This window comes from Watersipora subatra, chromosome 7, assembly GCF_963576615.1.
Source record: "Watersipora subatra chromosome 7, tzWatSuba1.1, whole genome shotgun sequence".
NCBI lineage: Eukaryota > Metazoa > Bryozoa > Gymnolaemata > Cheilostomatida > Watersiporidae > Watersipora > Watersipora subatra.
The window spans coordinates 58,638,912-58,711,000 of NC_088714.1; the positions used below are offsets into that span (position 1 = coordinate 58,638,912).

The following is a 72,089-nucleotide window of genomic DNA, read 5'->3' on the forward strand; positions in this document are numbered from 1 at the left end:
ATCCTGTAGCTTCGTGGTTAGAGAGGCAAGTATAGAAAATTGTGGTTGCAATTTTTGTTAGTTCAAATCCAGCAAAAAAGTTTTTCAATCCAAGATTTTAATAGCTATAATTAGACAGATATCTGAACAAACAGACAATGACTATGAAAAACTTTGATATTTATGTATATATGCACAGTGTAAGTATGCTTAACAGACAACTGCATAAAATGAGGCTCTCGTGCTCTGCCAACTTCTACTCGACGGACTCCTTTTACATCGTAAACATTAGCAGGCTTCCCTCTTTTATGGGACAGCCGACTCGGTGGTAGGTCGAATTCTTTAAAGCCAGATGGCCATACTTGTTAAGTAGTGAAAATAAAAAAATCGGGAGATTGACGGCAAAAGGTAGTAGTTGAATCTGAAGCCTAGATTTTTTTGTGAAGTTTGTTTTCTTCTTTGGTACCTATATAGGAGGCCCTTCTACGATTTTATTCAATGTTCAGGTACTCTACTATCAATGTGAGGTCATGGTTGTTTGCCAATGATATGTCTATGTATAATCTTTGTTTATTGATGAAAAACTGTAACGAGAATCGTTAGACATCAACATTGCTAAATCTAAATAGCCCAGGTTTTATGGCAAGCATACGATTTAATAGCGATCTGCTTCATTGTTGCTAACTTTGTATGATGATGCAAGCTCACAACTAGAAACAAAGGGGAAACGACAAGTAAAAAAATTAAACCACTACTTTTATTGAAAAAGCTGGAAAAAAACGAGAGATTTTGTGAAAAAGGGTTGACTGACTTAAAATTCTGAGGGTCCCGGCCAAACCGGGAGACTTGGCAAGTATGCAGATGGCTCTTTCATCTTCTAGCTAGGATGCAGGTCGTCCAAAAAAGAGGGTAAACCTTTCGCTCTGTGACCTTGTTCGGCTGGTGGTAGTCAACACACAATAAGAACCTTTTATCTTTCTTTCGGACCAACACCACTGGGGAGCTCTTGGCACCTTCAGCTGGCTAAATGTACCTTTTGCTGAGAATTTCTTGCACCTGGCACTTTGCACCAGCATTCTTCTTTGGTTCGCGTTAATGGAAAGGTTGACATATTGGCCAGAGCTCCTTCTTTGATACTATAGAATGCTCCACTTCAGACGGTCAGCCCATGTCTCTTTCTCCCATACTAAACGTTGCTTCACAGAATGTTAACAGTTTTGATAACTGTTCAGTTTGTCCCGGCTCTGTGAAGTTTTTTTTTTGCGCTGCTTAGAACAGGTCCTTTAGGTAGGTTGGCACTTCTGCCTCTAGTGCTTCCGCACCCCGAGGCATGGACACCAAGCTGCAGAGAGTTGGTTCCTTATTCACCTGGTAGTCCTACACCCCAAATATGTGCCGAACAGGGTTCCAGCTTGGAACATCAGAGGTTTGTCCGTGAGCGTCAGACTCTGCATATTTATGCTTCTCTTTGGCCCAGGCCGGTTCATGCCTGAAGTCAGTAAAAGATCCTAACCAAACTTTTATTTACTCCAATCAGCAGTAATTCTGTGTTATAACCCAACACAAAACAGACATTTCAGTCGGAGCTGGCACCACCATGTTTCTTACCACCTGCATTTTGCTAAGTAACTATCCCTTGCCTATTCATGTCCAACGTAAAGGGAGCTCATCATGCAGAGATTAGCAGAGCAGGGTAAATGCTCATCTTATGCAGTTGTCTATTGAGCATACATACACTGTACAGATTTATATGTTTGCACAACATGTCAACACTTGCCCGCCGAAGGAAAGCCCAGGCTGCTGAAGCTCCAAAGGACACTAGTGGGCTGTTAGGAATGGTATTAAAATAGGATCTTTGCTAATGTGGCTCATTAAAAAGACCTCCTGGGTCTTTATATCCTATAAAGACCAAGGAGGTCTTTATTATGGGATACAAAGACCATGGAAATTCTAATACAAAATTTGAAAATAGCTGTATTGGCAACCGTATGACACTGTAGAATGGACCGATTTTTCCATCAGCCACGGGATCATTGCTATCAGTCGCTTTGAGTAGGTCTATCGTGCCTTGAGAAAACCTAAAAACCTGCTTGCTTAGCATGTTTGTAGTGCATCTGGTTTCAATCCAAAACTGGATAAACTTCCCCTCTAGTTTCTCTAGAAGGAAGTATCTTGTGGAATGGGACCAGTCTGGAGTCTGTGCTCTGATTGGCTCATCACCACGCTCGCCATGAGTGGTAAAGTTAACTGAACCGGAAACTCATGCGTCTGCCAAGGCAAACCTTTAGTGTGTAGATTAGGTTTAGTGATGGAGTGTGGTATCGGTCGGCTCTGCTGCTTTAAAAGCAGGCTTCTGGCCAATTGCAGGCCCAGTCTCTCCAGACCAGTGTCGGAGCGCACCTCTTTCAACCAAGCTCAGTGGGGCTTGTTTAGACTTTGGTTGTGCTTCCCCAGTTGAGCTGCAGCGCAATCATTTGAACTCCAGCTTTTCCAGGTCTCGTAATAAATTTGGGTGGCTATAGCAAGAAATTTCCACATCACATTTTGGGTAGATATGGCAATAGACCTTTGCATCACCTTTCAATTTTAAGGCCATGGCAAAAGGTCGCCGTGTCACATCCTTGTTCTGAGTGGATATGGCAGAGAATCTCTGCATCGCTTTTCCATAATTCCTTGAAGCCTTCCTCACTAGAGTCCAGCCAGACTCAGCATGTCCATCGAGCTTCCCGGAGCACTTTTTTGCTAGGGTCTGAGCAGTTGGGGCCTTAGTACAACTAAAGGTCGGTGCGAATGTTGCGACCTTTCGCAGTTTTCCCGGTTTTGTTTTTTTTTACTGGGGAAGTTCTTCCAAACGTCCTTCTGGCTCCCACAGCCTCATCACAGAAATGGTTGGATTGACATAGTTTTTTTTAGGCCAGGGATGACGAACTCAATTGTACAAGGGGCCAAAATTTGAAACACAATCTAGGTCACGGGCTAAACAGGATAAGCACTTATTGAACACAATAAAACTAAATAATTTGGAACATAAATATGGATAAAAACAGACAGGAATATTATTCTGAAACAAACTTCAGGTTAAATTGACCCGAGAAGCAAGCAGCAAGGCAGCTGAAGTGTTGCATTATAGGATCTGTAGTTCTGTGCAGTATTATGTCATCAGCACTTCATATTACCGGGTCATGAATAGCAATAATGTAAAATGTTCTTGCGGGCCAGATCTGATTACAAGGTGGGCCAGATGTGGCCCGTGGGCCGGATGTGGCTCGCGGGCCGTAAGTTTAACAAATGTATTTTTGGCCATGTTGCTCTTCTTGCAGCTGCTGGACCTGCTTCGTCAGCTGGTGCACCATAAGTGCAAGCTGGCTGATAGTCTGGTCATAGACCACTTCCGTCTACTTGGCTACATGGCTTGCAGGGGCCGAGTCTTCCTCTTAGCAATGATACTGCTGACCAGTCATGATGTGACCCTCCTTAGCCCTGGGTCCAGCTATCGTCTGCCACCACACTAGTACTTTCACCCAAAAAACAATTACCAAAAATTTTGTTGATCTACTATTTGTGAAACCTTTATATCTTAATCCGTCTGACACCACTGGTCATCGCGAGAAAGCAATTATGACAAAAACCAAATATTTGTAAAAAGAAACTTGATTCAGCGTTGGCTGTAAACATATTTTCAATTGGCTCAAGGCAAACCGACAATTATTGTTTTCTTTAGTTCTAGTGTATACATTTATCGCTTGAGTGCTAATTAATCAACTATTAACTCACCAGAAACGTTTTGTAAGGAACCTACAAAAGTCCAACCACAGCCCTTTTGGCTATATGCAACCAATGTGCCATGCGGCATTACAAAGCTTGTTGTACACAATAAGTTACATGAAAAAAGAAAAACTTTAGAGATAGACATATTCATATCCTTATCAATTAAAGTATCAGTAAATTAAAGTAAATATCAATTAAAGTCTTCTACACTTTTGACAAAGTCGGTAACAGCAGAGTTCTAGTTATTATAATGTTTGCATTACTATTTGTATTATCTATAATATAGTATAAAATAGGTACAAGAAACGCGTCAAGTAACAGGTCCCGAATTGGAACACGTAACCCGTGATAGCACACATGACCCGGTTTCATTTCACAACTTCTTTATTGGACAACGAAGGGGAATGGGGAAAAGTGCAGTCGCGCATAAGTAGATCATCCTGCTACTACAAGACGTGCTTGTTTTATGATTATATGGATAATAGGCAGTTATTTTATTCTGTTAGCTCTTGTATTTTATCAATAAATTAGCTAAATGCCATTTCTCAGTACAAGTTTTATAAACTGATCTAGATATAAATCTTGAATGCATCAAATAGCACAAAAACGTAGATAATACATATTTGGGGGATAACTCCGAAATAGACATAACATACAAAACGCGTCAATTTTCTCAGAAGTATCAAGTCCAAAAAGACGTGATTCAACAATCTGAACATAAACACATTGATCATTGTGATAGATCATCTTCAGAAGCTCACTTACGATTGACAGGAAATGGCTGATGTGCGAACCCAAAAATGTTAAAAAAATATGACATGCCCCTAAATATCGCCGAAAAACCCCTGATCATACAGTGATGTAAAGTTGAAAATTTGGGGATAACAAGTCAACAATATGTTCAGCATAAAATGTGAAAAAGAAAAGATTTGAAGCAACAGTTATTAAGGTATGTATGCTAACATTTTGATATTCGCTATAGTAAACAAGCATACAAAACCCCCTTTTACCCCGTTTACACCCCTGTAGCGTTTTATACGCCACTGGTACATAAAAGTTACTCGCAGATTCAAAATCAGTGAACTTTCAGCTTTCCAATGGTATATGGGGCATAAAGTTCTCTTCAATGAGCAAAAAACATACCTTAGCTCCCCACTAATAGTTGATCAAGAGCAAGTGATGTATGACAATAATGTTTGTCAAACATTCCCATGTGAATTGTATAAGAATGTTTGACATCTTGTTCAAAGTTGTACAAGATATAAGATGGTCGTTATGAATTGCCCCAGAGATTTTAAAGGGCTCAGTGAGGCATTCTAAGGGGTCCAGTGAGGAATATAAAGGGCTCAGTGAGGCATTCTAAGGGGTCCAGTGAGGCATTTTAAGGGTTCAGTGAGGCATTTCATGAGGTTCAGTGAGACATTCCAAGAGATTCAGTGAGACATTCCAAAAAATTCAGTGAGACATTCCAAGAGATGCAGTGAGACATTCCAAGAGATGCAGTGAGACATTCTAAGGGGTTCGGTGAGCCATTCTAAGGGGTTCGGTGAGACATTCTTAGAATGTCAAGGTGAGCCATTCTAAGGGGTTCGGTGAGGCATTCTAAGGGTTCAGTGAGGCTTTTTAAGGGGTTTGGTGAGGCATTCTAAGGGTTTAGTGAGGCATTCTACAGGGTTCATTTAGCCATTCTAAAAGGTTTGGTAAAAGTAGTACATTTTATGTCATCTACTAAACTGATAGTCATACTTCTATATACGAGTGCCCCAGAATACGAAACATTCGAGATTCAAGCAAGTTATTGCTTTGAGATGCGAGACAAAGTTGAGATACGAGCATATAAGCTGGTTCTTGATGCGACCGCTAGGTGACCAAGTAGGTGAGGGCTACTTTCGGGAACAGCATCGCTCGGTATTTCTCGTCAGATCCGTTAGAAAAAATCTTAAAAAGGCCGGCTAAAGGTCATAGTGAGGCAAAAAGCGCCAAGCTGGAAGCTGGAAGATGATAATATAAATAAATCACTACTTTAAATCAGAACTAAGTTTCGTATAAGATTAAAACTTATCTTTAAGTGTGTGTCTAGTAAGCTGAATTCATTTAGGTTAAATTTCAAGTCTTATGCTATCTTGTGAAGCGTCACAAAAGTGTAGTGGACCAAACGTGTTGCTGTCAAGTCTCTCTCACACCGCAGTTAGCGGGTATGTCTGTCTCGAAAGTAAGAGACAGACATACCCGTACAGTATGATCAGTACTGCACATAATGTCACATAGATAAGTATTTCTTGCTCTGTGATCGTAAGTAGTGAATTACTACAATTAGAACACGTTTTCCATCGTAATAGCCTGTTTTCATGTGTTTGTTTTAGAGAATGGGAACGGATTAATTTGTATTTACTTATTTTATATAGGAAATATTGCCTCGATATACGAGAACATTGACATAAGAGCTCAGTCCTGGAATGCATTAAGCTTGTATGTCGAGGTATGACTGTACATATTCCCAACTACAAAATGTTTGAAAAGGTTAAAAACCATGAACTTTAACCCTTTCAGTCGAGTAGCCATGTTTGTGAATACGAAACCATCGTTAGATATTTTTAGTTCATATTAAAGAAAGATAATAAACACCTATTTAGTACTGCTCAGGTGAATCTCCAGGTTGTCCATCATCGGTGCGGTCATGCAAAGGTGTTTGAGAAGGATCTGGCAGCTTGATGGTTGACGGTTGCACACCCCAAATTTCTTCAGCATATTCCTTTATGGTTCTGTCGCTAGAGAACTTGCCAGAAGCAGCTATGTTATAGACGCACTTCTTAGTCCATTCATCCGGTTTCTGGAGTGGTCCAAATAGTTAACTTAGAAACAGGGCTATATTCAACCAACAATTAACAGAGCTACCATAGTAAGAAGTCGTGAGGGTAAATTATTACAATTCCACAACAAGAGGAGACGACCAGTCGTTCCCAAAACTTACAGGCGACCAATCAATATTGAGCAAACCCACAGGCGACCAATCAACATTGAGCAAATTTACAGGCGACCAAACAATAATGAGCAAACTTACGGGCGACCAATCAACATTGAGCATTCATAGAGCTACAAGCGAATCTAAATTATACACCACCCATTCCATGACCTACCAGTGGCATCATTCTAGCATTTCTAAATTTCACATTTTAATATTGTGTTCTATAACTAACCTTGTAAAGCTCGCTGACTCTGTCCTGACAGCTGATGTATGACTCAAAGTCAGCAAGCAAAGCATACCTGAATACACAAGACAATAGAATGTGATAATAACATTGTCATTTGATGACAACAAAATGAAAATGTAGACTAGCAACCATGTCTCTTTGCACATAGCTTTGTAGAGATACGATTACTATTATGTATCAAATAATTATGTATTAGTATTGTGTCATAGCTATTAGATTGTCTCTTAATACTCCAGGTTTAGTAAATTGACATTTGAGGCATCGGCAGCATGATTGTGATAACGATTGTTTTGAAAAATAGGAATTTGGGTGAGATTCTGTATCTGAGAGAGTTTTTAGACATGGACTATGGTGAAAAAGCTAAAAAACATATGTTCAATATACTCTACGCACAAGTTGTCATGCCTCCTACTAACAGCACTCCAAGCAGTGATAAGTACAGAGTGTTTTAAATAACTAGAGTGTTGGAATAGGTTAACTATGCTTATCTTTTTTTGTTTCATGTTCTTCTCTGGAGTCTCTACAGCTCTGTTTCATGCTCTTGCAATCACCTGAAAGAGTGTAGAAGCACGAAACAGACCGGTAGTGACTCCAGAGAAGACCATCAAGCTGGAAAAAATAGTACAGTTAACCTATTTTGACGTTAATTATTTATACATAGCCTACATCTACTATACCCTAGGACACTTAAGTATTCGCGCCATCTAACGTTCGCGGAGTCATCCTCTCGCAAAAATTTCTTGAGCGAAACTGAACTATCATAACGAACGAACGAAAACGCGAAATTAAATAGCTTTGTTCTTTGATATCCACAATAAAATTGTAACATGGAGGAACCTAGACGTCATTGCTAGTCCAAGAAACAAATGGCAGCAAGCGATCAAATTGAATTACGGATCTTCGCCACACATTTCTACCTGCGATTTACAAATTACATGTACAAACTAGTCCCAAATCAAAAAATTTTTCTTACTAGCGAACTGGACCTGAGGAATCTAATCTGTTTGTTCCACGGCATTTATTTTCACATCACTATATTTCCGCACTCATCAGAGTCCCGAAATTAAGTTGCAGCCAAAGTTTACTCTGTTTGCTACTCACGAAACTAAATACTAGCGAAAAAGAGTGTCCAAGAGTATATATAGAGAATATAAGAAGTTTTACAGTATTTTTAGAAGAGGATTTGAGGAATATGATCCTTCAGATAAACCAACAAACTGCGAACAATGCGTATAACGTAACAGTGGGCAATACAGTCCTTATCAGTGATAATGAAAATGTTCATAGAGCAAACCTGTCATCATCAACTAAAGCATGAAAGATGTCCTTGAAAAGCTCAGGGTTTTCAGGAGAGAAGAAGCCACCATTGATCATATCTAAGGCTTGTTTCAGCTCTGGGATTCTTTCATAATACTTTCTTGGTTCATAGCTGAAACAGAATATGAGCAAGGTTGCGCCTTTTATAACTGTTAGAAATGAACTGTTAACCAAAACATATATTAGACACACTATTCGAAATTTTTCTGACAACTAAAACTTGACTAAAATATGATAATATATATATAAATACGCTTATATAAATATATAAGATGCGAATAAAAAATATATATAAATATATAAGATGCGAATAAAATATATATATAAATATATAAGATGCGAAACAAAAATATATAAATATATAAGATGCGAATAAAATATATATATAAATATATAAGATGCGAATAAAATATATATATAAATATATAAGATGCGAATACAATATCTAATTACTTTGTTTATAATGTATGAAATTATCCTGTGTTAGATGTATGTATTGCCTACGTGACTCTAGCCTGTAGCTTCCTAAACTGTGCCCAATAAGCATGACATCATAACACTGATAGTATACGAACCCCTTTGCCCAGAGTTGTGCCACCTCATCTACAGTCATGCCAAAAATGAATATATTATCCGGGCCCATCTCTTCTCTCATCTCCACGTTGGCTCCGTCCAAAGTTCCAATGGTTAGGGCACCATTCAACTACAGCAGCACACGATATATGAACATAGTGTCATTTTTGACATTTGCTCTATTAGTCTTAAAACTTTGACTTGCTGAGTGAAGATTTATTGAGTTAGGATGGTCCTAAACTATAATTAGACCTTCTGATGTACAGAAAAGACAGAAATAAAATTGAAAATACTGATTTTGGGTATTTTGGTGTTTATCAGTATGGTGAGCTGACTACTACTAAAGCTACAGGGTTTAATACAGATTTAGAGCAAGCCTTCAACTTATGATGCGCAAGGTACACTATTTTATTCATAGGATAAGGAGTTCAAATGCTTTAGCAAAACTTGCAAAGGCGCCTTTGCCCCGTAATTCCCAAAACAATTAAGCATCTGGTCCTGGGCTGATGCCGTTAAAGGTTATCTGAACTCCAGAATAGTCAATGAATTTCTAAGAATCCTTCATATGTCTTTACTCTCAAAAAAGTGCAGTTAAGGTCAGCACGCAAACGTTAGGCTTGTAATCGCAGGTAACACTAGTATACCTGTTCTGTACCAGCTTGAACTAATATGTGGAAGTACGCTGGTCTTGTGATAAACAAATTTTAATATTGGTTAACAGCACAAGCAAAAAACTATCATGATAAAATTCAAAACATTGATATCTTCATAATATAACAAGAAATATCAAGTTGTTCAGTCTAAAATATTGGAGAGGTTAAGGAATATGTACAGTACTCATTCAAGATTACTAGGTGTACAACTAACCGTGTACAACTAACCGTGTACAACTAAGGTGTACAACTAACCGCCAATCAATCAGACTGCTAAATATGGCTGCCAGCTGTCAATATTATAAAGCAACTGCAAATAGCCTCAGTTTAAAAACGTTAAAAAACAGCCAAATATATTTAGACGTATACAATAATATAAAAATATAATAAGGACTTACCTGCTATCTAAACAGATATAGGTCTTCTCTCATCAGGTGATAATTTGAGAATGATGAAATTTAAAATGACTCTCAGAAGGTAAGAGAATAATTTGTATAAATACATAGGTATAAAATAAATATACATATAATAAATAAATATATATATACATGTTGTTTGCTTAAGTCTTCACTCATGCCTATAGTATGTAGGAAGATCTTTAGACAATTTGTAATTTTGTATAGTCATCCTGCCAGTTCACTGAGTGAAGACAGGAACACACAACTCCCCAAATATAAACGGTATACCCTGACATCACTCAAATGTATTCAAGTATATTCTCACACAGTTCATGTTGCTCACAAACTACCATAACCATATACCTGAAATTTCATGTTTCCTGTTCCGGAAGCTTCTGTACCTGCAGTGGAAATCTGCTCACTGAGATCAGCTGCAGGTATCACCTTCTCCGCTAGAGAAACCCTATAATTCTCGATGAATACAACCTTGAGCTTGTCACCAACGATCGGATCATTGTTGACGACTAGAGAGACATTGTTGATAAGTTTGATGATGAGTTTGGCCATGTGGTAGCCAGGCGCAGCCTGCAATCATGTGACCAATCATGTGACCAGTCATGGGATTAGTGCTGTTACTATGACAACGGCTCTTTAGTGAAGGAATGCAGTAGAAATGCAGGTTGAAAAAGTCCCGTTGATTTACCTCTAAGCTACTGGATGTTTAACAGTCATATGCGATGAACAGGAAAATCTAGACCTATCAATTTTGACTAAACTGAACTTTGGGTTGAATTTTTCCTTTTTGTATCTTAACTTACAAATATTTGACATTTGGTTACTTGTAAAAGCTAGACATTTTGCCATTTGCAAATAAATACTTAATACAAAGACTGACAGACAACCAACCTTGCCACCAACAAACACAGTCCTTGGCACGACATCAAGCTGTGGGTTCTCCTTGATCCTGTTGTACATGACTATCATGTGGAGACAATTGAGCAGTTGCCTCTTGTACTCGTGTATGCGTTTTACATGCACATCAAACATGGAATCAGTGTTGAGGGTGACACCATACGCTGTCTTAATGTAGTCAGCAAACTTCATCTTGTTTTCCTGAAAGCGAAATATTCCCCCATAATTAGTATTAATAATTATATGCCTAGTGCAATGATGTGAAGCCTGACAACCTAACTGGCGCTGTTTTCAGACTAAATTGTTTGATCAATTACCGAAAATTTCACTTGAATCTTTTTCTACATATTTAACTGATTAATATGCGGAGCGAGATATTTGAGAGGTATCCTTTGATTAAAACCTGATACCAACCAGTTATACAGTGTTATACGGGTCATTTAACACCTTCGATGAAAACATTTAAGATCACATGGGTTACAACTGCTTCCTTTCAGTGTAAGTTTGTCAAAACCTTCTTGCAATCAACAACTGGACATAAGGTGTTTGGATGCCTCGTGGTGCCATCTTGACTAAAGACCAACTCCTGTGCTTTCATTCCAAGGGATCGAATAGTTAAACCACTGAGACAAAGCTAGTCACTAGTGACAGTGATATAACTCCCAGTGGTACTTTAAAACAGCAAGAAGTATGTACTTCCTATGCATAAGGAATCCTACATATTGACCCTTAACCCTTTTACCCTATTTATAGTAATAGTAACCCTTATAGTATATCCCTTAGTATTTCCTTCCTAACCTGTTTAACCTTCCTCACGGCTGTGAGAAAGTTGGTGTTAGAGGCGTACTGCTCAAGGTCACGTAGCTGACTCAACTCTGTAACCCAGCCATCACCTACAACATACAGCGCTTGGGCTATTTCTAGCGGGTATAACTTCATTCATATTAGTTGACGCAAAACTATTGTTTTATGAAAATTAACACAAATTTATAAAAAAAAAACACAATCGTTATATTTCTATTATTGGAGATTGTTTTTGATGTTTGAAGTGATCTGACTGCCAGGGTGTTCAAGATTGAAATCAAGAAAACTTTATCGCAATTAAAACGCTCGGAAAAACAAATTACTAATATTACGACTTACCTAGTTCTAAATATTAACTTCCAAGCGGCAACCCCCAACAATCTATATATATATAAATCTCAGGGTTTGTTAGTCTTGATTGTCTGTCCGTCTGTCCGTGTGCCCAGTTATAGTAACAAAGTTTTAGTAAAGAAAAATTCGCCATGCACTGAATTTGAACTTGCAACCTCCGGTTCGGCAGACCAGCATTTATCCAATACACTAGACTATCTAATTTGCTATACTATGGAATAAATTGCGCACATACTTATTACACATGCCAAGCTTTCATGGCTTGATGCTAATCACTTTAACTAGCATTATGTTAGAATTGTTGGCAAAAGAAAAGTGCTTAATCTCACATGGGCAGCGAGACCATTGCAATTGGTATAAAGCTGTAGTAGGCACAATAGCTGATACAGTATAAATTACACAGAAATAAACACGGTACACAGAAACGAACTTAGTACACAAAAATAAACAAACACCTTCATTTAAAAATTAGAATGGTAAATGTTGTATATGTTGATTAACAAAAATCTTCTGTTACAAAAACTTTCTTATTACCCGTGCAATGCCAGGCATTCATCTAGTACTATGACAATATGATGCAATGACCATTTATCCCTTATTACAAACTAATGTAATCATGCAATATTGCACTACATGAATACTACATAGATATGATGCTATACTGATGAAATTATTTGACGAGAGTGCAACTATCTACCTAAACCGTATGTGTAAATGGAGTTATGCTGGATACTGACTGACTATTAGAGATGAGCAACATGATCAAAGTCATAACCTTGAAGTGTTATACTTGTTGGAGCATAACAACAGTGAGGGTGTCAACAATGCATTCGAAGGTGACAGTGGTAGATGCTATGTGGATACTATAGACATTCGCGTACTACTCATATCTGAAGTCAAGCGCATGAGCAAAGAAAGAAATTAAACTCAATTAGACCAGTGTAGAGCCAGAAAGTCCAATTTAGACGATGCAGGTGAAAGTCATGTGAATAATGTGAACGAATGATGCTCACCTATTTTCTCTATGATGGCATCACTGAGACTCGGGTTGCACATGAGAAGCCATCGTCGAGGAGTTATCCCATTTGTCTTGTTCTGGAAACGCTCGGGAAACATCTCATAGAAGTTTCTGAACCTGTGAGTGGAGTAGAGTGGCACTATATAGTACGAATATTAGTATTACATGTCAAGTGCATCAGACATATGCACCAAAGGCATCAGTGTAACATATATGGGTCATTACCGCTGTATACCAGGTGCTATAAGAGTAAAGACTACAAATAAGAATTGTTGTAACGGTATGTAGGTGGCATGCAATAGCACAAAGCTATTACATGCCACCTACAGTATTGTAACACAGCAGATATATGGATAATTGAAGCTGATCATATTGCTGTTACATACCAAGCACAGCATATTGCATGCAAATCTTTGCATAACAAACATTACAGTCACACAAAGCATGACAGGTTGGAATTTCAGCTTTTCCAAACACTTTATATCAAATTTACTCCTAGCCAAAGTGTTTAACTAACTCTTCTTGGTCTGCAAAAAACTCTGCTTAAACCTTTCAATTCGGAATTTTCAATTTCTGGCCAATATCGGATTTTTCAGTAAAAGCATGTTCCAAAATGCATCATTTTAAACTGGATTTAAACCATTATATCTGCTAGTCATCAGTAGTAGGCTATCTATGAGAGTCTCAGGCCTGAAACCTTGATGCATCCTTAGCCTTGGGTCTCAACAAACATTGAGGGCCCTCCCAGACCTACTTGTCACCGCGACTGAGTCACTGTATTCATCATCGTCTTGGTCAACTTTTTCATCATCAGATTGGTTGAGATTTGTCCAAAAAATTGACAAGAAACACCCTTGGTATCAACTTGAAATCATGGAGTTCATCTACTAACCGTTGTTATTTTTTATAATTCTTTGCTAACGTTCACATTAGAATTATTTGACCGATACGAGCAGAATAAACCGTCAAAGCCAACTAAAGGTGAAAGATTAGGGTTCCTAAACAATGAGTAAGAAATACAAAGCAAAGAATTGTGATTGCGACAGCTAACCTTAATACTTAAAGTGTGCCTACCCAGCACCACACTACATTCGATGCTAGATGCATTTGACAAAGAGTGGACAATTCTAACTCTAGGCTCAAACTGCTCAAGGCATCGAACGAGTTAAAGAATAGAGAAAGCATAATATTATTATGCTTTATTATTCATCTTGAGGTGTTGACTGATGTTCTAAAAAAAGAATCAAAGAGATTGACCAACCAGAAGCTGAGATATAGCCAGCCAAACACAGGTCTACCAAAAAACATAAGTGTTTTGGTAATCATCAATATATGACGAATGAAATCGACTTGTGTGCCATTGGTCAATTAAGCCAACTAATGCGCTCTCCTCTAACAATCACGGCATTTTAATTGGTTTAATCCCTGGAAGTATAGAACAATCAAATTGGGCCTAACAATCATCGCTCCTAGAATTCCGAACCAGTCCCTCTGACGTGTAGAATAGTTTTAGCATAAAATAATTACACGCATCTATTATTTCGCAGCATTTCACTATCTTGCTAGTTCAGCTCAGTTTTGTTGTTCTCCTACTTAGGCCACTTAGCTTCCATATTCAGACTCATCTTTAGCGTTGTTCAGATTTTTTTAACTATAGCTAATTAATGGAATCAATTAAATCAATTAAATCAATCATCAATCTCGGTTATCATTTGGAATTTTCTACAAACTATATTAGTTACATCATTTATTCTATACACAGTTATAGTATTATTTTGTATAATATGCATTATGATTATTATATAAATCATAAAAAATAATCATAGATAAGACAATAGATCAATAGAAAAATCAAATCAAAAGTTATCGTTTTCTTTTCTTATAGCAAGAGCAGCACAGTCAAGTTAGTCTTTTTAAGATTATGGCTGTAGTGAACTTACAGTCTGTTAATAGTGACGATAATCATGAAAATCAACTGAATGCTGCAGTAGATACACAGTAGAAGAATGCTGCAGTAGAAGAATGCTGCAGTAGATACACAGTAGAAAAATGATGAAGGAACAAAAAGTCCCATTCCTATTTCTTATTCTAAACAAACTGCAACTCGCGGACATCGCATATAGAATATACACGGGCCGTTCGTTGAACAGACGATCTTCGGAGCATATCTGTGGAGATCGAGTTAAAATTTGAAGCACAATAGTCAAAATCTGCTCTTCTGCTTTGAAAAATCATGGCGAGGGGTTGTGGGCAAATGCCTTTACCACACAATGTTTGGTTGATTTTTCTGAGAAACCAGAGCAAGTCTGTAAATTATTTACTATCGCGAGAAGCGTTTCACATCTCGTAGCCAAAACAATCATTATACATAACGGCGGTAAGGGTGCGCAACTCCGGCACATGACCATTAAGTCGATTTCATACGTCACAGTTTTCGGGATTTTCGAAAGGTTTTCCTCTGATTCTTTATTAGGTAGACCTGTGTTTGGCTGGCTATATCTCAGCTTCTAGTGGGTCAATCTCCTTGATTCTTTTTTTAGAACATCAGTCATCACCTCAAGATAACTAATAAAGCATAATAATATTATGCTTTCTCTATTCTTTAAGCGGATATTACTAAACCTACGTCTTGGTCTTGATAATCTCCGAGTGAATAGCAGCGACACCATTCACTGCGTGGCAAGACACGATACAGAGAAAGGCCATGTTTATTCTCTTCTCCCCATCTTCCTCAACAAGCGACATCTGTCGTACCCTGTCATCCTCCCCAGGCCACTTGGCCCGCACTTGCTGAAAACAGAGTCGTAAGCTTGAATCAGTGGGCCTTATTACTTATATGGTACTATCTCAAGTGATTCATAGTGTGAGTTCAAGTCTAGCCTAGAATCTTATCATTTTACCCGATCCCTTTTTCAAAAACATGCAGACAATCAAGTGCCCGAGACATTTTGTGGCCGAGCACAACTCTTAGAAGACACGATTCTGAGTCAGTACTTTTCATGTTGCTAAGCTATTTGTATTATTTACATCTAACAACAATGAGGTTCCTCAACAAGAAGTATAAAAATTTCACTGCACTTGAAAAGCAGCCCCCTCTATCAAACCACACAATCAAATCATCTCATCTTATAGCTCATACTCTGTATTACACCCATCAAATGTTTTAAGGCTGGTTCACATAAAGTCGGAGAAAGTCATATAAAGAACGACAAACACTAACAGAGTTACCACCTATTCCATGATTATCATGATTATCTAAAATATCGTAAAACCTCTAATTGAATGCTAGCCTCTATTTGAATGCTAGCCTCTAATTGAACGCTAGCCTCTAATTGAACGCTAGCCTCTATTTGAATGCCAGCCTCTATTTGAACGCCAGCCTCTATTTGAACGCCAGCCTCTATTTGAATGCCACTGTAAAGGAATAGTTGAAAAATAGAACGCCATGGCGTTCAATTAGAAATTTTACGGCAACTGTCTTAAATTTAATACGAAGATGGCCAATCAGAGGGCCTGCCTGTAGCTTAGTAACTATGTGTCAGCAATAATTTTGACAGTTTTTATTCCGGATAATCAACATTGACCACAGATATGATGACCACTAAAACTGATACTTGTTAACTAATGTGGAACATAAGTGGCCGACTCTATCACTAGGATTAAACATGGATAAATTGGTTAAACAGTTCGCATAATGAACTGTTTATAATGTCAAGGATGTCATTAGTTTATCGCAGTTACTGTAATACATGATCGTGACATCATATTGTCTGTTGTTGAGGGTTACAGCTTGGAAGATAATATTTAGAAGTGGTAAAACAAAGATGTCGCACAAGCTATTCCATTTAAAGAAATTTTTACACTTCTGTTGTTCCTATTTCGACTTGACGAGGCAGGTGTGTGCTGCTATTGACCTCTGGCATAGAAGTCCTTTTTAACAAAGCACCCGCGTTAATCCACAACATGCGTATATCCATCGTAATACTTATCGCATGGTAACTCAACATGCGCACATTTTCAGATACACATCTGTGCAATGAAAACATAGTGATTAAGAATTAAGACAAGTCTAAAGACCCCAAGAATATACCAAACATTAACTGTGTGGTCAATAAACGCAAACATAATCAACATGTTCATTTTCATTTGTGAGTTTAACGCCTGCTTAGTTGATTGCAAACAACTTAGTGGAATCAAAACTGAGCGAATGAATATTGACTGGTTTGACCTACCTCAAGGAACCTAGCATTGATCTCATATGTAATTACTGCTTAGTTGATTGCAAACAACTTAGTGGAATCAAAACTGAGCGAATGAATACTGACTGGTCTGACCTACCTCAAGGAACCTAGCATTGATCTCATATATAATCTGGAGATGCCTTGGAAGGATACTCTCCAGCAGGTGCACTGGCCAACGTTCCATAGCCTCAGGGAGTATAGTATGGTTGGTATAGGCACACGTAGCCTTAGTAATCTCAAATGCCTGATACATAAAAACAGTGGGCATGAATGCAAATTCGGTAGGTAATTGTTAGCTTTGTTTAATAACTTTAACAATGTGGACCCAGTATGTAACTTATGTAACTTGGAAAGTCATGTTCCTTCTGGCATAAAGTGGCCATCCATGATGAACCAGACCTTTACCATGGTGTTAAACTGCCAACCATCTTAGTCAAAGCACTTCTGCTGCATGCTAAACAGAGAGTGCCCACAAATAGAACTGTTGTTACCATGAATACTAACCGATTCAAAATCATGTCCTTCCACATCGATCAGAATTCTCATAAGCTCAGGTACAGCCATGGAAGGGTGGGTATCATTTAGTTGAATAGCCACCTGTAACAGAAATGAGTATGCTATTTTTAACCTCAGGCTATATGAGAAATAAATCCAGAGTACATGACTAGCCCTCACAATAGCTTATGTAGAGTTTATCATACATAGTTTACTCCCGTAAATACCAAACCAACTGCCTGAGTGTGAGAATACTAGGAATCGGCAGTGAGTTGTCCACTCATTCTCATTGCATCTATTTCCTCACAAGCGTGCTGAAGATATACGGTAGTTAATATTCTAGAATATGATCTATTCTAGAATATTCATCATCAGCTGACTTAACAACTCATGGACCTTACACTCACCTAAAGATGAACTTACGCAACAAAATTTTAATATATTCTATTAGAAAGTATCAGTATTTTTCTATTTTTGGAGATTGTTTTCATGTTTGAGGTGAGCTGACTGCCAGGATGTTTCAAGACAAAAATTGGTCAAAACTTGAACGTAATTAAAACACTCGGAAGAAAAACTTGTGACAAAATGACATCACTAGTTGGGCGGCTGCCTGTCTCTCTCGTTATTGACATTAGTTATTGTGTTTAAGTTGCAGTGTTATGCGTCTCTGTTCTGTCGGCCTCTTTGCCGAAATGCAACTACAGACATCATGATAGCAACTTCGCTTGAATCTGAGCGTTCCAAAAAAGGATCTCAATTAACCTTTTAATTCTCTGGACTGGTTGGGTCCATAAAAACAAAAGTGTATTAATTTGAAGCTCGATGTTTTAGCTTTATGGTGATGTTATTTTCATTTGCATCATTCCAATGGTGTAAGTTCCCTCTAACATACATTTATCTAAAATAGTAACAAAATGAATGCTCTTTTTGAGCAAAGGCACCTTACCTTGTCGGAGAAGGAGGTAAACGAGGTACGCACGGGGTCACGAGACCCAAACCTCGCTGACTTGAACCTTCTAACTATGTCCATGAGGGAGGCTGCCACCAGAAAATATTCCTGTTTTAGTCTGAGCTCCTTACCGCTGAAGAACTACAACAAATGATAACTATGGGTATACGAAGCAGTGACAGTGACCATGGGAATGCATAAACAGCACAAACTTATGTTAACTGGTGGCCAAATAGAAAAGTTAACCCTTGTTCTACTATGATTTATTGTAGCGGTGATAAACTTCGATTTTTCCACCCGAATCCAAGGAGCTATCACAAACCAAAGACACAATGCACCGCGTCGGTGGTATAAGTATCTGATTGCATTGACAAGAATGTGCAAAATATTTATTAATAACAAAACAATGACAAGGAAAAATGCTTTTTTGCTAGGATGAATTGCTGTATGTACACACCATTATCGTCATTATAATCACCACATGTGCATCTTCATATACGGATAGAGAATCATGTTAGCAAATGTGCAAAAAAGGTAGAAAATTCCGGAATTACAGATGAAAATCAATAGCCTATACTGGATGGTTTAAATTCAATTTTTATCACAAAGTTTAAAGTATGCAAAGGCTAATGAGGTAAAAAATATTTGTTACATTTCCCAAGATTTCTTCAAACTTAATAAGGAATAAGAAATAAACTTTATTTCTTATAACTTTATAACTTTGACTGACCGTTTTTTAAGGTACACATATCAATTTAGAATTAATAATTAGCATTTCTTTTTGAAGATATTGATACCAAATAAAGTTAAAAAACATACAAACCAACAATTCAAAAAAGTGTTACCTTTATATTATGATTATCAAAAGTTTGAGCCATTCCAGACAGTACCAACTGGTATTTGGCAACAGTTTAGTACAAATTCTACGAGTTGCCACCAAGTGAAAAGACAATGGTTAAAATGGTATAAATACTAGATTTATAGCTTATTGCATTAGTCACACTTCTTGACCTTTGAAACTGAAAAAGAATAAATAATGAGGTGACATTGAGAATCAGTCGCTGGTCACGCCATCAGAGGGGGCCAAGAGTGATATATTCAACGACCCAAGTAGGGCTGAAGGTCATTGATTGCATGATATAGTGAAGGGTGTCAGCTGTCTGTCATGCAACCCCAACAAATATTCAAACTATGGTAATTTATGCATCTCCAGTTTAGGGAATGAATATTGTTTATTCAGAAGAGAGAAAGGCTATTAATATCTATAGAATGACATTTATTTATTGGTGCCAATGAGGATAGTCGTTATCTGCCTTGCCTGAATATTACATTCTTTCTAATTGCCAGAAGCAACGCAACCAAAAATAGCCCTAATGTTACCTAGCGATAGCTAAAAATAGATTTCTCATGAAGTGTACAATGGCGCAATAAGGCATACTGTAAGGTCTAATGCCATTCCTATAGCCCTTCGAGACCACCCTGGGAGCCGTTAGCGTTCACCTCGAGAGCCGTTAGCGTTCACACAAAGAGCCCATAGTGTCCACCCTTATAGTCCCCCAGGTGTCCACCAGACTTACATTGTCATTAGGGTAGAGAACCCGGGATATATTCTCAGCCAGATTTCTGTCAAAAACAGCTTGTATATACTGTCCATTGTTGACTGCAAAGATGAAGAGAATGATTACAAATCAGTGAGTGTAGCGACTAGAATTTGGTTCAACTCAATATTTCGCAATGATCACTTGTTTGTTTGAACTGGCAGCAATAATGCAAATCTCTGCTGACTTATTGTCTCAGAAGTGTACTAGATTCATACTCTCAGAGAATACGAACAAAGCATCATTTCGCATATGAGCATCAGTTGTGACTATTATATACATAAAAAACGACTAGTTATAAAATAGATGCCTACTAAAATCAAATCTCAACATATCATCAAATATTTTGACATGGAATGTTAAAATGTTTGTTGAAACAACAGTCCTAACATAAAAATTATGATAGAACCTAAAGATCCATAATATAAAACAGTAACAAAATACAAATCAAGTTAAATAAAACAATACATGGTGTGTATTGGAGTATGTCACGCTGTATATTTCTGGTATTAAACCTATGCTTACTGTACCTGCTCTGCCAACCGCCTCTTTTACTATTTATTGCTAGAATAATTTAGTTTTCACATACAATTTAGGATGTTACATTTAGTTTTTTTACAAAGTTTTATATAATACAACTGTTGAAATACTTATGTAATTAATTGAAGCGTTTATCGCTGTTTTAAATTGAATTAAACAAAATATTATATAATCATTAGAATATTTGCGCCAAACCAACAATGACTTTAAAACACAAAACAAATATCGGAAGGAATTATCTTTAAAGGTTGATATGTAACTGTATTATACAATTTTACGAAAGTAATTATATGCCCTGTAATACTAATAAGATTACCACAACCACTCCATCTATATCAGGCATTTTTCTGACAAAAGTGTAGAAATAGTTATTAGATTACAAGACCCTCTATTATATCTCTATTATATCTATTATATAAATACTATGACATGAGAGATCTACCTAGTAGATTACTAACAGCTAAAACGATTGATGCCAAGTAATCAGAGGAATGACAAGTCCAACTGTTCAGCTTACAAACAGCCAAATTAGATAATCAAAAGGCTATTTTAATGGCAGATGAAAGTTCAGTATAACAAAGTTACTTCAAAACTTGTTTTTGACATTACTTGTAACAAAAATCAAAGGCATCCCAAAGCATGAAAAATTTGGCCTATTTTACTAGCTCTAAACCAACCCAGTTAAATGATAATAAATTATGAACTAATTGTGGACCAAAACAAATTAAAAGTTAATGAGTAGCAGTGGACTGAGTATGATTTGCTCTAACAGTGTATTAAGAACTCAACTCTCCAACAGTGTATTAAGATGGTAGAGAACCTACAGAACTCAACTCTCCAACAGTGCATTAAGATGGTAGAGAACTTACAGAACTCAACACTCCAACAGTGTATTAAGATGGTAGAGAACTTACAGAACTCAACACTCCAACAGTGTATTAAGATGGTAGAGAACTTACAGAACTCAACTCTCCAACAGTGTATTAAGATGGTAAAGAACTTACAGAACTCAACACTCCAACAGTGTATTAAGATGGTAGAGAACTTACAGAACTCAACACTCCAACAGTGTATTAAGATGGTAGAGAACTTACAGAACTCAACTCTCCAACAGTGTATTAAGATGGTAAAGAACTTACAGAACTCAACACTCCAACGGTGTATTAAGATGATAGAGAACTTACAGAACTCAACACTCCAACAGTGTATTAAGATGGTAAAGAACTTACAGAACTCAACACTCCAACAGTGTATTAAGATGGTAGAGAACTTACAGAACTCAACACTCCAACAGTGTATTAAGATGGTAGAGAACTTACAGAACTCAACACTTCAACAGTGTATTAAGATGGTAGAGAGCTTACAGAACTCAACACTCCAACAGTGTATTAAGATGGTAGAGAACTTACAGAACTCCACACTCCAACAGTGTATTAGGATGGTAGAGAACTTACAGAACTCAACACTCCAACAGTGTATTAAGATGGTAGAGAACTTACAGAACTCAACACTCCAACAGTGTATTAAGATGGTAGAGAACTTACAGAACTCAAGGTTGAACTGAGTTGGAGCCTTGGCTGACCAGAGTCGTAAGGTGTTGACTGTGTTGTTCATATAGCCAGGCACCGGGCTGTCGTATGGCATCGCAAATACTGTCTAAAACACAAGGGTAATCCAAGTATAAGAGTCGAATGTATCGTATATACACGTAATAGATCAATGGCAGTTTTTACAGCACTCCATGTTTTAAATTTGAATGCACCAAAAATACGAACAAACCTACATTTCGTATAACAGAAACTGTGATTCATATCACAGGAAATACACCACTGGTGTACAACGTAGGTTATATGCTAGAGTGCACTGTGAGATACACACTAGTGTATGCTGTGAGTTACATGTTAGAGTACACTGTGAGATACATGCTAGTGTACGCTGTGAGATACATGCTAAGGTACACTGTGAGACTCATGCTAGTGTATGCTCTCTGTGGTACATGCTAGTGTACACTGTACGGTAAAATGCTAGTGTACACTGTAAAGTAAAATGCTAGTGTACACTATGAGATACATGCTAGGGTACATGTTTAGAGCTAACCTCCGCTACAGGTCTCAATATAACTAGTGCCAAGGCTGTTAGTCTGCTCAAAGCATGATTAGAGCGGAATTACATGAATGGCAGTAGACACGGACAGAACAACATTCCTACTAACACTGACAGACATGGCATGCCTAAAAGACTGTCAGCACCTATAATTATTCTTTAGTAGCACAGAATTCAAAGAGTATGAACTCAAAGTGGACGATGGGTACTTCCGAGATGGAAATGGAGTCGTCTTCTCAGGTTCACACAGTGTCGCAATGTCGATGTTTAACAATGCTTTAAGGTAGTTAATTGAATTCATTCAATTCAATTTCTTCTCAAGTTGTCATAAATGCCTCAATACAATCAGCCATTGTCTTCTAATCAGATAGATTACAAAACTATCGATTGAGAACAGATGATTGCTTGTCGCTGATCAAATTTCTAAGTTCCTCAACACGGCTGACAAGTTGCAACACAAGAAAACACTGAGAATTGAAGCAAACATTACAGATTACTTCACAAATGAGTGTGACTTGAGCGTCACTTGAGTGACTTGAATGTGACTTGAGCAAAAGCAGAATTAGTAAAGTTGCAGAACTATGATGGCAGTAATTTTTGGAAAACGAGCAAAATATTACATACTGTTATCTCAATTCTATATCTTGCTATATTTTCTTCTTTCTTTTTCTCAACACTCGTTCTATATCTACAGCAATCTTATATTTTCATTCCTTCCTAGCTACAGAACAGTACATTACACAGACGCATCATTTAAACAGTCTAACAGCATAGTAAAACTGTAGAATTGAGGGTGTAATAGGTCGCAATTCACCAGACAAAATGAGGGCGTAATAGGTCGCAATCCACCAGACAAAATTCTGTCATCTGACTATCTAGCAAAACTTTTAAACGACAGAACTTTGTCCGGTGGTGATTGCAACCTATTACGAATATGGGAATTGAGTTTTAAAATTAGGAGTTGTCTGTACATTGTGCCATTTACCATTACAAAACAAACAGCTAATAATAATTATTACAGTTGATAGCGCTAAAGCATAGGCTATAGGTAAACTCACTCACCTGCACATCTACCCATTTCTTCTTGCCTTCTTCTTCCACAACCCGACCGTAGAAGTTAACAGGGACACAGTACTCCGGACGGGCCTTCTCCCACGGGCATCCAAACCTCAGCCAATCATCAGGGTCTTCAACCTATCAGCGGGTACCAGACTCTGCATATGCATCCTTGCAATAACAAACCGGCAATACTTTCAGAACAATCTTTACTATAATAAGAGCGGTGTCCGTCCAAAGCCAGGCTTAGAGGCCAAGAAAAAAGATGCCTTCAACAAGATTCAAACTCGTGACTTTAAGATTAGCACACCAACACTCTACCATATGTGCCAATCAGCCGCCTGGCGGCGTTTTGTAATGATTGTATTGTATGTATATTTATTACACCTGATGATCTCTGACGACATGCCAGACTGCCAGAGTACTAGTCAGTAATGATTCTTAAAAATGGTTTAATAGGTTTGAAAACAAGCTGAATGGTCAGAAGAGTGTTAAAAAGTGGTGAAACCGAACCGTGTCTTGATAACACTTGTCAATACAATGAACCAACTGCTAATAAACCTTCCTGTACTGACAGCATACCATAATATGCCTTTTTAAATGCACAGCAAGTGGACTCATGTAACTTAGTCTCTGATCAAAACAGTTACAACAAGACATGTTTGAGCCTAGCAAACACTCCTACTTGAGGCTACGCATATTACGAAGCCCTATATATATTCAACCGCATGTGTATACTTATAACAAGCTACTAAAAGAATAAATCTAATTTTGGCAAACATCTCTTGGAAATGAAAATGGTTAAAACCAGGGTTAGAAAAAATCAACATTTTTTTTTAGAAAAAAATCAGATTTGCTTATGTAAGCCCATCTTTTCAAAGTTTATAAGTGTTTCGATAAATTTGATTTTTTCGCCCATTTTCGCTCATGTAAATTGTTTGTGCATTGCACATCAGAATGCTGGTGAACTCACTTTTCAGTATTAGTGACTTGGATGGAGTATTAGTGACTTGGACTTGACAAACCATTACACTTCTTGCATTCAACAGCCATATGAAATCGTAATGTGCAAACTACATATAAGTTAGTAGAGTAGAGCTACTAGCAGTTTCACACGAGGTATGAATGAGAGACAAAGAGAAGAGGTGAGGTAATGAGGCAACAACTGTAACAGCTACAGTTGTTGCCTCACGATTAATCCTGCTTTGAGGTTTACTAGACAAACTCATAGGTCCTTACTTTAAAGGTCATTCTGCAACATTGTACTACACATGCAGTGAATTATCCCTATCACACTCCCTAATTCATGTCAGAGGAGTTTTACAGATATGTTACACATGCATCAAAAGAGATGGTTTGTCAAGAAACATTAATTTTAATCAATTTATGGAAAGATAAAAATTGTGATCTTTTTTCCAGAAAAATCATGCTTTAAATCAACAATTTTGATCATTTGATTTTTTCTAGCCAACTCCATCTAAAACAAAATTCTAACATGCTTCCCCTGGTCATTATATGCGCAACAGATACCAGCTCTGTTTATGCTAACTGGCAAATGATCATACAGATCATGCTTTCATATGCTCTGGTATTAGAATTTTCCTGACTACTGACTCGAAACCTTGGCTGAATCGCAACTGCATATTCATCGAAACAGTAAATACATTGCTGATAAGAAAATCTTTCAGTAAACCTAAGGCTTACCTGCCATCCACTATGGAACCTCTGGCTAAAAATTCCATAGTCATAACGGATACCATAGCCATAAGCGGCAAGACCTAACGTAGCCATAGAGTCTAAGAAACAGGCAGCCAATCTACCGAGGCCTCCATTGCCGAGCCCTGCATCCTCCTCTATCTCCTCCAACTCCTCTATATCTAAACCGAGCTGTAGTACAAAAGAAATGTGATTACAGCTGCCCAACATCAATTCTTTTCTACAATTATCTAAGAAGCCAACTGATTAGTCCCACCACCTCAAATGAGATATTTCATTATGTAACAACTGATATACTGTCTGCCTTGTATCTGCAGTCAATGGCCTCCAATAGCTTTCATAGAAATTAGCAGCTGAAACGTTTGGAGAGCTGCCAAAGGGAGTTATGAGATGATATGGTTGCAATTGGGCATTTATTTGTGCCACTATGCATGATGACATCCTTAATTTTGCAGACTCCATGAATAAAAACAGTAAAATGTTGTAGATGTGAATAATATATATACCTCAATAACTTTTATTATATATATATAATAAAAGTTAGTGACTTTTATGACTGATAAAAGTGACTTTTTAGTGAGATATGAACTTCATTATCATCGGTCAAGGTCATTCAAAAGAATTAGAACATGAGATAAAACCATAAGAAAACTGTGAAAAACAAAAGTAAAAAAGACAAATATTTTATAACATTTGTAGACAGATCTGAATATAGAGACAAAAGTTAGATATTGCTGATTCTTATGTTCATAGTATACTAGAAGTAATCCTGGCGCTGCACGAGATGCCTCTCATTATTAATCAGATAGCCTGGAGCACGCGTGTAAATTTTCAATGGAAATTGCTATACTGCTCTTACGACAAAAATCCCTGAGCTGGCCACAGAGAGCAATTCTCCTTAATGCTAGTGAAGGTGAAGTTAATTTTAATTTAATTTTAGATTTAGGTTTCTAATCAGCTGACTGTTGAAGAGGCTGGTTCTCTAGGAGGGAGTTTTGAAACCAAATATTTTGACGACCTGACAGAAGGCACAGCGCGCATGCAGAAGACATGAAACATCTATGTGCGAACTTTGGACCAATCAGCCAAAACATGACTAACAGACAGACAAAATGAAATTTTTTAATATAGATTATGAGTGGAGCCAGCAAAGAGTATCATACTCACTAGTATATACACTAGCAAGCATATACTCTGTAGGGTACTTGCAAGTAGTTTTGGATAGTTAACCCATCCTAACTAGTAGACATTGCTGAGTGAATGCATAGCGAGTTAAATGTAACCGTGATATGTCACATATTATTTGACAGAGAAAAAGAGAGTGTGATCAATGGTTGCTATTAAGTCTATTTATATACTCTTAGCCCAGAGACCAGAACAACGAGCGGAACCCTGGGTTGTTTGGCATTTTCCAAGCACGCGTTGCAATCCTGAATGAATGAATGACTGCTGGAGGCTAGTTCATCATGTATGCAGACTCCTCTCCGTTTGTACAAATGCATCAACAAATAGTCAGCCTTCATTTTATACCATTCAGGTCCAGCACACACTTGGAGTGTCAAACAAATTCAAAGCACAGTAAACAAAAGGATTCAATAAGATCTCACAAACTGTTTTTTAAAACCAAAACTGAAGATGAATAAACAAACTACTTCGCAGCAGTGAAGAACAATCAGACAATGTTCACAACTTCTAAGAACCTTGCAATGGTCACGATGACCATTCTGGAGTAAATATTTATGCCTTAAATTAAGGTAATGAAATATTTCTATTCCAAAGACTACTACAAAATAAATTTAAAGCCCAAGGAGATAAAAATAAAAATATAAACTTTCGGATACAGTCAAACACTTGACACACTAAGCTGATCCGTTCCATAATTGCTTTGTATAATGAACCAGTTGTATGTTAGAACAGATATTTTTATAAGAATACATTGTAATTCATTTAACTCGCTCCAGTTTAAAAGTATTGAGAAATACTCTAAGTAATTATGCATGTCATTTAAACAAAAGCATCATATAAACCTAAATTAACAAAGTAGCAACTAGTGAAATTAGGAGTTTGATTGTTACTTGACCTTGGAATTATGTCAGCGGAAGTGTAGGCTTGGAAATGCATGGACTCATCATCAGGGTGAGTGATAGCAATAAGAGAAGCAATTTACACTATATAAAGTTTAATTAATCTTAATTTAAAACTATCCCATTATGGTTGTGGTCTTTTTAATTTTACTATTGTTTTCATTTTCAAATAAAAAACTGCAATGTTTCGAAATGTTGGACATTACAACTTAAAAAGCAAGTTGTATGTCAACAGAAATATTTGCAAAAAACTTATGTAATACGTTGTAAAGCTTGTATGCTGAGATGAATTACCATTCAACGTTTGACTGTGCTTGTGGCTCTAATGGTTCGCATGTGTGCCTTTCAACAATAAGAAAAATTCAAAATGTGCAAGAAACTAATTACATTGATAAGTTGTACCTGCAGTCACAAGTCTGAGCTTTTACTCAGTAGTTCCATTATTGACAGAAAAAGAGCCCTTCAGCCTATCACAACATCAACTACTTGAAGCGGATTACAGCGCCAACCATACAAAAATCTACATAAAGACCTGACTATAAAATCAAGCCAATGTGCCCTAAACTAATGACTTGCCCTGTGCCTGTTGCTGTCCTATGTATCTTGTAGGTGTCAACTGGCTGCGAAACTTGATTTTCTGTTGTATCATATATTAAATATATTCAATATAAAAAATCAAACACACTTCGTCATTGCGTCTGCCTGTAGTCTGCGTAAACAGTATGCGCTTCTTCATTTTTTGGCTGATTTCATGCAAACTTCACACGTACATTTTTCGTGCTTTTCATCAGGTCACTAAAAATATTTCATTTGAAAGTTGACTGTAAGAAAATAGACAGTTGACTGTAAAAAATTGACTGTAAGAGAGAAATCCCAGGCACCGTCAGGCTTACTGCTAGTATGAAATTATAGCCTGCCTACCTGGTAAAGAGCTTCGTCACATTCACTTTGTATTCCCAGATTTATCATGGTGTTTGATAGGCTCCTTCCCATGTAAAACTCCAGTGAAAGATAGTAAACTCTCTAAAACATTGCACTGATGCTAGTTCTACATACATGTAGATAAATGATTGGAGCTTCACATATCAAATCAAACTATGCTACATAGCTAGGAATAAAACGTGTGTTGTAAATATATAAAGGATTCTCATTACACCCACCTTAGGATCACTGTCATAATAATATTGCTGTGTTCTGATCCACCGGCCGACAAGGTGATCTCTAACAGTATGCGCAAGTGCGAAAAAATAATCTCTAGGAGTTGCAACATTTCTGTCCTTGACGAGCGTATAATGAAGATGTCTATTGAAAGTCTTTTGAACACTCTTTACGTTTCCCAACTGTGGTATACCTCTAACGGAAATCTGCTTCCTCCGCTCTTGGTCTGTCTTAGGTTCTGCTGCGGCCATTTCTCCCAGTTCCGTGTGCGCTAGAGTACACGAAATAACTTAGGATGATTTAAGATGAACCAACTAAACTTGTTTACCTATTTATTAGCTTCTTTCAACTTAATGGGCGTCTATAAACAATGCCAAAATAGTGCAAGCTAGGGTTACTGATTATATAAACTGCTTACCTTGCAGTTCTCGAATCGTAGCAAATGTTCACTGATACACTGGAGGCGGACCACCGGTTTTGTTTATAGCCTGTTGACCAATGCTTTTTGTAATACCGAATTATTGATATAGATTAATGGTTTATTACGGTCTTTTCTCTCCAATATTCAGGCAGGTGTATGTGTAGTTCGTCCCCAGCAATAATCGAACTTTGCAGGGTGAGGAGTTAGGCTAGACTATAGACCAATTAAAACATCCGCTGTAAAGCTGTTTTCAAGTTGGTCGGTAGTTTCCGGGTCTCACAATCGCAACCATTGAACTTAAAACCCCTGGAATGGCAATCACGTGACTTTTACGTTGATAATAATACGTAAACGTATGCGCCATATTGGAGAGCTAATCGAATGCTAGTTCCGTTTGTAAACAAACGGTGAAAAATGACAGAAATGTACATATTGAATAGTTATTTTCCAGCTGGGTGTTAATGAAAGCTACTCCTACACAACGTTTAGAGTGCCCTGACAGAAGAAAACCTATTTATAACATATGGAGTAGGATATATCAAATGATAAGTAGATGTATAATAGATTTGCGTAGACCATGTTACTCATACAAACTGTTGTATTACAAATGCATAAACCCAGCAAATGATATATTCAGGCAAATAACAACTGTTCCATTATACTAAAATTTATATTACATATGCATAAATGCATATGGAAAAACTTGGCACATGAAGTATTTCGATAAAAACAACACAGAGGTATGCTGCCAAAACAGAAACTGTTTTCAAGATTTAAGTGATAATAGCTTATGAATGCATGATATGTATAATACAGTATTTGTAAAAGATGAAATGAACTACTGCAACAACTAAACGGAAATTAAAAACCGTTGTAATAGAGAATAATCAAAATAATGCAAACAAGGAAATGCAGGAATTAGTGTAATCAGATGATTAAACTTATACATACATGTTACAGAAACTGTGTAAAAGGAGATTTGTATACCACTGAATATTGAGCCAAGGTGCATCAGTTTCTTAGAACTAAATTAGATTAGGAATAACAGCACAACAACAGCTGCAGATGAATATTACAGTGATTATATTGTTACTGGCCTTTAAAAAGTACTACTTTAGTATTGTATGCCACAAAGATGCACCTTGCAGTTTGAGTGTAGGATTTTAGCATAATGATGCTGTCGGAGATCATAAAATGACTCAATAAGGTTTTTGACAATGACGCAGTGGTTGGATATGCCATCTGCCATATCCGTAAGGTGTTTCCCAAAGCATAACACCTCACTAGACCTTACACTATTGGTAAAATACACCACACAATGGAGTGGATCTGGCTTTGTATGAATACGAAAGTATTGATCTGCAACTAGCAGGATCCTGATGACATCGTCTGATGGAAGCACCAGTCCTCCATTGTTTTGTAGCTTGAGTAGAGTATAGAGATGTCGGTACTGGATATTTGACTTAGTCCGTAACCAGCGACTGACGGCCAATGTCACGACAGCACTTTAGTTAGCTTTTGCACAATGTAGCCAGCTATATAGACTATACTGTTACCTATAACAGAAATTTGACATCTGAAATCATTGAGTTCCACAAACTGATCAACTTCTGGAGTAGCCTGTATGATGAGAATCTCGTTTTGAGCAGTAACATTACCTGTCTTACTAGCATCTGATTCTGCACCACATTTGATGATAAGTTTGTGAAGGTAGCCTTAAACTGAGTAACAGTAGGATTATTATTCCAACCCCCTAAACAAAAGCATCAATTATAACAATTACATAAAATCAACAAAAATGAATGTCTTATTCACATAAACATAGTACCCTTAATAAACAACAATACAACTAATAAAATAAATGAAAATAAAACAGCTCAAAATGCTACCATATCGCTATGTAAAATGAAAATGTAGCAATTTTCACTGGAAGTCATTCACACCCATCTTAGGCATAAAGCTTAATGGTTGACTTGCAACTAAAATTCACATTACCGTTATTTGATATGAAAAGATACACCATGTCTTACCCTGTTGTGTTGTAGGCAGGGTTGTTAAAAATCGATGATTTTTTTTAAATCAAAAAGATCGATTTCTATTGTTTTCGATTTCTATCGATTTCCATTCGTCGACCGGATTTCCGTACTCGCGAGTGACCTCTTGCCATTCCAGGGGTTTTAAGTTCAATGATCGCAACTAATCAATCGAGGGTCGTAAATTTCCAGGAAATAATTGATCGCGCAGCTCTGTCGCTGCAACGTAATCAAAGCCACAGTAATTACACTTGTAAATATTTCGATCATTGAATAATTGAGAACGTCGCAGCTCACTCGATGACTGACTACGTTGTATATGCAGACTCACGATGACTTTTTGTACTGGTAGTCAAACGCACGAGAGAAAACGACGTAATTGCGATCCGTGCACGCGATGATCGAAATATTTAAAAGTTTTGCAGTTTCGTAAGGAAGACGGGCTATTATACGGCTGAGTGGAACATTCAATGTAGAAGAGTATAGAGTATAGACAACCGTGTAAACATCGTTTTATATGGAGCCTCACTTTTGATGATGGTGCGCGTTCAGAAAATTTGCATACATTTGCATTGAGCTGAATTTCCTTTTACACTTTTTAAAGCTTAGAACTAGTGCTAAAAAGAAATAAATCGACTGGAGGACTTTTATATTAGCCTAAACTAGCAAAGAAGTCTAAGTTCTAATAATAATTAAAATATTAATTATTCTTCAAAGAGAATTTTCAACTCGACAACAGATACATCCTAACGCTATGAAATAGGACACTGCTATTAAATTCGTCGACAAAACAGAACTCCTATACTATTAAAACTCCTTTGCGTAAAGACAGTAAAATTATATTGTGCTACATAAATATACTCATGAAATAATAAATACATAGTGTGTTGGTTCCTGCGACCAACACGTAGAGGCGACTGGGCCGGCTTACTCTACCGGTCTGCATTCACCCTTCACAGGGGCTGTGTACTGGTTTCCCGTGACCAACACGCAGAGGCGACTAGGTCGGCTTACTCCACCGGTCAACATTAACCACCTTACACAAGAGATTTGCACCAAAGAGGTTTTATACTAGGTCGACAAGGTCGACCGGAGGTCGACAGGGGTCGACAGTGTTCTTATGAGTCTATCCCCACAGCACAGTCCATAGACTAGGTCTTTGGAGATAGCTATATGCCGGGGTGGTTCTGGTAGCGCTTAAGGTAGCAGAAAGAGTATGATTCAATTGCACTGCATGTATTGAACAACTACAAAGGGCCGAGACCCTGCCTTATGTACATGAAATTATGCAAATTAGATGATAAGACCAGCCTCTCTTAGGGGCGTGGCTAACAAAAGAAAGAAAGGGAACATAACTCCGGATAGAAAAGGTACAAGAGGGGATGGAAATCTTGTGTTCCACCACACACGCCGCCCCTATAGACGGCAATCGGCTATAACAACAAAAACAAAAAACAAACAAAAAGAAAATAATAAAAAAAAGAACACAAACGAGCTAGAATATACTACAAGATAAAAGATGTGTAAATAATGGTTTCTAGGAATAGTCAATGTTTTAACGGAATCTGTATCGTAAGCTTTCACGTAGTCGACATCTGGTTAGCCAGCTCTTCCAGGCGGCGGGCCGTTCGTTTGAGGCTGGAGGGTGTAAGTGTGCGTGTGCGTGCGTGTCGAGCTGGTAACAAACAGTGAGAGGACTTTCTTTACTTTCCAAATTGGCCGCCCTTCGGCCTTGACCCCTTCTGGCCTCTCCTGATTGGACAGTATTGGTGTCGTAATCCGCTAGATACGCAGGGGGCTTTCTTATTCGTTGGGGCCGCGTGGTGTTTCCGGTCCCAGTGGTACTAGCCTGGACTCCTTCATTCTCCGTAGCTCTTGCTTCTTCAGTCGCCAATTCGCAGCCAGTGTCGAGGCCAGCCCTCGAGTCAGAGTTGTGTTCACTTAGAGAGACCAAAAAATCTTCGCTGGGGAGCCGAGGTGGTTCCAATCTTCCTGGCGATTGTGGTATTGGTAAATCTATTAATCGACTAGGCAGAAGTGATTCGGAAATAACAGCATCTGGATTACCGTTTTTCTGTGATACTCGTCTCCGGGGATAACCTCTCATGTTGGGACGTCGGGCAGGTTCGACTTCAGTTGGGGCTCGACCTTGTTGCACAGGGCTAGGGCGACAGAGCCTTAATCTTCCTTCGGCATGAGTGGATCGCTGTCCATATCTTTCTACTTCGTACGTATGATTTTCGTGACTCCTTAGTACGCGATAGGGCCCCACATACTTGGCCGCTAATTTCGGATTTTCCCCTTTTCTTCGCCGCTTGCTTAGCAACCATACGAGGTCACCCTCATTGAACAGCGGAGGCTCTCTCACATCGGTTGATACAATTTCCTTCTGTCTATCTCGGAGGAGAGTATGAGCTTGTATCAACCGGTCGTGAACAGTCTGGACATACTCGTGTGTGCTCGTAAATGACTCCAACCTATTTCCATACAGCAATTGGTCAGGAAGACGAAGCTCTCGACCCAACATCAAATAATTGGGTGTTTCCTTAGTGGCGGAGTGCGGTAGCCCTCGCAGCGTCCGCATGATCTGTGGCAATAGTTGATCCCAGTCCTCTTGTCCTCTGCCCAGTAAAAGTGCTCGTAGGGAGTCACCCAATACTCGATTGTTTCTTTCAACCACACCATTTCCTTCGGGGTGGTACGGAGTGGTCCTAGATTTGTCGACTCCCCACAAGTCACATAGCTCTTGAAGCAAAGAGGACTCGAATTGGCTCCCCTGGTCGGTGTGGATAATTTCGGGCAGACCGAAGTAACTGAATACTTTTTCATCCAAGACTTGGGCCACCGTTGGAGCTGTAGCGTCAGGGATAGCCAAGGCATCCGACCACCGAGTGAAATGGTCAGTGAGTACCAACACCCAGCTATTTCCTCGAGGTGTCTGAGGTAGGGGTCCCACTAAATCTACTGCTAGACGTTGCCATGGCCTCCCAGCGTACAACCGTTGTCGATTCCCGGAGGTCCGGGCCTTTCCCGTCTTAGCCCGCTGGCAAACTTCACAGGAGAGAACTGCCCTCCTGATATCTCCAGTCATGCCCGGCCAGTACCAATCCAACTGGACGCGCTTCAGGGTCCTTTCCACACCGCAGTGAGTTTGTTCGTGGGCCTTCCACAGGATCTCCTGTCGCAGAGTTTGGGGGCATACCACCACCACCCTTTCTCGCCCATTCTGAATGAGATGAAGGGTCAATACACCTGATTCGTCAATCTGGAGCTGATGGAACATCCGGGCCAACCGCTGCAACTCGGAGCTGCCTACTTGCAATTCTGCCTCTTCGACTCTTTTCCGGTTCCTGACGGCCTGGTAAATTATCCCTAGGTCGGTAGCGGGTCTCTGTTGCAATGCTCGTACTTCATCTAGTGAGGTTTGTACTACTGTCAACAATTCTGGGACCTTTGGGGCAGCTGGCGGTGAGATATCTAAACTCGTGGCTCTAGCGTCTGATCGTACTGTAACTTGGTCAGTCTCCACAACGAGTCCTGGCTCACCTGCCACCTTGATGGCCCGTAACCGAGGGTTTTGAGACTTTCTGAGGGGGTTGTCCAACACTCTGGGTGACCCCGCACCGCATGGCAGCCGTACTGGAACTAGGCTGGCTGGTGTGGGAGTCGGGAGGCTGGGCCCTGATGTATGTCTGCTGCTGGGTAGTCGAGGCCATTCGTCTTCGTCCAACTGGTGGGCGCTAGGACTGGGTCCTCCTGTACCTCTTGGTGGCTGTACTGGAACTTGGTCCACTGGTACGGTAGTTTCCCCATTAGTCCCTGGGGGTACTAGAGAGTCACACACTTGTGACCTAGTTGGCCCCCGATCCCGCTTCTCAATGGCAGCACACTGCCGGCAGTCGATGCACTGTTGTCGACTCAATCCATCGGCGTTACCGTGCTTAACGCCTTTTCGATGGATGATTCGATACTTGTGCTCGGCTAGGCTCTCCAGCCACCGGGCCACCTGGCAAGAGGGTTCCTTTCTCCGGTGCAGCCAAACCAAGGAGGCATGATCTGTCCGGATAGTAAACTCTCTGCCATATAGGTATGGCCGGAAATGTCGGACAGCTAGCACGACTGCCAGCAGCTCTCTTCTAGTCACGCAGTAGTTGCGTTCGGCGGGGGAGAGGGTCTTGCTATAGTAGGCTATAGGTCGCTCCTTGCCTTGCTGGACCTGGGATAACACAGCTCCGGTCCCTACGTTACTAGCATCAGTATCGAGTACGTAGGGTAAAGAGGGATCAGGATATGCCAGTACTGGAGCGTGCGTCAGTGACCACTTGAGCTTAAGGAAAGCTTCCTGTTCATCTTCTCCCCACTTCCAGGGGACCCCCTCGCTTGTCAACAGGGTGAGAGGTTTGGCGATCGAGGCGTAGTCAGGTACGTATCGGTGGTAGTACCCAGTGGTACCCAAGTACGATCTTAATTGAGTCACATCGTGTGGTGCTGCCCATTCACTGATGGCCTGAATCTTCTCAGGGTCGGTAGCCACTCCAGTGTCGCTGACTATGTGGCCCAGGTACTTGACTTGGGTCTGGAACAGACTGCATTTAGAGGGCTTCAATTTTAATCCTGCTTGCCTCAATCGTTCCAACACCTCTGGCAGCCTAGTTACATGACTAGAGAAGTCTGCCGACATGACGATGATGTTGTCTAGGTATAGCAGCAAAGTTTTCCAGTGTAGCCCTTGGAGGACGCGTTCCATTAGCCGCTGGAAGGTAGCCGGAGCGGAGGTCAGCCCAAAGGGGAGCACCTTCCATCTCCATAATCCACTGCGTGTGGTGAATGCTGACCGTTCCTGGGCCTCGGCAGAGAGAGGTACCTGCCAATACCCGCTCATCATATCCAGGGTACTGAAAAACTTGCTGCCGGACAAGGCATCTAAACTCTCGTCAATCCGAGTAAGGGGGTAGGCGTCCTGGCGAGTGACACTATTGAGCTTTCTATAGTCCACACATAATCGCCACGCCCCGTCCTTCTTCCTCACCAAGACCACCGGAGAGCTCCAGGCCCCGTGAGCGGGCTCAATCATGCCTTGTTTCTCAAGAGCCGAAACATGTCGCTCGATTTCGGCTTCTTTCTCATGTCCTACTCGATATGGGGGTTGACGGATGGGTTGTGCCTCTGGGAGAAGGGGGATTTCATGTTGTACCAGGGTGGTACGCCCCACGTCTTCGCTTCCTTGGCTGAACACATCCGCATAACGAACCAAAAGGTCTTCCATCCTTCTGTGCTCGGTAGGGGACGAGCAATGCGGCGCCGCTTGTTGGAGCAAGTCCTGCATGTGGGGGGCACGCCTGAAGGAGAAGGGGGATGTTCCTTAGGAGTCTCGACATCCTCCTTTGCTGTCCAGGGAACCCCTATTTCGTCCGGCCCTACTCCAGTGTATTGTCCCACAATCGTCCCTGCCGTCACGCGGACTGGATGGTCGGTAGGATTCATACAGCGGATGGCCACTCTCCCCTTTTTACCGGGTTGATGTAGGCTGGCGGCCACCATATAACTGCTTCTTACTCCTTCGATTAACCCTACTGGCTGATAGGATGAGGACGTGAGACGCCCAGCAACTAGGACCTCGGCTCGAGGGGGAAGCGTTGTGGCTCGCATTATCTGAACTCCACTTGTCAGGGGTCGACCCTCTCTGTCAGTGCAAGTCAATTTCTGCCCATTTAACACCAACGTGGGTTGCTGAAAATTCATCTCACAGTGGTGGTCGACCAAGAATGGCATGCCCAGGATGGCATCCTCCTTCAGGGCACACACCACTAGAGATACAGTGACTTGGACACTCCTGACTCTGACTGGGAGAGTGATGAGTCCGTGAAATTGCAGCCGTGTACCATCTGCCATCCGCCCATAGTCTTCTCGAACCTCTAATCGGCTCTTGACATCCTTGGGTAAGCGCTCAAAAACATGCCGTCCCAACAGATTAGACGTGCATCCGGTGTCCACGAGAAACTGGACGGGCTGCCCTCCGATGCGACCTGGCAAGAAATAGCTGCTATTATGTGGCTTCCACAATTCATCTCCATGAGTTCGTCCGGCTTCGCTCATTCTCTGGGGGCTTTTTTTGGAAGGCCGAGATGGCTTTGGCCAGACCTATGTTTCTTCCTTGGTTTCTGAGAGTGGGAGACCTGCACACTCAGGTAAGGGCTGATACTGGTTATGCAAGGGGACCGGTGGCGACCAGGGGGGGAGCCTGTGTCGCCTAGTCCGTCGTGGCCGTTGCCACTGGTCTTGCATTGGTATAGTAGATCCACAGTCAGCACTTCCCCCTACTGCTGTGGATGGGAACCGTTTCCCGACCTCGTGGCTTGAGGTGGTTGTCTTTGGATAGCTTGAGGGCACCGGCGCTGTACGTGCCCTGTCTGGCCGCAGCCCCAACAGTTAGGTTCCTTTTTCTCCGCCCCTCGTCGCCCCAATCGGTTTCCTTCTTTTAGTCCATCTGTTAACCCTTTTATAGCCAGTAGGACGTCATTCAGGGTGGCTGATGGGGGATCCGAGTGGATGGGGGCGACTGTAGCAGGGGTAGTCTCCTCCTCCTCCACTGTCATTACTAGGGGTCGAGCACCAGGCCGAGGAAGAGTGGGCTGAATTTGCAGGAACTCATTCCCTGCCTGCACCGCTTCCTCTAAGCTCTGGGCTCTTATTGCCAAAAGATGGCGTTGGAGGTGCGTGTTTCCTAGAGTCAGGGAAAACGCATCCATGGCCATGTTAGCTTGGTAGGAGTCCGGAAGGTCAGCGTATGCTATCTTCACTAGACGCTCCATCTCCGTTGCGTGTTCTTGGAGGCTAGTCTTTGGCTCCCTCTTGAGGTGGAGCCTACTCTTAGCCTCTCTCGGGGAGAGCCCGTACTTGGTGCGTAAGGCCGAGAAGATGGAGGCGGGTGAATCTCCTCGACTGCAACCTCTGGCCCCCTCTTTCAATGTCTCACGCAGGTGGAGGAGAGTGGCCTTCTCATTCCATTCATTAGCTTCTGCAACCTCTTCGAACTGGGAGATGAATAGTTCCACATCTTCACTCCCATCGAATTTCGGTGGCTTGAAGCTAGCCTCCCTCCTAGGCATTTGTAAGGCTCTAGTAATAGCCTCTGTCATCTGACCAATCTGGTCGACCTGTTGTAGCTCTGCCTCAGCCAGATGTCTGGTAGCATTCCGTCGGCTGCTTGGCATGGTTACAAAGGTTGTCTTAGAAGTCCGTGTTACAACAGTCAGATCCCACCGCTGCCACCAGTGTGTTGGTTCCTGCGACCAACACGTAGAGGCGACTGGGTCGGCTTACTCTACCGGTCTGCATTCACCCTTCACAGGGGCTGTGTACTGGTTTCCCGTGACCAACACGCAGAGGCGACTAGGTCGGCTTACTCCACCGGTCAACATTAACCACCTTACACAAGAGATTTGCACCAAAGAGGTTTTATACTAGGTCGACAAGGTCGACCGGAGGTCGACGAGGTCGACAGGGGTCGACAGTGTTCTTATGAGTCTATCCCCACAGCACAGTCTATAGACTAGGTCTTTGGAGATAGCTATATGCGGGGGTGGTTCTGGTAGCGCTTAAGGTAGCAGAAAGAGTATGATTCAATTGCACTGCATGTATTGAACAACTACAAAGGGCCGAGACCCTGCCTTATGTACATGAAATTATGCAAATTAGATGATAAGACCAGCCTCTCTTAGGGGCGTGGCTAACAAAAGAAAGAAAGGGAACATAACTCCGGATAAAAAAGGTACAAGAGGGGATGGAAATCTTGTGTTCCACCACAATAGCCTATATGTGAGTGTAAATATAAATTTATTTTATAAATCATATCTACTGCCAGGCTTGCAAACTGAGGCAATTTATATTGTTTCTTTTTTATTCTTGTTTATTGTTTAAAATAAAGAATTAACTAACTCTTCAAAAACAGATTTTGCCAATTACACGAATATTATATAAAATTTTGGAGTTATCTTTTCAAACATTTAAGAAAGGAAAACTCCCAATATATGGGAGTTGGCAAAAAAGTAAAGAATGGAGAAGTAGAATGTTTGTGGTTAAGTAACCCTAGCTACTTTTTGAAATGGGTTTTTTGAGGGTGAAAGTTAGTGTCTCAGTAATATGTTATCAAATGGAGGCGTGGCATTTCCGCCGCCACAGCTAACTAGCTATGACGCCATTATCTAAACTCTCAATCATAAACTCAGAAAGACAGCTGAAATGGCCAAGAAAAAGGTCAAGGCCGAGCATGGTAGTAGGCTTAAATTTTTAGCTCCGATATAAATCCTGTAAATCAGGGGTTCCCAACCAGGGAGGAATTCCTCCTAGGGGTGAATTTTGAATATACAAAGGGGGAACAGGGAGGTGTCTGATTTATTAAATTTTTAATTTACATCCTGCAGTGCCATGTGAGTTTGAGTTTCATCATTTAACATTTTGGTTTTATCTATAACAAAAGTTGCTAATAATGAGCTACTAGTCAGAATCCAGATTTGTGAACACATCCATTCAGATTTTGATTGGATGGTGAGTTAACCTAGTCATAAACTAATTAACCGCCGTGCCGAAGGTCATGCATTGCTGTGTGTCGTATGCCTGCTGTATAAAAATCAATGATATACAGCCCCCACAATGATATGTTGTAAACGTAAAAATATTGCGAAATATTCTAAAGAACAAATTCTATGAAAGGAGTGGTGGCCATGAAAAAGACCGTGGGGGAATAACTCAGAAGAATTGTCTTATTTGGATGCTATCGGTCCCATAGACGTCAGGCTCATCAAGGTGCTTCGGACACCCGACGCAGAAAAACATGGTGAGCTGATCAAAGGGAAAAAGTGACGTAGCCGATATATATATATATATTTATTGAAAAGGATACACATATATATATTGGCACAATATATATATAACATTTATAAGGCCTTATATATTGGCACAATATATATATATAAATATATATATATAGAGAAGGGACTTCTGGGAAAATGGTTGACCTAAAAAAGATAACAGACGCCATGTATTATCAAACTGTTTACGCAATGAACAATCTTCTATAATTTATTTCTTATCGTTCACTCATTGAAAGACATTTTTTATGTTCATGGTTACATGCCAAAATAATCTAAGTTTCTGTTATAATTAATTGTTAGTGGTTTAAGATTACTTAAACAATATTGTTTCCGTTTTTGTTGTACATTTTTTTGAATAAGATTTTGTAATTAGCCCTTTTCGTTATCGAAATATGTCTTGTTGTTTTTTTACAATTACTGTTCGCTACCCAGTATATGTAGAATTTTCTGGGCTTTTTGTTAGTGTTTAGATTGTTACGCTGCAATGACTCATTGTCTAACAATAATTTTTTATTGTTACGAGTGTGAATATTTTTAAAAGTCAGCAATCAGCATGACGATATGATTGGTTGGTTTGAAAAATAACTGTAAATCTTCGGCCAATCGCTTATGTAATATAAATACTGCCACTAATTTTTAGGCAGCTCAGCTTGGGTTTGACTCTTGAATTAGGCGCATGATTAGTATTACTATAATAAAGTCGTTATTGTTGGAGAAATATCGTTTATAATCGGCACTAACTGCAAGCTCACACAAAATTACTACAACTAAATTGGATAATTAAATAATTATCCTTACAAGAGTTGTGTTCTCTCCTGTTGGTTCAGCAGGTTGTACAGTTGGCAGCGTTGGTTTCAGCGCACTTTGTTGGTTTCAGCAGAGCACAAGTGTGTTGGGTTCAGCTCCCTCCTGTTGGTTTCAGCAGGTTGTACAGTCAGCAGCGTTGGGTTCAGCGTACTCTGATGGGTTCAGCAGAGCATAAATGAGTTGGTTTCAGCTCCCTCCTGTTGGGTTCAGCAGGTTGTAGCGTTGGTTAAAGTGCAGAGAACTAGAGCTAGGGGTTGTCCTCACCCCACGTTTGCGAGTTTTCTTCAGATAGGCGACGGGCATCATGTGGGCAGGGCTTAATGATCGAGCTATGTTGGGATGAACTCGAAACAAACAACCCAAACAAAAATGCTGAATAAAGCCCCTTGTAGATTTACATATATTATGAACAATAGTGATTGTTTTAATGATTTGTTAGTTTCAATTTGTTTTCAAATAAATATAGTTGCCAAATATTGTCACTGTTATGATCAGTCGGTTGCCATTCACAAGTATTCACGATAGTAATAGTCGCAATCATAAAATAGCCCAAATTCGGTTTTATATTCAGATTTTGAGTATGAAAACTACACTCCACAGCTTAGCTTGCTGACCCATCTTATTGGCCAGGTAAAACAATGTGACAATGATGAAAGACTTTGTCATTTTATATTAAGGGTGGCAAAATATTAATCCAAATCTAGGAAAAAAAGGCCATTGTTCAGGTGATTTTGGGTAAATTATATTCAACTTTAAGCATATACTACGACACTTACAAATTCCAAAATTAGTAAAAGTAGATAATTTGAAATGTTTTATATTCCATGGATCCATTTTTTAGCTAGGTGTTTCTCCTACATTGTATAAATTCAAGGTTTGCTATTGTGAACCGCGGGTATACTGACTGAATGAGCTAATGACATAATAACAGCGAGTTGTGTTTTCCAAAACCTAACAAGGCAACGCGACCGTCCCGCGAGAATTGTGTTAGCTCCGAAACCCTGGCTTGAATCCTAACAAAGCGCGATCATTAAACCCCGCCCATATGATAGCCGTCGCCTACCCTTGGGGGGCTGTATATCATTAATAAAAATTAATAATATGTTGTAATATGTTTAGATATGTACAATAAAATGGGATTATAATTTGTATCGGTTTTTTAGTCATGTGAGTTAAAAGTGGGTGGGGAATAAAATTTATAAAAAGGCATAAGGGGGAACTGAATAAAAAAAAGTTGGGAACTCCTGCTATAAGTATTATTACGTTTTTCTATAAATGCCGGTACCGGCATTGCAATGGTTGGTGACAGACTGGATGTGAATGTAAATCTACTAGTAATAAGTCTTATGCAATGACCAGCAGTCACAAGCCTGGTATATATGACAACTGTAGTAGACAAGCGATATATTTTAAAGAACAAACTCTGTGAAAAGAGTGATGGCCCTGTAAAAAGCCGTAGGAGGAATAACTCCGAAGAATTGTCCTATTTGGATGCTATCGGTCCCAAGGACGTCAGGCTCATCGAGGCGCTTTGGAAACTCGACACAGAAAAGCATGATAGACTGATCAAAGGAAAAAGTGACCTAGCCAATATATATAGAGAAGAGACTTCTGGGACAGTGGTTGGCCTAGAAAAGATAACAGACGCCATGTGTCACGATTTTACGCAATGAGCAATCTTTTATAAATTTATTTTCACTGTTCGCTCGTTTGAAAAATTATCTTATGTTCATTATTGCGTGTCAGAATAATTTAAGTATCCGTTTCAATTATGTATTAGTTGTTTAAGTCATTTAAATAATATTTGTTTGTTAGTACCTTTTCTGGAGACAAGATTTTGTAATTAGTCCTTTTCATTACCAAAATATGTCTTACTGTTTTTTACGAGTACTGTTTCCTACCTGGTACACGTAGAATTTTATGGGCTTTTTGTTAGTGTTTAGATTGTTACACTGCAATGGCTCATTGTCACTCAATAATTTTTCACTGTTACAAATGTGAAAATATTTAGAAAGTCAGCAAGGCGATATGATTGGTCGGCTTGAACGATAACGTCAATCTCTAAGCCAATCACTTATGTAATATAAATACTGCCACAATTTTAGAAAGGTCAGCTTGTGTTTTGCTTTTGAAATAGACACTTAATATTATTGTTATAATAAAACCGTTTTATTTGTTAAAAATATCAATTTTAACCATTATTAAGACTAGCAGCAAGTTCAGAAAACATTACTACAAATAATTGGATAACTAGAAAGTATTGTTCTTACAAGAGTTGTGTTCCCTCCTGTTGGTTTCAGCAGGCTGTATCATTGGCAGAGTTGGTTTCAGCAGAGCACAAGTGAATTGGTTTCAGCTCCCTCCTGTTGGTTTTAGCAGGTTTTATTCTCGGCAGCGTTGTGTTCAGCACAGATACACTAGAAGTAAGGGTTGTCTCCACCCCAATCTTACGAGTTTTTTTGACAACTAGATGAATACCTGGCATTGCACAGAAATGAAAAAGGTTTCGCACAGAAAATTGATTTTAGTCAACATATACAATACTAGCTGTGCTACCCGGCGTTGCCCGGGTGTTAAAAATCAGCTTATAAACAATGAGAGGTGCCTGCCACTTGCTATTATTCTTGCACGGCGCCAATGGATAGTTTGAGTAAGCTCACTAATAAGAGCTAGCTGCTTATAACTTTGTGTCGTGACCGAACGCAGGAGCCTTTTTGCTTCCATATAGCGACATATATCACCTAGCAAATCTATCAAGCTTGTGTGGCTTAGTTAGTAAGGCAGTCGGACTGGTGAATGGGAGGTTCCGAGATCGAATCTTCTGTTTTATGTAATCTTTATTCCAAGATATGAAAATTGTTATAACTAGACATATGCAATGACAAATACACAAACTTTGAGAAATATGTATAGGTTTACCTTTCGGAATGAAGGTTTTAATTTGATGAAAAAAATCTTATGCTTCACGTTCGTTCAAAATTTAAAACAGTTTATAAACAGGAATAGGTAATGTAGTACCTATTGGCTAAATTTTATTTAAGTAACTAAGCTAGTCTAAATTTTTACTATAATAAGAGCCATGACTGTTTGAAGCCTGTATTAGAAAAAAAGCTTGCATATCACAGGAATCAAACCCATACATGTGCATGGATGCACAGAGATGATGCCAAGCACACTACCACTAAGCCAGGCAGCCACCTCGGAATAACAATGGATGTAAGCGTTACACATCATGATCTTCCAGGGCGCCTCAGACTGCAAGTGTTGTTTTTAAGGAAGTCTGGGTCTATATTTGTTTTCTAGCAGTTCAAGATACTGAAGCAAACGTATTATAACCAATCGCTGTAGATTGAACATACAGATGATGACAGACAGACCAGCCCTTAGATGTACATGTATGTATGTATACTAGGTAAATGCTTGGGTAATAAAACTCTGCACAGTAAACTAAGTTTCATTTAATATTTAACAACAGTTACCATTTTAACTTTCAAACTTCATACCATGAAAAAAAGTGTTTTGTGCAGTTTAAATAAATCAAGAAAAGAAATGAAACAACTGCAAAGGATTTTAGATTTGGTCAAACAACTGTAACTTTCTAACGTCACATCATGAGGAAAAGGTTTTGTGCAGGTCAGATAAATTGAGAAACAAAATTAAACGACTATAAAAGTGTTTAAATGTAAATGTGAAATTGTTACGATTACAATAAAAGATGATTTGGTAATGATACAATTAATACGAATTGAAAAAACAAAATAAAAATCCTGAATATGTTCAGTTAACAATAATTCATGCATAGAAGTGTGTGTGTGTGTGTGTGTGTGTGTATAAAAAAGGTTACTGTTCCAACAGAGGCTATCTATCAAAACTCTTAATATGACGATACTGGTACCTCTTGACACTGGTAAAAGTGTAATAATGAGATATCGGGCTGTCTTTGTCTGACCTAACGGAGAGAGAATGTAGAGGTTATTCCTATTCGAGATAATACAATTGTCTGCTCAAAAAGTATCAGCCTTGACCGCAATTTAGCAATTGAACCTTGCAAAAAACCGGAAATAGAAGTTCACAAAAAAAGCATCATGTTTCATAGAGTTAATTTTGTTCATAGAGTTTCAATTAATACGTCATTTAGCCTGTGAAAACGGGAAAAGAGTGTATACAGTATATAGTAAGAGCTATAAATCATAAGAGCCTTCGTAGACTTATGGTTAGACAATTGGAATAAAAAACTGCGGTTGCAATCTTCTTGAGTTCAAATCCAGCGCGATCTGAGATTTTAATTCCAAGATTTTAATAGCTATAGTTAGACATACTGAACTACACACATACACACAGACGAAAAACTTTGAGATTTATATATATATGTATATTTATCCCACGACCAAACGAGCGAAGTTTGAAAGTTATGATAAATGCATGTGCACACAACTTACGAAAATTATTCAACAACAACGTTGCAAACCCTTGCTTTGAAATCTCATCAACAAACTTAACCATCGTTTTGTATTGCAGGGGGAGAGATAAACATATAATCTTTTCCTTTCATTATTGCTGTTTGTTGTATATAATAACACCCACACCCAGTACATTAGCTACCATTGCAGTTATCCTATTGCACTGCAGTGCCAATTGACTGCTAATATTGCATTTCTCAACCATCAGTACCCTTTCTTTTTTCCAATATCACTTTGGTCGTAGGCTGTATGACAGGGGAATTTTTAGTATATATATATATTTGTATATATATACAAATATATATACTAAAAGTTCCCCTGTCATACAGCCTACGACCAAAGTATATATATATATATACATGTATATATATATATATATATATACATACATGTATATATATATACATATATATATATATAGATTGAAGCTTAGCAGAAAAGCAGATCTACCACTTTAGCGGATAATGCTTTGAAAGCTTTACTGCTAATGCTGAAGATTTTATGCTAGCCAAATCAAAATGCAACCCTCATACCTACTATATTAAGAAAGATTATATTCCCGCTCTCAACTCTACGATGAAGATTTTCAGCCTGACAGATAGTCACACTATTACAAAATCTACTGATGCTGACTCCTGTACTAATCACTCAAAGCTGGAAGAGGTGGTCAGTCAGCGGACTGCAAGAATCTGTGAGGTAGAAAATCAGCTAAAATATGAAACAATAATATACTGTCATCTACTTGTACAAAGCTGAAAGAGCTCGAAGCCAAAATCACTGCTTCAACATTTCAACTCACTGGTGTAAAAAAAGTCAAATCAGACATATGCCAATGTAAGCATTAAACAAAAAGAGCCTTCGAATCAGGACATTTACATTTAATAATCTGCCCTCCAATATCAGCGGAAATATACCAATAGGAATCTTATAACACACTCTACAACTGCCTATCAATGCTTCTGCTACGCTTTCTGCCAACAAGTCAACAACGGTCAACTCAAATAAACCTATTTAAACGTGAATAGTGTTCTGTCATAGGCAGCAGTGGCAAAAACATTAGAAAAATCAATTTAAGCACGATAAATACGACACGATACGGCGTACGTTATGCGTAAAGCATGATCTGCTTAATAACGACATAGTCAACAGATCCAAACTTTCTTTATCAAGTCTGACATTTATCATAAAACTCAAACATGCAGAAACAGCAGCTAGGGTCGCCAGAGACTGGAATGCCGATAGTTTTGGTAGCTCTACTATTAAGACGACTATCAACCCAAGCCTTTATTAGAGCATATTGGTATGGTAAAAAGAGTTCCTAAAGAGATACCTAACTCGGAAATTTTTGATACCTTAAGAGAGAAATGTTGTGGTGCCTCATTTATTAGGCTGTTTGAAGACCAAAAACCGCTACAAACACTGACAATAATTTTCAAAGGTGAACTCCAGCTAAAACGAGCAGTAGAAATTGGCCTATTACTTTCCAAGTTATACATGAACTTCAGAGTAAATCATCTCTATGCCAACATAAACCTCAATAGACAAAACAATGCTCATTAAATTAGTCTGATGATCCATTGCTCACGTAAACATACAGGGACTTCTTGTCCAAATAGATCATGTAAAACATTTAATCAATAAATACAATTTTTCATATTTTTAAAACGCTGTTTAATAGTTCAATACTTAGTAATTTGTATTATGTTCGTAATTATGTTAAACAGCGTAAAGATAAAATAGATAGGCAAGGCGGTGGTATTTTGACCTATGCTCACTCTTCTGTTGACTTCATCTCGATCTTGGTAACATTCTACCCGAATCTATTACTGTGAAAATCTCTCAACCATGCTCAAAGCCATTTCTTACCTCAGTTGTTAACTGACCTCCCAATTCTCACTTTATATGGTCAGACACATTTGAAAATTATATAGCATATTGTGATAAGATGTGTCATGAGCTTACTAATTTAGGTGACCTTAACATAAATCTTAATACACCCAATCTCAAATAGAGCAATATTCTAAAACAACTGGATCTGGTTCAATTATTCAAACAAAACACTCAGTCTAGAAAAAATCTTAATCATTTATTGACTATATATACACAACAAAACCAGATAAAGTTCACTCATCTAGTATACTATAAACTGGTATGAGTGACTATTATCTAATTTTTGCATCTCGTGAATTAGCCACCTCAACTACAGCACCTAAAATATGTTGAAAACTATCATATTTTGATTGGAAAAGCTTCTCATTTCAAGCTTTTCAAAAAGAATTAGTAAGAGCTGACTGGCTATCTATTTACCAAACAATCACTTTTCGTTGAGACTATGCTTAACTCATTTACTTCTAAACTAAACTCAAATATCTTGCATCACTCGAAGATCAAAACCAGATTTGTCAGTTCTTTAACTCTTCCCCATGACTAGACAGCAAAGTTTTAAAAAGTATGAAATAAGAGATAAACTCAAAAGTCAGCCATTATGAAATTAATATAAAATAGAGAAATTGCGTGATAAATCTAATTTGTAAAAAGAAGGAACTTTATATTTCTAACTTAATTTCAAAGTCAAAAGCTAAGCAAACGGAGAAGCTGTAGCAAGTTATGAGCAACACTAGCAAAAATAACACAAGATAACACCAACGTGTCATCAAAAACTGGTACCCCAGAACCCTCATTGGGTAATGCGCTTAACCAACATTTTGTCAACATTTCTATAAGTTTAAATATAAAAAAAGTTGACTTTTATTCCACAAAGTTATGCACCCTTTTCATATAATATTTCACCTATACATACAATCAATGTAGTAAACATACTGCATCGCATTCATTTGGACAACAGCTACGGGTATTGATAATATCTCAATTCGAACTATTCGCGCATCCCTGCCATTTATAACCATCATGCTCACAGATATAATCAATAGAGCTATAAAGCAAGCAACTTTCCCAGAACTATAGAAAACTGCTATAGTTACATCTCAATCATTTCAAATAAAATATCATCTAACCTTTGTTTATTTTATAGCATTCACCATCTTATGAATTTTGATACTGCTAGACAATAATTATTAGAGTAATTTTATCCATGCCTATCTTATATACGGTCTTCAAGTGCTCTACCCTCCAACACCTGTAAAATATACCAAACCACTATTTGTGTTACAAAAGAGCTTTGCGACTCATATGCAAAACCTAAACATATTCCAATAAAACCATCGCTTACCACCTACCAAGTTAATAACAAACACTACTGGTGCTCTTCTCTTCCCTTACCTAAGCTATCACAGGTTTTTACCTGCCTCACTGCTCATTCAATACTCAACAACAACTGCCCTAAATATCTCAGCTATAGCTTTCAAACCCTAATCCATGGTTACAAAACCAAGACCATATTTAAATTAGCTAGTGCCATGGACCACAACAAACTCAACAGTAACCTGTTAAGTTCATTTAATAGCCTTTGCACTCACTTAAGAACTCCTCTGCAATCTTTTAAAACAAATTTAAGCTACACTTACTATTCTCTAACTAATAATAGCATTCACCATATAGCCTATTTTAACATTTCTGTATTATACTTTGTTTTCGTAACTAGAAATCTGTTGTAATAGATATGCATATCTGTTTTCACAGAGCTTATAGTTAGCCAATTTTTGTTTAAACAATACACACTTCAATCCTCAAGTTTGCTTTTTACATATTTAATGCTTTCAACTTCAACGTTATTAAATTTGTTAGAGCATTTGTTTTTTTCCAAAACTTTGTATACTGCTGTCTATGCTAGTATGCTTTATACAGGGGCCCCATACAGAGTAGTTTTATTACACATCATATTTGAATTAAAGTTGTCCCATCTTAGCCAATTAAAATCATGCAATCAGATTTTAAGTAGTAAGTGTGGCTGGTGTTGTGATGAAGACAAAACTTGCTTAGTAGACAGACAGCAGGTTATATTTACTACAATAATGAGGTTAAAAACAAAATAAAACATGAAATAATTCATTTATCTTGCTTGTTCTAAAAGCTCCTATAACTACTTTCAGGATTAACAGATTCACTTTTAAGAATGAAATAATTCAACTTAGTTTACCTGCATAGACATGTAATAATTAACACACAAACTAATAATAACACAAAAACCTCTACTCTATGATAAACGAGATTGTGTTGGACTATTATAATAGGTGACTTCATTACATCTTTGTTTATGCAACACGATATTACCAACAGCAACTAATGTAAAAATTAGCACGAAAATTCATTAGTACTACAATAGTTACGGGATACCAAATGAAAACAAACAGAATTTAGCCATATCAGAAACTAATTTGATAGTCAGTAAATTAATAGTGGCAATAGTAATTAATACTGACCTCTCCAACTAATTTGGATGAGATATTTTCCTAGCAAACATGTAACAATCATTGCTTCTGTTTAGTAAATGGTAGATTGTAAGGTAATCAGATTGCATATGTGTCATCAGAGAATTATCAAAAGCAATTTTCTATCTTAGCTGACTTTCTATTTTCTGATTTTCTATCATCACTGAGTCACTGGCCCCAACTGCGCTTGATGGTTTATATAATTATGCTTCTGTTAGATGATAGACTACGTATACTCGGCGAAAAGTGTAGTGTCTGGCGCAGAAAATCTTAAGGGCAAGCTTTCCACACATATTTGAGATCATAGCAAATAGGGTACCCACCCTTTACAAGATCAAAGATCAGTTTTTGAGGCATTGCAGGGGATTATTTAAATTTTAACAACCATTGCATTGTTTATATTGTATATTATATTATCTAATATTATGATATACTAGTACACTGGTAGTCCCAGGCGGCGTGAGAAATCATCATGTCTAATAATGTGAACAATTATTACATAATGTAGTAAGGTGGTTGTGTGGTGCAATTAGTAGTATACCTGTATTATAAGCCAAATGTGTGTGTTCAAGTCCTACATAGAGCAATCTTTTTCTATTTTATCTTTTATATTAAACTAACTGCATTACCCGCCTATAGGAACAGATTCACGTAAGGTATAAGGTTGCAGGTATAAGGTATAAGGTATAAGGTGCAGCATAAGGTTCATTGAGAGTTGTCTTTTAAACTACAGGAACAGATTCACGTAAGGTATAAGGTTGCAGGTATAAGGTATAAGGTATAAGGTATAAGGTGCAGCATAAGGTTTATTGAGAGTTGTCTTTCATACTGTAAAACAACTCCAAATATGCAATCTACTGAAATTGTTGTCCTGATCAGAGTATGCATGCACATATACATGTCAATGTTAGGGAGAACAATGGAAATCTGCAATGTGTTTTACAGCTAGATGTGTGTAAATTCTAGTAAATATTCTAGATTCATGCATCCATTCATACCCGACTATATTTGCAGTTGACAATCGCGCACTTCTGCCGCTGAGCCCCCGCCTCGGCTGACCAGTCTTTACCCGCCGAGCAGTTGACAATCACGCTCTTGCACTCGCCTCGCAATCAATCGCTTCGCACTTGCAATCAATCGCTTCGCAATCAATCGTCTTGCAATCAATCGGCCCGCACCCGCCTCGCAATCAATCGCCTCGCACTCGCCTTGCAATCACCTCGCAATCAATCACACTCGCCTTGCAATCAATCACCTTGCACTCGCAACCAATCGACTTGCAACTAATCGCCTCGCACTCGCAATCAATCGCCTAGCACTCAATCGCTTTGCAATCAATCGCCTCGCACTCGCCAACTCATTCATCCGGAAAGCCGTGCCTGGAGACTCTCGCTGTACTCGGGGCGAAAAAGGTCTCCCGCGCATCCCCGAGTGACGCCACGGCCCCAAGCCTAGCTGTGCTACCCGGCGTTGCCCAGGTAGTAAAAAAAGTCTTTGCACAGAAAATTGATTTGTATTTAACATATAACATCATTTGCCTTTCTAACTTTCAAACTACATATCATGAAAGAAGTGTTTTGTGTAGTTGAAATAAATTAAGAGAGAAAATAAAACAACTGTAAAAGTTTTCAAACTTTTTCAAACAATTACAACTTTCAAACTTCATATCATGAAGGAAAGGTTTTGTGCAGGACAACTGATTTAAAAATAAATAAAACAACTGTAATGGTTTTAAAACCAATGTAAATTTAAAATTTCATAACTTTCAGCGACCTATATCTTTTGATAACGTATAGTGGAACTTCAGTTATCGAATATAATCAGTTCTAGAAGTTCGAGATCCGAAACAATTTTTCCCATTAAAATAAAATAATGTAAATTTTCATCCGCTTTAAGGCGAGAAAACAACTTCAGTAACGTATTTTTTCAACATTTTACACCATAAGCCGTACTTGTACCCGGGTAATAAAAAGTCTTTGCACAAAAAAATTTATTTGTATTTGTAACATATATAACAACATTTGCCATTCTAGCATTCAAACTACATAGGTAACATGAGAAAACATGATAGGTAACCTATCATGAGAAAAGTGTTTTGTGTAGTTGAAATAATTTGAGAAAATAAAAACAACTTTAAAGTTTATCAAACTTTGTCAAACAACTGTAACTTTCAAACTTCATATCATGAGGAAAAGGTTTGCTGCCAGTCTAATAAATTAAAAAATATAAAACAATTGTAAAATGGATTAGATGTAACTGTGAAATAATTATCAAGTAATAGCTAAATTGAGTCTGTTTTGCTACGATTACAATATGAGATGATTCAGTAATGATACAATTAATACGAACTGAGAAAACAAAATAAAATTCGTGAATATGTTGAATTAATAATAACAATTCTTGCATAGAAGTGTGTGTATAAAGAAGTTACTGTTCCACCAACAGCTATCGATCAAAACTCTGAATGCGACGATACTGGTACGACGATATGTTATGTAAAAATAAAATATTGTAGTGTCTTTGTCAGATCGAAGGTGAGAGAATCTATATGTTATTCCTACTTGAGATAATACAATCATCCGCGTGAAAAGTAGTGACCTTAACAGCGATTTAGCAATTGAACCTTGAAAGCCAAAAATAGAGGTTCACAAAAACGGCATTGTGTTTCATAGAGTTAATAAAATTTAAGCGATTAATTCTAATATCAAGAGAGTCTATTGTCGACATCGTTTTGCCGAAAACGAAACAGCCCTAATACGTCGAGGACAAAAAAGCATCGCGTGTCATGAAGCTAAAAGAAAGCTATAGAGATGTAATTATTACGTCATTTTTGTGTGAAAACGGCAAAAGACGAAGAGAGGCGCACTAACCGGAGATTCTCGTTAATGCGCCCTAGATACCTGGTAGCGGCTAATAGCCCGAAAAGTACGGTACTCTATAAGACGAACAGACAGATAGACAGACAACGATTGCCAATTATATAGTAGACTAGAGGTTGTATTCGTGTCAAATATCAAAAGGTTCAGAGCTAGTCTGGTTTGTAAGTTTATTAAGCATCCTTTTTATACTCATCTATCATATTATTAGCTGGTATTAAGTTACTTACACCTCACCACCTTCACACACTACAACTCAAGTTTAAACATAAAATATCTACATGAAGGAAATTGACCAAGGTAAGTTTATACATCTACTGTATATACATAAACCTCAAAGTTTGTTGTCTGTCTAGTAACAGTGATTAAAATCTAGGGAGAAAAATTCGCAACACAGACATAAGATCAGTAGAGTAGTGATTTTACCCACTACACAATGATGGCCAAGCGTCAATGACTGTTAGCACATTTATTACATCGGTTAAAATAATCACACTTGAAGCTCTTGGGGTCATTAACTAGCAGGGCTGATAGCCAGACAAACATAATGATTATTAAACCATCTGCAAACACGGTAAATGTTCTAGCTAAGGTAGGCTTACCTTCACTGACTTACCAGATAAGTTATTCAAATTGTTGGATAATTGTTTTATTACATGTGCAACGCCGGACATTTGGCTAGTTATTATATATGTCAAAGAAAAGCATGTGAATTTTTATTTAGCAGTAGCTGTGCTACCTGGTGTTGCCTGAGTATTAAAAGTCAGCTTATAAACAATGAAAAGTAATGGAGTTGTCTGCCACTTGCTATTAGAGTTGAGTTAGATAGAGAACAGCTATTTCAATTAGCTTTCTGTCATATTTACTACTTGTTCTAAAAGCCTTCGCATGGATGTTAGTTAGTCAAGGGTCAAAGGTTACATATTAGCTGTGCAGTCAGCTTTCTTTTAGCTGTGCTATAATCGCATAATTGTCTAATAACCCATAGCTATGGGCTTGCTAACTAAGTCAGTTCCTTTATGTGCTTCTTACCTGTTAGCTGTGTTTTCTGTGATACAAGACTTATTGTGATAATACAATACAACAACTACAATACAACAACTGGTGTCAGGAACGAACATTGTGGACTCACAGCCAGCATTTTTTCTATTGTCTTGCTATGGATCCTAACATAAAAGCTTTGATCGATGCTATGCAGAAACAGCAACAACAGTTCCAGCAGCAAAACGCTGATCTACAGAAGCAGTTTATCTCCTTGTTTGAAGCTACCAAGAGTGATAGTGCTGCATCAATACCAGTAGCTGTCGCCATACCCAAGTTTGAAGCATACGACAGGGGTAAAGAAAAATGGAACCAGTACCTTCAACGTTTCAATCAGCACTTTAATGTGTATCGGGTGGTAGATGACAGTCAGAAACGAGCATGCTTACTATCTTGGGTAGGAGCTGAGACATACGACTTGTTGTCAAACTTATTTGGCGCAGAGGATATTACAAGCAAGTCATTTACTGAGTTGTCGGAGAAACTTAATGAACACTTTGCAGATACCATACATGTTCAGGCAGCAAGATTTGAATTTTCTCAATGTAAGATGAAGACTGGTCAGTCCTATGTTGATTGGGCTGCAGAACTTCGTGGACTCGCACGGCACTGTGCTTTCACGTGCAAAAGCACAGGCTGTGGCACTAGTTATGTTGATGAACAAATTCGTGACATAATCATTAAAGAGACGCCACATGCTGATGTACGTCGCCAGTGTTTACTTGATGCTGATCCCTCTCTTAATGATGTTCTTAAGAAGGCTACAGCATTCATCAAGACAACGGAGACCGATAAAATTCTCAAGGGGGAGACAACTTCTCCAGCTATCGAAGACACAGTAAACAAAATGTCAGGTCAGTACAAGCAAAGATCACGCCGAGGTCAACAAACCATTGGAAAGCAACAAGCTAATGCACAGAACACAGGTATGTTGAAGTCTTGCCCTAGCTGTTACATTAAACATGACAGAAAAAATTGTCCCTGCAGAGCATTTGTCTGCAGGAAATGTGAGGTCAAAGGTCACATTGAGGCTGTCTGTATGGCTAAGACAGCAGCACAAAGTCAGACAGAACAGTCTGCTAGGACAGTTGAAAACTCTGTGTTAAGTGTGCTCACTGATGCAAGTGAACCTTATCATTCAGTACATGCAGTTTCAGATAATCTTTTCCAACGAGTCAATAGAAAGGTTTGGATCAAAACTGTTGTCAATGGTCATGATGCAATGTTTCAATGGGACACAGGAGCTACTTGCTCTATAGTTGATTTGCAAGGCTACCGAAGTCTTGGATCACCCCCCCTCTTACCTGTCAGTACCCATCTTAAAGCATATGGGCAGAGTGAGTTACAGATTAAAGGACAATGTTCAGTTAGTGTGAAGGTAGGAGATGTGGAAAAACAAAATCTCAAACTTCTTGTTGTAAACACAACACAAGGCTCAAACCTTTTTGGTCTAGATTGGAGTGACAAATTCGGTCTCTCTCAGCAGGGGCTAGCTATATTGACACAGGGTAGTTGTGATGTTACCTGTACTGTCACAGGAAGTAACCCTATTGGATTTAGGGACAAAATCGCTGCACTCTCCTCTAAGTACTCTGATGTCTTCAAGACAGGTCTTGGCCGATGTAAAAAGGTAAAAGTACCAGTACGCTTGAAACCAGGAAGCACACCAAGCTTTTCTAAACCTCGTGTAGTGCCATTCTCTAGACGCCAAGCTGTAAAAGAAGAGCTAGATCGATTAGTTAAAGCTGGTGTTTTGGAACATGTGGACTTTAGTGATTATGCTGCTCCAATAGTAGCAGTTTCCAAACCAAATGGAAGAGTGCGTATATGTGGTGATTTCAAGATGTTGAACCAACAAATATCAATTGATCAACACCCATTACCAAGCCTTGAAGAGTTGCTAGAGAAGTTGAGAGGCGGGGTACACTTTTCCAAGATAGACCTGGCAGATGCCTACTTGCAACTAGAGTTAGATGATAATGCAAAGAAGTTGTGTGTCATCAACACTCAATGTGGTTTGTTTCGCTACAACAGGATGTGTTTTGGATTGGCATCAAGCCCTGCACAGTTTCAGCGATGCATGGACTCAATGATTGCTGACTTACCTGGAGTTGCAGCATACTTGGATGATCTGATTGTCACTGGTAGCAGTGAGAGTGAGCACTGGTCTAACCTCGACAAACTCTTAGCTAGACTACAGGAGTATGGGCTCCGCATACAAAGAGAGAAATGCGAGTTCTTTAAGAATGCTGTTGAATACCTAGGTCACATAATAGACAAGAACGGCAAGACTCCCTCGAATTCTGCAATAGAGGCTATTGAACAGCTTCCACGACCACAAAACTTACAACAGCTACAGGCGTTTTTGGGCAAGATCAACTATTATGGCTCATACATTGCTGACCTGTCTAGCAAAGCAGCCCCCCTCTACAAGTTTCTTCGTGAAAATGTCGAGTTTGACTGGACTGACGAGTGTGACAAGGCCTTCCATGTTCTTAAAGAAAGTGTCATCAAGGCTACCAAACTTACCCATTTTGACCAGAGTAAACCGCTGGTTCTAGCAACAGACGCATCTAACTATGGAATTGGGGCAGTACTCCTACAAGAGGAAAATGGAGCTGAAAGACCACTAGCACATGCATCAAAGACATTGAGCGTGCACCAAAAGAATTACTCACAGATAGAGAAAGAAGCGCTTTCTATCATCTATGGAGTGACTAAGTTTAGACAGTATCTATATGGGAGACGTTTCACGCTCATTACTGATCATAAACCCCTGGTTGCCATGTTTTCACCAGAAAAGAATATCCCCGTTTTAACAGCTCAGCGACTGCAGAGATGGGCCCTCACACTGATGGCTTATCAGTATGACATCAGATACAAACCTACAGCACAGCACGGCAATGCAGATGGCTTGTCCAGGTTACCTATAGGGGCAGACCCGAAGTTTGACCATGATGAAGAGAAGGAGAGCATTGAGGTCTCACACACTATACAAGAGGAGCTCGATCATGGTCCCCTTGACGATGAGGCTGTTAAACAAGAAACCATGAAAGACACATCACTACAGATAGTGAAAGAGTGGATACTGAATGGCCTTTGGCCCAGTAAGCTTACAGCTAGCTATGAACATTTGCGGCCATATTGGAATATGAGGGAGTCTCTTTTTGTTCATGGGGAGGCTGTGCTTTTGCAACGTGATGGCACTACTAGAGTAGTCATTCCACAGGCTCTGAAGAGTAAAGTGTTAGACTTGCTGCATACATCACACTGGGGTGTAGAAAGAGTAAAACAGCTTGCTCGTCGATACGCATGGTGGCCTAGCATCAATGCAGACATAGAACAGCTAATCAAAGCTTGTGAACCTTGCCGAATCTGTGCTAATGACCCAGCCAAGACTTACCAAAGTTGGCCGTCCACCCAACTACCATGGGAACGAATTCATTTGGATTATGCAGGACCTTTCAAAGGTCAGATGTGGTTGGTTTGTGTAGATGCACATTCCCGATATCCGTACGTTGCTATGCTAGATGTAGGAAAAACTACTTCTAAGGACACAATTGGCGTGCTACGACAGATCTTTGTACATGAAGGTCTTCCTCGGACTATTGTTACAGACAACGGCCCACAATTCGTGTCAAATGAATTTGACCAGTTCTGCACCATGCATGGCATTAAACATATAACATCTCCCGCATTCCATCCTGCATCGAATGGAGAAGCGGAGAGATTTGTCCAGACTCTTAAGCAATCTGTAGAGAAGAATTGTGCAGGAGGGGAGAAAATCAAGACTGCCCTACAACTGTTTTTAACCACTTACAGATGTTTACCTCATCCCTCTTTGAACTGGAAATCACCTGCTGAAGTTCTACATGGACGACAGCCGAGAAATACTCTGACCTTGCTGAAACCAATTCAGAACAAGAAAACTCTTTCACCAGGTCAAGCATCTTCTACATCATCACGGTATGAAGTAGACTCTTTGGTTTATGCAAGGAACTATAGCTCTGGACCTAAGTGGATACCTGGAACGATAATTAACAAGCTGGGTAACATACTGTATGCTGTGCGAACAGACCGTGGTGTATGGAGACGACATGCCAATCAGCTACAAGCTAGACTTCAAGTTAATGATACATCGACCAATGACAATATCATCACAGCTTCAAATGATCTTAACATCCAACCTGCCCAATCTGTACCTGATGAGAGGCCAGTACAAAGTCCCAGATATCCTACTCGTAATAGAAGACGACCTGATTACTATGACAGTTCTAAGTTCTAACAAGGTCATGACTAACCATAAACTCCGAATAGTGAGGGAGATGTGTTACATATTAGCTGTGCAGTCAGCTTTCTTTTAGCTGTGCTATAATCGCATAATTGTCTAATAACCCATAGCTATGGGCTTGCTAACTAAGTCAGTTCCTTTATGTGCTTCTTACCTGTTAGCTGTGTTTTCTGTGATACAAGACTTATTGTGATAATACAATACAACAACTACAATACAACAGTCTTATTTGGTCTTTTTTACACAGATTGTTCCAGCAGCACAGCTGTCTTCTCTATAGAATGTCCTTGTCGGCATTTTGTAACATTGGTTATGGAGATGTAAATTTCACCCCAATTAGAATGAGATACGATAATGGAGTTTATTCGGATAGCCTTAACCAACAGACCTATTATAATAACCCTCTTTGTACAGTCTATAAAAAGTCTATAGAGTCTATAGAAAGTCATTTTTTGTCTAGAATACATAGAAACATTTGGACCGGAGTTGTCCCATCTTGGCCAATTAAAATCATGCAATCAGATTTTAAGTAGTAAGTGTTGCTGGTGTTGTGATGAAGACAAAACTTGCTTAGTGGACAGACAGCAGGTTATATTTACTACAATAATGAGGTTAAAAACAAAATAAAACTTGAAATAATTATTTTATTTTGCATGAAATAGTTTATCTTGCATGAGCTAATTAAATTATCTTGCATGAAATGATAAATTTATCTTGCTTATTCTAAAAGGTCACGAACTACTCTACATTATTTTCTTTCTCCACTACTAACTTTTCAATCACAACAAATTTTGCTAAGACTGCAAGGAACAGTTAACCACGCCTACTGCTTACCTTATCACCGAAACCTACCAGATTTACCGCGGTAACAAGACGATCAACAAGGTCAATTGACACGGCAACTACTGCCAGAACTGATGGATTTAATTTTTAGAATGAAATAATTCAATTCAGTTTACTTGCATAGACATCTAATAACTACCCAGACTTCTACTCCTAAAATAAACGAGAGCTCAGACTAACTCTACATACAGTAGGCTATCTTTTTGAGATGAGTTCTTACAGCTACTCCATGCATGTTTCACTTGGTTCTTTTTCAGGATATGATATGTACATCTACAGTAGCTAATAGAACAAGCTGTGTGTAAAAAAGCCAAATACAATAGATGTTTACCCTAGATATGTCTTGTCCTGGTAAGTGTGACAAAAAGAATTTAAAAATAACACTGTTTTCTATATAACATAATAGTATTCTGTCTCCAGCCTCTCAATGCCATTGTAGACGTGGTCACCACTGGCTGCATTTTGAAGAGTCCTTTTAAATCAGCTGTCTCTGTGGTGGAGATGTGAATAGATCAGCACAATGTTGAACTCTGACAAAAGTTTTCTCTAGCCGCTAGTGTAGAAATAGATGTATACTTTAAGTCCTGCAAAACAAAGCAAAACGTGCGTGTATTATAGTGTATTTTATTTAGAGTTAGTCTGAGTTCTTTTGTTAATCATAATGTTATAAGTTATTGTATAGTTATTAGATGTCTATGCAAATAAGTTAGCTCAAGTCATTTAATTCCAAAAATTAATTTACTAGGTGCTGGTAATAGTTACAGCTTCACTAGTTTGTTCTCGTGATACTGGGTATGTTGTTAAACTATATTTGTTAGTAAATTCCTGCAAAGGTGTCATAATATTTGACCTTGAGTGTGATTAACAAATTTGATGTTGAAAGAGAATATGAAGATATTGGATGATCATATAGACCACAATTGTCTCATGTGGTGAAAACCTCCTGTCACAGTAATGACAGCGTTGAGTGTTAACAAACATACATAGTCAGTCAAACTAGAACGTTTTGACAGAGCGTACGCAGAATTCTGACAGCGAACGCAATAACCAACTATCATAAGCTGTAAAACCTGAAAGTGACAGTTTATGTCATCAAGGCAAATTTCCTTCTCATTTAAAGCTGACAACACTCAAGCTATAATGTGACACAACTAAAAGGTTTGTTTAAAAATAGGTTTGCGTATTTGGATGTTATTATTGTCTAATATTTCTAAAACAGCCATTCGATACCGTGTTCAGTAAAATTGGTTGTCACAAGACACTCGAATAAACATCAACATCAAAGCGTACCAGTATGATGATGCTGGCTTCATTTTTCGTAATAAAATAATTGTAAACTGCTGCCTATCGTTCAGCTATTGAACTGATTAAAAAAGTATCCTTGACCTGACTTCATGTACATAGCTAAGCTGCTGGCAGTATTCCAGATTTTATGAATATTAATAAGACGACTTTAAAATCAGCTGCCTTTAGCTCTAGCAATAGAAAGAATCCTTGCTTATTTTCCTTTTCCAACTCTCTATTAACCTTCCTAGTGCTCTGTTTAGACAGAAAATAAACAATTTAGTTCGTCAAAAGCTACTAATAACAGCAATTTTATACCCTCACTTATATTTGGTGCCATCAGAGTCCCTTCCAAACCTATGGTTTGATATAGCACAGTATTGATTCCTACTCAAGGATGGGCAGTTTGTTGGAAAAGCCATTTTTATCTACAATATCAGCAAATTCTTATATTATAATTAATTTTAATAAGAATTGTCATAATTTTATAGAGAACGTTAAAAGTATTAGAATCAAATACAGTTTAATTTTACAATGCTTATATTTAGATAGGGCACCGCATCCAAGTGAGTGACAGGTGAACAACAGAGAATAGTAACTTTACCGTCGTAAACCAATGCATCCAAAAAGTTGTACTAGTAGATGTGCTATTTCAACAGAATCAATGTCATCATTAATTTGTGCAAAGTTCAACAGATGTTTGTTTTTGCTTACAAAGATACAAAGGTTTAATAATCCTAATGCTAGGTAATATATTTTCAGCATTTCACACAATGACAGATCTATCAATAAAACATAATGTCACTGTTTGTAGAAGTTCAGCAGCTTGTCGGTAGCAAAAAATATTATCCAAATGGTTGTCACGCTAAATGAAGTGCATGTGTATGTTCAAAACTGTCTATTGAAACTTTTTATTATATTGCTTACAGTGTTCAGGTATGCTTTAGGTTTAATTCATTGAAGCTATTATTCGTGTAAAAGCTTTTTCCTCTCTCTCCTCTTTCCCCTCTCTCCTCTTTCCCCTCTCTCCTAATTCCCCCTCTCCCCTCTGTCTCCCTTTCCTCCCTCTCCCCCCTCCCCCTCTCCCTCTCCCCCTCTCTCTTTCCTCTCCCTCTCTCTTTCCTCTCTCCCCTCTTCAATGCATCTAAAAATGTTAATGTTAATTGACTTGAAGGAGAGTGAAAAGTATTTGCAACATTTGCTTCGCCCGTGGAAGGGTTAAATTTATCTTCCCAAAATTCTGGCAAATTATTTGAATAATATAATGCTAGCCTCCATTCGGGTGCCACCTTTGTTTGACTGCCACTATAAGTTAAAGGTAAGTTAAATTCAATGTTTATGTTATACGTCTGTAATGTTACATTTTATTGTAGATCATAACCACTGAATATATTAGTAAATACACTGAAGTAACTGTAGGTAACTATAGTTACTAAGGTTAACATATTATTTTGTTACTAATTTTTAATATATACAACACTTATATATAATTTTGATGATTTTTCCCATTGGATGTTTGCATCAGGTATTCACTATGAGTTTCTATATATCTCTATATGACATTTTCCCCTTTACAATGCCAACACTGGAATGAATTAAAATCGTATGGCGAGTGTCTATACAATACCCTACTTGAGTTGTTCATAAAATGTAAGACTCGATGCTAAACGCTCTGCACAACTCCTTTTAAGCTCTCAAAATCACTTTTCATTTTGGAACTCAGTTGCTTATAGACTGCAAAAGCTGGCCCAAAAAGGGAAAATTGGAAAAACTTTGGCAAATCAGTGACTCTCTGAAGCTTCACAAATAACTCTAAATTTTTAACAAACATAAAACTTACCGCTTGTATTCTGATCATCATAGCGTTTCGCTGTCTCAGAAACTACATGTAAATAACATTTGTTAATGCCATGTTGTCAAATTAGCTTGTAGAATGGAGCAAGATCAGAATGAGGGGTAATACACAGTTTGTATAGCAAAAGAACCAGAGCACAGAACAAACAGCTCAACTCAACTTATTCAAAATGGACACTAACTACTTTACGTTGTGCTTAGCGTGATGCATAGCGTCAAGTCTGACCTTGTATAAGAGAAAAGCAAGAAGCAATAAATATCACATATACAATTGTGAAAAGCATTCATATGTACAATATAAAATACTCCATTGCACTCAACAGTTTCATGCTGACACGTTTATCATTGTTAATGGAACAAATTCCATTTTGTTCCGATAGGCCAGTTAATCAACGATATTTTTCATTAAAAAAATCTTGTAGTAATGATGAAATCGTAGCTATGCTCACAGCCCGTAGTCGCGTAAAGTGATGATAACATTGTACTGCCTGTAATAGGGTTAACGGTAAATGGTTCATGTAGACATGCTTATCATAGTTCATGAAGAACACATTCTATTTTGTGCAATGTACCACTGAATTAATTGTTTTTAATAAAATAAAACATTCAATCTACTTTTGCCTTTATTGTTTTACACAACAACCTAAGGAAATGAGGTTAGGGTGTAAGTTGCTGTAGATATAAGAACACATTTTCTCGCTTTGCCTTCTCTATTAACAGAAAATTAAATGAGAAATTAACTTAATTAAATTGAACGAGAAACTCAGTGTACTGTATGTACGGCTGGGTTTATTAATATACAGTTTGTGTAATATAAAGTAAAAGTACTTATAAAGTTGTTTTGTTTTTTGAACGAAAAAACTCATTTAAACTTTATTGTACTGAGACAAATCGTTTTGGAATTTCATAAAATCGATTTTAGAACCACCATCCGCAATGGAGTTTGGTCTGACACTGACGTTGGGCTGTATATGCCTTTTCACTGCATGTATTTTGATTCATCAAGCAACCATCTAGACACATGCACTTAACAAATTACACTCAGCAGTTGCTTACTCTTGTTAAGATTTGCTATGTTTCCAGAAAAACAATTAATATTTTACCTGTTCCTGACATTTTTTACAAGCGTAACTATGAACTACGATATGACAGATTGCTTTTAATTGTAAAATGTTGTTAATATTATTTGGAATATCATTCCCTAAAACGCATTATTGTTAAAATTGTCTAAAATCTATATGGAAGCATATGTGAGTTTGTTATTGCATCACTGTTTGTCAGCACAACTTGAACAATGATATAATTGTGACTTGATCGCAATCCAAAAGTGTACTGAATTTTATACAATATTTTAACTGTGATAGTGCTAAATGCTATATATATAATTTATATTATGTATAAATTATATAATACATAATAATATATATATATATACATAATATATATAATGTACATGTATATTATAATATGTTAAAATTATATATATTATATATATTAGATATTGGTGATGATGCTCTCATACAACATGACAAAACAGTTTTCCATGGTTTCACTATTTCAAGTAATTTTACTCAGAATAACCATGTTGATATTCTTATTAATAGAATACAAAAGAACATTAACATCATTAGGTTGTTGCAAATTTTTGATAAATTTTCTACCAGACACTTTTACTCCCTGTTCAGTTTCTTTGATGTCATTCATGGGAGGATTCCTGTATATGATATACACATGCAAATATATGTATATCATATACATGTATCATACAATTATAGACATATACAAGTATGTAATGCAAACAGATACATGCGCTTGGTATGGAGCTCATTTAACACAGATGTACTGAACTACAGACACGAGAAATAACTTAGTGCAGATATGATATGAGGTTTTACACATACATGTATACACCTGAGGCATAGTAAATATCATGAACATTTTTATCGGAATTTGAATCTTAGCTTTCCATTTTTCAATAAGCTCTGACTAGTTCTACCAGCTCAATATCAGCTCACAAACATCTCACTGGGTAGACATCAAAGTACTTGATGTCATCTTGTACTATTTTATTAGTTTTTCTATACAGCGTTGTGCTACCGAATTGCAACACAAAACCTTGTAGACTCAACAGTCACAGACATTATCAAAGAGAGTGAAAATGATTTGGAACTTTATGAAGATAAAATAGGTCAACTTTCACTGAACTATGCATTATTTGGTATTTGTTTGCGTAACTACAAAACATTGATTGAACGCAAAAAACTGCATGTTAAACGAGTACAAGTATTAGAGTCTGTTATAAAATACATTATGTATTATCATAAATAATATCTGTAAAAATATTTAGTAATTATGTTTTAATTGCATCATAAGCTTTACAGTTCCAAACTTTATTCAATGGAAGCAAACATACAATAATTCTAAATAATTACACATTGTTTATACTTTATAATGCTAAAAGTGTGCTCATTTAAAAACCAAAATATGTATGCGTTTAAATTTTGTAAGGACTGAGACAGTCTATGCTAACTTGTCAATGATATCTAGGGTGTAACAGAAGAGCAGTTTATGTAGAGGTCTAAAGATGTCATTCATAAGGAGCAGTCTGTAGTAATAGTACCCCAACTCCTGAAATGAAAAATGTCCAAATTGGAACCATAGAAACTCAAAAAAGATAAATGTAAAATATAATATGAGTGTAATAAGATTCTAGCTTAAAGCAGACAAGAAATACCTTAGTTGCTATTCCCAAAGTCCTGATAATATAAACTAGTTTAACTAACAGTAATATTATATTCAAAGTTTTTTCTAAATAATACACACTTAATTACTTTATGTTAGAAATGCTATAATTAAATTGAAACTTACAATGTATATTGAACTGCTGTACATTACTAGGCAGAGCAGTTATTCTACAGAAATCTATCAAAATTTAGCTGAATAAAAGCTTATCACTCATAACTCTGGGAGTTTGTTAAGTAAGCTGTATGGTGATGTAACTTGTTATTTTCCTTACGTCTATCTGTACATGGCTGATATCAGATATAACACAGTATAAAAATTAATAATATGTTGTTATATGCTTAGATATGTACAATAAAATGAGATTATAATTTGTATCGGTTTTGTTAGTCATGTGAGTTAAAAGTGGCTTGGGAATAAAATTTATGAAAAGGCATAAGAGAGAACTGAATAAAAAAAATTAGGAATCCCTGCTGTAAGTATTATTACGTGTTTCTATAAATGCCGGTTGCCGGCATTGCAATGGTTGGTGACAGACTGGATGTGAATGTAAATCTACTAGTAATAAGTCATATGCAGTGACCAGCAGTCACAAGCCTGGTATATATGACACTGTAGTAGACAAGCGAGATATTCTAAAGAACAAACTCTGTGAAAAGAGTGGTGGCCCTTTAAAAGGCCGTGGGAGGAATAACTCCGAAGAATTGTCCTATTTGGATGCTATCGGTCCCAAGGACGTCAGGCTCATCGAGGCGCTTTGGAAACTCGACACAGAAAAGCATGATGGACTAATAAAAGAAAAAGGTGACCTAGCCGATATATATAGAGAAAAGACTTCTGGGACAGTGGTTGACCTAGAAAAGATAACAGACGCCATGTATCAAGATTTTTACGCAATGAGCAATCTTTTATAAATTTATTTTCACTGTTCGCTCGTTTGAAGAGTTATCTTATGTTCATTATTGCGTGTCAGAATAATTTGAGTATCCATTTCAATTAAGCATTAGTTGTTTAAGTCATTTAAATAATATTTGTTTGTTTGTACCTTTTCTGGAAACAAGTTTTTGTAATTGGTCCTTTTCATTACCAAAATGTGTCTTACTTTTTTCTACGAGTACTGTTCCCTACCTGGTATATGTAGAATTTTATGGGCTTTTTGTTAGTGTTTAGATTGTTACACTGCAATGGCTCATTGTCACTCAATAATTTTTTATTGTTACGAATGTGAAAATATTTCGAAAGTCAGCAAGGCGATATGATTGGTCAGCTTGAACGGTAACCGTCAATTTCTAAGCCAATCGCCTATGTAATATAAATACTGACACAATTTTTTAGGCGGGTCAGTTTGTGTTTTGCTCTTGAAATAGACACTTAATATTATTGTAATAATAAAAGCATTTTATTTGTTAAAAAATATCAATTTTAATTGTAATTAAGACTAGCAGCAGGCTCAGAAAAATTACTACAAATGATTGGATAACTAGAGAGTGTTGTTCTTACAAGAGTTGTGTTCTCTTATGTTGGTTTCTGCAGGCTGTATCGTTGGTTTCAGCAGAGCACAAGTGAGTTGGGTTCAGCTCCCACCTGTTGGTTTCAGCAAGTTGTATCGTCAGCAGCATTGGGTTCAGCACAGATACGCTAGAAGTAAGGGTTGTCTCCACTCCACTCTTACGAGTTTTATTCACAACTAGCTAAATACCTGGCATTGCACGGAAATGGAAAAAGTTTTCGCACAGAAAATTGATTTTAATCAACATATACAATACTATCTGTCCTATCCAGTGTTGCCTGGGTATTATAAATCAGCTTATGAACAATAAGAGGTGCCTGAGGTTTGTGACCGAACGCAGCAGCTTATTTGCTCCCATATAGCAACATATATCACCTAGCTAATCTATCAAGCTTGTGTGGCTTAGTAAGGCAGTCGGACTGGCAAACAGGAAGTTCCGAGATCAAATTTTCTGCTCTATGTAATCTTTATTCCAAGATATGAAAATTGCTATAGCTGGACATATACAACGACAAATACACAAACTTGGAGATATATACATGCATATAGATTTCACTTTCGAAATACAGGTTTTCATTTGTTGAAAAAAGTTCTTATGTTACACGTTTTTCAAGATTTAAAACAGCTTATAAACAACACCAGGTAATGTAGTACCTATTGGCTAGGTTTTTTTACGCTATGAATTTGAGTAACTTAAGCTAGTCTAAATCTTTACTATAATAAGAGCCATGACTGTCTGAAGCCTGCATTAGGAAAAAAGCTTGCATTTCACAGGAGTCAAACCCGTATATGTGAATGGATGCACGGATGTGATGCCAAGCACACTATCACTAAGCCATGCAGCCAGCTCAGGATAATTGTGGATACAATCGTTACACATCATGATCTTCTAAGGCGCATCAGACAGCAAGCGTTGTCTTTAAAAGTTGACTTGCAATAAAATTCACATTACAGTTATTTGGTATCAAAAGTATCACCATGTCTTACTCTGTTGTGTTGTACGTGCCAAATATGTGGAAATGTGATTACAAGCTCTTAACAGCTCAAAAAAGAAAAGCCGTCATAGATTGGAATCTCTTTATTTCGATGACGTAGCCATGAAATTTGGTTATTGTCTTGTCACGTGATGTTCTCACGTGAATTGAAAGGCCAATAAAAAGCTCGATATAAAACTTATCGTAGCACTAGTTTATGACAAACACTTTGGGTTTTACTGAAGACCCCGTATCAAATATAGATGTTCGCTACTTTACAGTTTTGTTTCTGCATTATTCAATCGTCAAGTCGTAATCTGATCATGTGACCCAATACTTCGCAAATAATTTCTGCAACACTTTTCAATTATTACAAGTGACCAACAGGCTTGTCATGATTATCAGACAATGATATGTACTCCTTCAAACTTAGGCTAAAAAATTAAACGAATTTTTACGGTAAGTTATAGGATATCACTGCTAAAAGTGACAGCATTTACGATGATGATAAAACAGACGCGTAAGAACAATAGACATGGTTTTATTGAATGCGTGAAGTATATTTGTGAAAATATTTCGGCGAATAAGTTTGCATGAAAGTGTAAACAGAAACCATCTCTCACATCTACGTCACATTTGAGCCGTTTTGGAAAGAGAATCCAAACTACGGCGGTCTCGTGTGGCTGCGATTTTCTGTTCGTTTTTGAGCTTTTAAGAGCTTGTAATCACCTTTCCACATATATTGCATCTACAACACAACAGAGTAAGACATGGTGAATCTTTTCATATCAAATAACTGTAATGTGAATTTTGTTGCAAGTCAACCTTTAACTCAACTTAACCTTTAACCTTTAACTTTAAGTCAACCACACTCAACTCAATGCTATGCAATTGGAATAAAAAACAGCAGTTGCAATCTTCTTGAGTTTAAATCCAGCGCGATCTGAGATTTTAATTCCAAGATTTTAATAGCTATAGCTGGACATACTGAACTACACACATACATACAGACGAAAAACTTTGAGATTTATATATATATGTATATTTATCCCACGACCAAACGAGCGAAGTTTGAAAGTTATGATAAATGCATGTGCACACAACTTACGAAAATTATTCAACAACAACGTTGCAAACCCTTGCTTTGAAATATCATCAACAAATTTAACCATCGTTTTGTATTGCAGGGGGAGAGATAAACATATAATCTTTTCCTTTCATTATTGCTGTTTGTTGTATATAATAACACCCACACCCAGTACATTAGCTACCATTGCAGTTATCCTATTGCACTGCAGTGCCAATTGACTGCTAATATTGCATTTCTCAACCATCAGTACCCTTTCTTTTTTCCAATATCACTTTGGTCGTAGGCTGTATGACAGGGGAATTTTTAGTATATATATATATATTTGTATATATATACAAATATATATACTAAAAGTTCCCCTGTCATACAGCCTACGACCAAAGTATATATATATATATACATGTATATATATATATATACATACATACATATATATATATATATATATACATATATATATATAGATTGAAGCTTAGCAGAAAAGCAGATCTACCACTTTAGCGGATAGTGCTTTGAAAGCTTTACTGCTAATGCTGAAGATTTTATGCTAGCCAAATCAAAATGCAACCCTCATACCTACTATATTAAGAAAGATTATATTCCCGCTCTCAACTTTACGATGAAGATTTTCAGCCTGACAGATAGTCACACTATTACAAAATCTACTGATGCTGACTCCTGTACTAATCGCTCAAAGCTGGAAGAGGTGGTCAGTCAGCGGACTGCAAGAATCTGTGAGGTAGAAAATCAGCTAAAATATGAAACAATATACTGTCATCTACTTGTACAAAGCTGAAAGAGCTCGAAGCCAAAATCACTGCTTCAACATTTCAACTCACTGGTATAAAAAAGTCAAATCAGACATATGCCAATGTAAGCATTAAACAAAAAGAGCCTTCGAATCAGGACACTTACATTTAATAATCTGCCCTCCAATATCAGCGGAAATATACCAATAGGAATCTTATAACACACTCTACAACTGCCTATCAATGCTTCTGCTACGCTTCCTGCCAACAAGTCAACAACGGTCAACTCAAATAAACCTATTTAAACATGAATAGTGTACAGTCATAGGCAGCAGTGACGAAAACATTAGAAAAATCAATTTAAGCACTATAAATACGACACGATACGGCGTACGTTATGCGTAAAGCATGATCTGCTTAATAAAGACATAGTCAACAGATCCAAATTTTCTTTATCAAGTCTGACATTTATCATAAAACTCAAACATGCAGAAACAGCAGCTAGGGTCGCCAGAGACTGGAATGCCGATAGTTTTGGTAGCTCTACTATTAAGACGATTATCAACCCAAGCCTTTATTAGAGCATATTGGTATGGTAAAAAGAGTTCCTAAAGAGATACCTAACTCGGAAATTTTTGATACCTTAAGAGAGAAATGTTGTGGTGCCTCATTTATTAGGCTGTTTGAAGACCAAAAACCGCTACAAACACTGACAATAATTTTCAAAGGTGAACTCCAGCTAAAACGAGCAGTAGAAATTGGCCTATTACTTTCCAAGTTATACATGAACTTCAGAGTAAATCATCTCTATGCCAACATGAACCTCAATAGACAAAACATTGCTCATTAAATTAGTCTGATGATCCATTGCTCACGTAAACATACAGGGACTTTTTGTCCAAATAGATCATGTAAAACATTTAATCAATAAATACAATTTTTCATATTTTTAAAACGCTGTTTAATAGTTCAATACTTAGTAATTTGTATTATGTTCGTAATTATGTTAAACAGCGTAAAGATAAAATAGATAGGCAAGGCGGTGGTGTTTGACCAATGCTCACTCTTCTGTTGACTTCATCTTGATCTTGGTAACATTCTACCCGAATCTATTACTGTGAAGATCTCTCAACCATGCTCAAAGCCATTTCTCACCTCAGTTGTTAACTGACCTCCCAATTCTCACTTTATATGGTCAGACACATTTAAAAATTATATTGCATATTGTGATAAGATGTGTCATGAGCTTACTATTTTAGGTGACCTTAACATAAATCTAGATACTCCCAATCTCAAATAGAGCAATATTCTAAAACAACTGGATCTGGTTCAATTATTCAAACAAAACACTCAGTCCAGAAAAAATCTTAATCATTTATTGACTATATATACACAACAAAACCAGATAAAATTCACTCATCTAGTATACTATAAACTGGTATGAGTGACTATTATCTAATTTTTGCATCTCGTGAATTAGCCACCTCAACTACAGCACCTAAAATATGTTGAAAACTATCATGTTTTCATTGGAAAAGCTTCTCATTTCAAGCTTTTCAAGAAGAATTAGTAAGAGCTGACTGGCTATCTATTTACCAAACAATCACCTTTCGTTGAGACTATGCTCAACTCATTTACTTCTAAACTAAACTCAAATATCTTGCATCACTCGAAGATCAAAATCAGATTTGTCAATTCGTTAACTCTTCCCTATGGTTAGACAGCAAAGTTCTAAAAAGTATGAAATAAGAGATAAACTCAAAAGTCAGCCATTATCGAATTAACATAAAATAGAGAAATTGCGCGATAAATCTAATTTGTAAAAAGAAGGAACTTTATATTTCTAACTTAATTTCAAAGCCAAAAGTTGAGCAAATGGAGAAGCTGTAGCAAGTTATGCGCAACACTAACAAAAATAACACAAGATAACACCAACGTGTCATCAAAAACTGGTACCCCAGAACGCTCATTGGGTAATGCGCTTAACCAACATTTTGTCAACATTTTTATAGGTTTAAATATAAAAAAAGTTGACTTTTATTCCACAAAGTTATGCACACTTTTCATGTACTATCTCACCAATACATACAATTGGCGTACATGTAGTAAACATACTGCATCGCATTCGTTTGAACAAAAGCTACAGGCATTGACAATATCTCAATTCAAGTTATTCTCGCATCCCTGCCATTTATAATCATCCTGCTCACAGATATAATCAATAGAACTATAAAGCAAGCAACTTTCCCAGAACTATAGAAAACTGCTATAGTTACATCTCAATCATTTCAATAAAATATCATCTAACCTTTGTTTATTTTATAACATTCACGATCTTATGAGTTTTGATACTGCTAGACAATAATTATTAGAGTAATTTTATCCATGCCTATCTTATATACGGTCAAGTGCTCTACCCTACAATACCTGTAAAATATACCAAACCACTATTTGTGTTGCAAAAGAGCTTTGCGACTCATATGCAAAACCTAAACATATCCCAATAAAACCATCGCTTACCACCTACCAAGTTAATAACAAACACTACTGGTGCTCTTCCCTTACCTAAGCTATCACAGGTTTTTACCTGCCTCACTGCTCATTCAATACTCAACAACAACTGCCCTAAATATCTCAGCTATAGCTTTCAAACCCTAATCCATGGTCACAAAACCAAAACCATATTTAAATTAGCTAGTGCCATGGACCACAACAAACTCAACAGTAACCTATTAAGTTCATTTAATAGCCTTTGCACTTGTTTAAGAAATCCTCCTCTGCAATCTTTTAAAACAAATTTAAGCTACACTTACTATTCTCTAACTAATAATAGCATTCACCATATAACCTATTTTAACATTTCTGTATTATACTTTGTTTTCATAACTAGAAATCTGTTGTAATAGATATGCATATCTGTTTTCACAG

General features: G+C 37.9%; 1 protein-coding gene across 1 annotated transcript; it reads right to left on the minus strand.

Annotated features, from left to right (window-relative positions):
- Positions 1–6,372: 6,372 nt before the first annotated feature.
- LOC137399662 (glycogen phosphorylase, brain form-like) lies at positions 6,373–29,417 on the minus strand. Its single transcript, XM_068085847.1, has 19 exons — positions 29,344–29,417; positions 28,928–29,196; positions 28,689–28,790; positions 25,672–25,854; positions 23,974–24,105; positions 22,353–22,464; positions 20,248–20,330; positions 18,668–18,811; positions 17,731–17,823; positions 17,324–17,470; positions 15,612–15,775; positions 12,981–13,102; positions 11,611–11,705; positions 10,807–11,013; positions 10,264–10,485; positions 8,852–8,979; positions 8,254–8,388; positions 6,945–7,011; positions 6,373–6,577 (listed from the first exon to the last, which is right to left on the minus strand). The coding sequence occupies exons 2-19, from the start codon at positions 29,174–29,176 to the stop codon at positions 6,377–6,379; spliced, it is 2,586 nt and encodes an 861-aa protein (XP_067941948.1). The 5' UTR covers positions 29,177–29,196; positions 29,344–29,417; the 3' UTR covers positions 6,373–6,376.
- Between the last annotated feature and the right edge of the window lie 42,672 nt (positions 29,418–72,089).

Excerpts from the sequence above, each read along its gene's own strand:
- LOC137399662 (XM_068085847.1), bottom strand. The coding sequence starts at position 29,176 with ATGGCCGCAGCAGAACCTAAGACAGACCAAGAGCGGAGGAAGCAGATT. Across the intron at positions 11,706-12,980 it reads TGCCATCATAGAGAAAATAG|GTGATGGCTGGGTTACAGAG; the intron begins GTGAGCATCATT and ends TGTATGTTGTAG. Across the intron at positions 6,578-6,944 it reads GAGTCAGCGAGCTTTACAAG|AAACCGGATGAATGGACTAA; the intron begins GTTAGTTATAGA and ends GGACCACTCCAG.